Source organism: Mycena indigotica, assembly GCF_014461135.1.
Source record: "Mycena indigotica strain 171206Taipei chromosome Unknown Mind.scaff0007, whole genome shotgun sequence".
In the NCBI taxonomy this organism is placed as follows: domain Eukaryota; kingdom Fungi; phylum Basidiomycota; class Agaricomycetes; order Agaricales; family Mycenaceae; genus Mycena; species Mycena indigotica.
In genome coordinates, this window is record NW_023503006.1 from 4,557,443 (window position 1) to 4,618,390 (window position 60,948).

At 52.8% G+C, this 60,948-nt stretch overlaps 4 protein-coding genes across 4 annotated transcripts in view; 3 read left to right on the forward strand and 1 right to left on the reverse strand.

The window, feature by feature from the left end:
- The window catches only part of MIND_00898800 (uncharacterized protein), a gene marked incomplete at both ends in the record, with an annotated part of 3,498 nt that extends 2,587 nt beyond the window's left edge, over positions 1–911 (forward strand). Inside the window, 2 exons of the mRNA XM_037365633.1 lie at positions 1–278; positions 322–911. The exon at positions 1–278 is cut by the window's left edge and continues 519 nt beyond it. Of these exons, the coding sequence (XP_037218875.1) occupies positions 1–278; positions 322–911 (868 nt within the window). The remainder of the gene's footprint in view (positions 279–321) is intronic.
- A 436-nt stretch (positions 912–1,347) lies between these two features.
- On the reverse strand, positions 1,348–3,226 carry MIND_00898900 (uncharacterized protein; the record flags this gene model as incomplete). Its single annotated transcript, XM_037365634.1, has 4 exons — positions 1,348–2,428; positions 2,477–2,491; positions 2,543–2,942; positions 2,992–3,226. 4 exons carry the CDS (start codon positions 3,224–3,226, stop codon positions 1,348–1,350), a joined length of 1,731 nt encoding a protein of 576 aa, XP_037218876.1.
- Positions 3,227–24,697: 21,471 nt separating this feature from the next.
- MIND_00899000 (uncharacterized protein) lies at positions 24,698–25,348 on the forward strand (the record flags this gene model as incomplete). Its single annotated transcript, XM_037365635.1, has 1 exon — positions 24,698–25,348. The coding sequence occupies one exon, from the start codon at positions 24,698–24,700 to the stop codon at positions 25,346–25,348; it is 651 nt and encodes a 216-aa protein (XP_037218877.1).
- A 12,110-nt stretch (positions 25,349–37,458) lies between these two features.
- On the forward strand, positions 37,459–38,811 carry MIND_00899100 (uncharacterized protein; the record flags this gene model as incomplete). The annotated part of the gene is made up of 4 exons (XM_037365636.1): positions 37,459–37,808; positions 37,927–38,187; positions 38,237–38,649; positions 38,693–38,811. 4 exons carry the CDS (start codon positions 37,459–37,461, stop codon positions 38,809–38,811), a joined length of 1,143 nt encoding a protein of 380 aa, XP_037218878.1.
- Between the last annotated feature and the right edge of the window lie 22,137 nt (positions 38,812–60,948).

Consider the following 60,948-nt stretch of genomic DNA (forward strand, 5'->3'; position numbering starts at 1 on the left):
TCTCGTTGATGTTGCGATGTCTGCCGCCAGTCGTTGGAAGGATTTGACCGCAAACTTCAACATTATCCCATACCTCGCAGCCATTGGAGAGGATGACTCGTTCACACCTAAAAAGACTCGAATTGGATTTGTGCAACACAAGCCTTTGCGACAAAGGTTCGGAATCGCCCATCTCCCGCCAGTGGTCGCAACTTACCGCCTTGAAGCTGGAGCGTATTTCCAAATCCTCGCAGCTCATCAGTCTACTCGCCCAATGCACATCCGTTGTCAACCTGCACGTTGGCATCGTGATACGGCCCACAGACACAATCGCCGATCCAGGTGTCCGCGTTGTTTTGCCCCATCTCGAGACTTTGGCCGTGGTTCTTTCAGATCGGCATACATTGGACCCCTTCTTCATCGCCCTCAGCTTTCCCGCACTGATCGAGCTCTCAATCACGCGTGTCTCTAGCAGTATGGGTGGCTTGGCTCTTGCTAATTCCCTCAGTCGGAGTCGGAGGCTTTCAACGCTCGTCATCCAGCAGTCGGACATCAATAGTGATGACCTGCTCCAAATATTGGGCAGCACGCCATCGCTCACCACGTTGGAGATTTCTTATTGCTTGGAATGCATCGACGATGCGCTCCTGGAAGAGCTGACATACCAACCCGACACCCCAATGCGGCCTCTTATTCCCTTCCTTTCGGCACTGCGCCTTGTGAGGATCGCGGACAACCATGATGTCGATGTACTTGCTGCGATGATTCAGTCCCGCTGGTGGCCGGACACGGACTTTACCCAATATTCAGTGACCCGACTTCGCTCGGTGCATATTGAAGCTTGGGATGACGACATACGAGGGCTTTCTGACGACTTCGAAGCTATGATTACCAGCTTGCGGGACGAAGGACTCGATGTATTGATCCGCTGAGGGCTTATGCAGATGTGGAATATCTAGTAAAGGGCAAGGCACCTTCGTAGATCCAAGTAGTTTCATTATGTATCAGCACAAGTGCTATTCAAGTTCTCTTCGCTCTTAGCCGACTGTGGTGACAGCCACCGCCAAGAGCCTGGAATTGAAGGGTTCTGTCCGCTCCGTTCATCCTGAGCTCGAGGGTTGGTTGGAGAAAATGTTATGATTCAACTCCTTGATAGCCATGGTGAAAGTAGCAGTACATTTATCGACAATTGCATGCGCAAGGTCGATTAAAAAAATAGTATTATTCCCTGCGTATTCCAAATTCCTCAGTGAACTGGTGTTCACTGTACTTGAGCTTCCAAGTCTGAATCGCATCGGCCCGGGACCGCAAGTAGTGAGCAAATGCCAAAGAATATGGTGGATAAAGAAGAATATTATCAGTATACTACTAATCTTCTGAATCCTCCACCTCAGACAAATCAGAATACGGCTCGTATGCCCGAATACATCTCGGTTGGGGTCTCCTCCATGGCCCTTTCTGGATTTCCGGATCCCGCAAGCGAGCCCAAAAGTACGGCCAAGTCGGAAGGTAGCACATTTCTTGCTCGCCACAGGCTGGCTTGCATTTGACCCATACACTCCAGTCCAGCCACTGCATCAGCTCCCCTGTCGCTCTGTTCCAATGGCGAAACAGCCAAAGCGTATCGTGGGGCTGCTCCGCTTCTGGCATAACAACGAGGGTGTCCACACCGCTTTCGACCCCCCAGCTCCACATCCTCACGACCTGCCGACAAATCTCTCTATTTGTATCGTCCACTGCGCGGAGAAGGGTTCGTTCACTGAGGGTAAGACGCTGCGACAGCGAAGAATGGATATAAGCCGTTGAGCGAGTGGCACACAGCTGCCAGACCGGTGCTGCCCAATGGCTTGTTGTGTTCGGACGGACGGAAAGAAGCGTATACGGCGTCAGCATCAGTCGAAGGTGTCGCTGGATCACTATCGCCTCTTCATCTGCCTTCAGCATCAACTCAAGCAGCGCCAGTCGTTGCCCCCAACGATCAATGACCCCTCGATAGAGAGCCCGCCAGTCAACCCCACTGCCTGAGTCTACATGGAGTAACGAGGACTCCAGTCGTTCCTTTAATCTTCGAATATCGTTCTGGGAGACATCACCCGCACGATGGTCCCACCGTTCGGTTGACTGACTTGGTTCAATATCGTAGAAACTGACCAGCCGCGTGTAGTCTAGGGTTACGCGGAGGTCGCCGGGAAAGTGGTTGTGCCATGAACCGGCAAGAAGGGGCTGGAATTGAATGGTTTGGATGATGCGGTTACGAGTGGGCTCGTCTGGGGGTGTAATCTTGATAGGATGTGAAGACGATGGTCTGATGAAGGAAGTCGCGGATGAATGAGGAAGGGCTTGTCGTGCCATTCGCGGGTCTTGGACGACATAGGGATTCCACCATGTGGCAAGGAAGTCTGCGGACAGTAGTTCAACGCCAGAGGAGAAATCGCAGAGCATGATTTCGCTGGAGGCAGTGGTAAGTTCGTAGATGCAGAAGCTGTTGACGGCTCACAAATCCATTTCCATTCTTGAGCAATATTAGCTTACAAGAAAACGCATAGGGCATAGGAGAGCATACCTCAAGAACCCATCCACGCCATAAATTTTCCCCCAAGCACATAAGTCGTCGATTCGCTCCCTCTCGTCGAGCCACCGGTCAGGCTTCGCTTTGCCCCATGCCAAAATATCTTGGGTATCGAGAGTACCATCCTTCATATTCGCAGCGCTTGACCCGTCAAAATAGATGACATTCAAGGGTCGGGTCGTCACAATCGTAAGCTGCCAACATCCATTTCCAGTCGGCCATTCTGGCGGGGGTGGGTCAGTTTTGTTGCTCGGAAAGCCTGTGCTCCCACAAAAGAAATACGCGTGTTCTGGGTCCGTCGCCGTCCATTCTGGATTGGTGGGGAGATAAGGGTCAGAACGACCGTGGAAGAGGAGGGAGCCGACAGCGACAGTGCCTGGTGTGATCGTGTGGCCTAAATTTTGCGAGTCAGAGGACAAGATGACTAAGAGACACACGCGCACCGTTTCTGTACCTCGTATTTGGCCAATGCTGGAGCAGGTTGTTGACTGTGTCGAACAGTATGTTATTACTCGTCGTGTTTGGATTCGGGGGCTCGTTGAGGTCAGTCCATTGGACATTCACTGCGTGCGGCGAGGTTGAAAATAAAACTTGAGCTGGAGATGCGACGACGAGTGCCATCTCCAGTGCTGCGAATAGCAAAACAAGCACACCCCAGTTGTCTCGTTCCAGTTGCATGGCGGTACCGATGAACGAGGATATGACAAAGGCGCAGCTGATATTCCATCATAGCCACAGACGCCGGTGCCTTGAACGCAACACCGTTGTTCACGTTGAATGCCATAGGAAATCTCTCTCTCTTGCTTCAGAGTTGTTCGTATTAATATGAGCGGAAGGAGAGAAGTCACCGTGACGTTATGATTCAGACGTGACACTTTTTCACTGAACTTTCACCGTTAAATCCACCCGCCACATCGTGTGTTGCCCCTGTTGCAAACGAGACTTGGTGTCATCCAAATTCCAACACTAGCGAGAAAAAATGTCTAATCCTTGCGCAGAGCGATGTGCACAACTTGAAGGTCATGAGAATCAGAATAATCTTGATAGTAGGGTACTGATACCAGGAGATACCAGGTATGCAGACACACTACTTCAAGACGAAGTAATATATAGGTGTAAGTATATAACAATAAGAAAGTTCAAGGAAGCATTTGAGAGGTTAAGAGACGTCGATGTGGAGACCTTCCCGCTGCAACTGCCTTATCCTCTGGATGGTTGCTGCATCGAGGCTTTGACTGCAATACTCTGCTCTCACTACGGACATTAATGTATTTTCCGTCCCAGAAAATGCACAGAACATTTGAAATTTTCTGATGATCTTCTGAAGATTTTCTGAGGATTTTCTGTCACGGAAAATTTGGAATCTTCCATCAATCTTCTGAGAATCTTCTGGAAATTTTCTGAGTCAGAAGATTTCCAATTTTCTGCCACAGAAAATTTTCAGAAAATGTGGTACTCGGATCTGTGATCCGGCCGACAAGATTTTTCTGGCATAGAAGTTGGCTATCAAGGCGATCAGTCGGCATACTTAATCAACTCTTAATCCTCCATTTGCATTATATTGACCCACAACCAGTATAATACATGGTATATAAGGCTCATACTAACGCCTCATACACAGCCTTTGGACTCTCCACCACCTAGTGCTGGCCATCTCTTCTACCACCACCACAACCATGAACCTTGCTGCTGCCCCGTCCGCCATACTCGATAACGACATGGGAGGGTGCGCATCTTCAACACCCCGTCACTTTTGGATATCAAGCTATAACAATGGTGAGCAGCAAGTTCTGCCAGTGCGACTTCACAAAATGCACTCACAGTTTGACGACCACAACGTTCCTCGTTGCGCTTAGCGGCAGCCAGCAGCCGGGTCCCGGCGCTGTCTTGGACAATCTTGTGGCGCTACTGTACTGAGACAGGTCGTGGCTGCGCTCAATGTTGGCAGTAGTGGTGCAGCAACAAGGCTGCACGTTGCTGGCCAGGTGGGGTATCTTTGTGCAGCGTGTTGGTTGGAGTTAAGGCGGGGCAAGGAAAGCATGGGTTACAGCGGGCGAGGGCTGGGGCTAGAACGCAGCGTTGGCCAGGCCGCGCTTGTTGCTTCAAACATGAGAATGTCGCCAGCCGTGCATTCATTGCCAGGGCGCTGTCTTGTTGCTGTTGCCATCCATGTAGCTGGCTGTCCCGCCCGTGAATAGACATATTCCAGGATAGCAGGTGTTGGTGCCAAGATGCTCGAGCGAATTTGAGTGGCTGCAGGCCCCGAGTCATTTGGCGATGCAGTTGAATGCCTGGCGCAACCCCTTGTTGCCTGCTTTCTGCCGCTGCCATATCCCCCGCAGCCTCTTCACGACATTCTGTACCGCGCCGATCTTCAGGACCGTCCCTCAGAATCGCTTTAGCGGACTTGCGGTCGATTCGGCAGAAGTGATGAGTGGGCGGGCACAGAATCGTGGAATGTTGCGCCGTCGTCGTTCGCGTGGGCATAACCCATGGCCAACTTCCGCGTCCTTTGACCGCGGCAAAATTGGCCAACACAACTGGTTAGCAAGACAACGAGAGGATCAAGATGCCAACTCACCTTTGTCCTCCACTGCGACAACACATCTCCAGAGGCCGCAAGCCAAAGCGTGAGCAGCAGCGACTCACCAGGCTCTGCTAGATAAGGCCCCACCGGCGCGTAGGCGTGCAGCGTGGCGGCAGCGTTAATGACGACGGGTGAGAGAAGGCTGTGGAGCGAGGGAAAAAGAAGCAAACGACCGGCCCGCGGGCACGTGTTGCTTACCAACTGCTCTTCCGCCCTCCATCTCCGGCCCAAATGCGCACCCGCAGCACATTTACCCATCCCTCTCAACAATTCTGCTAAGTGCAGAACACAATCCCCCGCAGAAACCCAATGTCTGAACTATCTATGGCTATACAACAGCTGTTTCCAGCACCGGAATTTGTATTGATTATATAATCAGTGTTTCAAAACAGTGTAACACTGTCACATACATTGATGATTTATTCCAAGTAAAAGACACGATTAACTTTATAACAACATGGATATGTATGCTGCCCCTAACAATTAAGAATCATGCACAGGAGTGTTCTCTATACCAGTAATACTAGGGTTTGGCAATAAATGGATGACATAATTATGTATAATTATCAACACTACCTCTAAAAGTATTTCAGATCTTTTTTAAACAACCAGCAATATAAAATTCATCTCTACAATAAGACTGATATTAATACTGCATTTCTTGATGGATTTCGCTGCAATGAACCAGAACAATACATTATTATCCCTGCTACCAGTATAGAATGTTTCTAGCTTAAAAAAATTTATATTCTTAGATTTTTGTGGCATTTATTGGTGATTGCCTTTTTTGGAAGAGTATAATTGCAGAGAAGAAGAAGAAGAAATAGTTGTTTCTAGGTTCAATATGGAGGTAAAATCTACTAATCATACACTAGCTCTGGCACTTCAATCATAACCTTCCACAAATCTGGGTTAGGCAAGATTTTGTGGAACTTTCCTGGGAAGCCTTGTCAAATTTGAGAGAGAGTAGAGTTAGATTAAAATATATGTAGACAAGATAATTGTGCAAATTTTTAGGTAAAGTTAGTTTGGGAGGTTCTTCATATGTGTGTGCTTACCCACTTTGAGCACCTCTATCTAACTTACCATATTCCTCATGAACATATGAAAGGGTGTTCATAACTATTTTTACTGATATATGTGCAAATTAGCAATGTCCAGCACTGATGATGATGTCTTTGTAGTGCTGATGTTGTCATGGTCAGGATCAGCCTGTCCTCTCCGCGGCTAGCGTTGAGCCATTGCGGGCCCACAACACACAGCCCGTGACGATGAGGAACAGTCCGAGAATGATGTGTTGGGCCGTTTCTGAGCCCAACTTGTGTCCTGGTGCCACTGGCACCAGGAGCAGGGGATGGAGGGCTAGCAGTAGCGTCTGGACCGCATGGGACGTGCGATCGTCTCCTCTACGGCCAGGGACAGGGACAGCGGGGGGGAGGAGGTGAGGGTATCCGATCACCCCTCAAACAGGCTACGTATATAATGCACGATAGAGTATAGGGCGCCAACTATATACTGGTCGTCCGTAACTGCTGACGTAGAGCGCAGAAGGCCTGAGTGGCGTCGCAGGCTCTGTCCCAAGGTGATCGTTGGGAGGGTCTTGACAGATCGGTGATTGTGCGGGCGAAGGAGGCCGTGGATGATGGTCGGCGTGGGTCGGAGCATCCAAGGGGGCGCCGGTCGGATGTGCCTCGGATGTGCTTGGACGGTCCGAAGGAGGCCGAAGCAGGGGTTCCCCTGACATCACCCCCCGCTTTGAATGCGGCGTCCCGATGCATAGTTCGAAAGGGCAGTGAGTCGAAGGTTGCTGAGGCGATATGCCGTGGTTTACCTGGGTATCTCCGATAGAAGTCCGCAATCTTGTCTGGCACGAAGATATGGTCGAACCGAACCCACGAGTCGTGTGAAGCTGTAAGGGCAACCCCGGAGGCCTGAGATCAAGGTCCTAGCAGGGGAGGATCCAAAGAGAAGAAACTCTAAGGGTCCGCCTGCTAGGGAGCTGACTATATACTGCTTGTCCGTAGCTGCCGCTGTCGGGCACAGAAGGCTTGGGCGGCGTTGCAGGCGAGGTCCCAGGGCGACCGTCGGGAGGGCGTTGACAGATTGGTGATTGTGCGGGCGAGATGGAGGGCCGGACCGGAGTCGGAACCGGAATCGGACGCGTCTCCGGGCCGAAAGGGAGGTTCCCCTGACAGAAGCATCGTAGCCTTTCCACCTGACAAAGTAGTTAAGATGCTTATACCTTATCCTGGCATCCAAACTTGGATTTTCGGAGCGTCCGAACGTCTCCGATCGTAGTACCGTTTGTACTCGTCCTTGGCTTTAACGAGCACAGCCTTTGCTTCGGAGATGCTGTTCGCTATCCAATTGCGAAACTCGTTCACTGACTCCAACTCTGAGCAGGCGCCAGGTTCGAAGCCCATTCGGGGGAGCCGACCAGTGTCCGTCATGAAAGGTACCTGTTGAGTGGAGGAGTGAACATGGTTGTTATAGGCGAACTCAGCGGCAGGGATAAGCTCGTCCCAGTCGTCTTGTTGGTAGTTGGTGAAGATCCGGATGTACTGCTCAAGCTCCTGGTTAATGCGTTCGGTCTGTCTGGTTCGCGCGTGAAGTCAGCGATGAACTGCGAACCGCGATCCGAGATGTACTTCTCGGGGGTTCTGTGGTGCCTCCAGACGTTCCGATAGTACAACCGGGTAGCTCCGACTGCGTCTACCGTCGTATGGCACTCAGTGAAGTGGGCGCGTTTGCCAAGAGCGTCGACGACTACCATGACCGCGTCGTACCCGTGAGCCTCGGGGAGCTCGACGATGAAGTCCACCGTGACGGTGTGCCAGCGTTCGGGGGGGACTTCGGTCAGATGTAGCTCTCCATGCGGGGAGCCTTCGGAGGGCCTTCATGCGGCAGCACAAGTCGCAGGTCGCAACGTAGCGTCCGATATGGCGGGACATCTGTGGCCACCAGTAGTTGCGCGAAACCAGCTCTAGGGTTTTGAACCGCCCGGCGTGTCCGGCGACTCGCATATCGTGGCAGAGCTCGATGATGCGCCTCCTTAGGTCCTTGTCTTTGGGGACTACGACCTTGCTGCGGAAGTACAGGAGGTCTCCCGAGACGGCCCACTTGTCCGAACATGAGCGGGGGCTGTAAGGGCAACCCTGGAGACTCCGACGAAAGCCTAGCAGCACCCATAGCTGTAAGATCCAAAGCGTGAATAAAAGCTACGGAAATACACGGAGGGACCGACCTAGCAGGGGAGGATCCAAAGAGAAGAAACTCTAAGGGTCCGCCTGCTAGGGCGCCAACTATATACTGGTCGTCCGTAACTGCCGGCGTAGAGCGCAGAAGGCCTGGGCGGCGTCGCAGGCTCTGTCCCAAGGTGATCGTTGGGAGGGTCTTGACGGATCGGTGATTGTGCGGGCAAAGGAGGCCGTGGACGATGGTCGGGGTGGGTCGGAGCGTCCGAGGGGGCGCCGGTCGGATGCGCCTCGGATGCGTTCGGAGGGTCCGAAGGAGGAAGCGGGGGTTCCCCTGACAGGGGCCCTGAACTTGACCTCGGACCTTCACCCGTAGCTGTAAGATTTAGCCTTCAGCCCTAGGTACAGGTAGGAAAATGGTTGCCGGGGAGGGTAGCTGTACCTAGGGCTATCTGCACCTAGCTCTCCAAGCCCTTTTCTATCTAATAGGCAGATAGCTAAATAGCATCAATGATGTGATAAATGGGTATAGGATACATATAATTTGATAATAATATATATATATAATACTTTTAACTCCTTTTCTTCAGGCCGATGACCCGGATTATAGTTAGGATGGCCTGAATCAATAATAATCCTAATTAGGACAAAATTGATGTACTATGATATAGCCATCAAAAGTACTGATGGCCATCAAACATGGTTCCACATTAAAAACATAACTCAGATAGGGGCATTGTCACAACCCATAGGATACTAGATAAAGAATAATAATAAAAAATTTAAACAAGAATGTCACATGTGTCACATGTGTCACATATATGTCACATATATGTCACATGTTACAAATCACCACATTTGGCTCTAATAGAGGCATGTAAAAGGCTACCTAGGTACAGCTACCCTCCTAGGCAAGTGTTTTCCTAGCTACACCTACTGGTTTTAAGCTAAATATTACCACTACGGCTCGGACCTTCAAGAGTTGCCGAGCCGCAAGCGCGACGGGCTCCTCTAGGTCAGGCTCGCCGGATAGCGCTTCCTTGATGTCGCGGACAAGTTCGGACCCAGGCCCAGAGACCGTGACGGCCTCAGCACGTGAACGTGGAAAAGCTCGGGGCGTAAGAGGGTAACATCTGAGTTGTCCTCGGAGATGCCGTGGTCAGGCCAACGAGAGAGAGCGTCGGGGGCGGTCCATCTGGCGACCTGGGACGTGGTGCAGCGTGAAGTCAAACCTAGAAAGGTACAACAACCATCGGGCTTGCCGACGGTTAAGGTGCTGTGCCTTTCGGAAATACTCCAAATTCTTATGGTCAGTCCAGATCTCGACCGGATGCGCGGCGCCCTCGAGGAAATGCCGATACTCCTTGAGTGCGCGGATGATCGCGAGCATCTCCTTGTCGTGAATCTCGTAGTTGCGCTGGACATCATTTAAGCTTTTGGAATAGAACGCTACAGGGTGCCACTTCCCGTCCGGGGCGGATTGTTGTGAAAGAACCGCCCCCATCGCATAATCTGAGCTGTCTGCTTCAAGTCGGAAAGGCCGAGAGTCGTCCGGGATCGCTAAGACGGGCTCTGAGACGACCGCGTCTTTGATAGCTTGAAAGGCGGCGGCTTCGGCGTCTCCCCAGGCCCATTTCTGGTCTTTCTTGGTGAGCACAAAGAGAGGCTGCGCAAGGGCCGAGAAATCCCGGATGAACCTGCGGTAGAAATTAGCAAACCCCAGGAACTGCTGGACGTCCTTTTTATTTTTGGGCGGAGGCCAAGCCGAGACTCCGGCGACCTTAACGGGATCCATTTCGACATGGTTGTGAGAGATGATAACCCCCAGGTACTCGATCAACGATTTCTCGAAGTCGCACTTCTCCTTGCGGAGGTACAGCTTGTGCATTCGGAGTCGCCAAAGGACTTCGTGGACGATCTCGCGGTGCTTACGGAGGTCCGAATGTGCGATAAGGATATCGTCAAGGTAGATCATAACGTCTCCTGAAAGAATGAGATCCTGGAAAATGTCATTCATCATCGTCTGGAAAGTCGCGGGGGAGTTTGTCAGGCCAAAATACATCACCAAAGGTTCGAACAACCCTCAGTTAGTCTGAAAGGCCGCCTTCCACTCGTCTCCTTCTTTAATCCGGGCGTTATTGAAGCCCCAACGAACATCGAGTTTAGTGAAATAACGGGCACCCTTGAGCCTGTTGATAAGGTCATTAATCAACGGGAGGGGGTACCGGTTCTTAATCATCATTGCGTTGAGGGCGCGGTAGTCCTGGACAAACCAAAGTCCTCTGTCCTTTTTCTTAATTAAGAAGACGGGGGAAGCCATCGGAGATTTCGAAGGGCGGATACGGTCTGTGGCAAGTCCTTCCTTGATGAACGCGTCGAGTTCGCGCTGTTCAAGGGGAGAGATCGGATACACCTTGCAGTTGGCGGGTTTTTGCGTCGGGGACAAGTTCGATAGTGTGGTCCCAAGCCCTTCATTCTGGTAGTGTATCAAAGGACTCCTTGTCAAAGACGTCTTGGAACTCCTTGGCCCAGTCCGGAATCTGCGAAGGCGGGGGGCCGAGTTACGGGCGAAGGCTTCTGCAAGGCGTTGGGATACTGTACTCCCAGCGCGGATCTCCTCGGCCGGGCAAAAAGAGGTGTAGAAGATGCAGTTGCCGTCTTCAAGATGCTTGTCGTCGTCGAGATCTGGTGAGGGACTCGGAGGGTCCGAAGTAGCTCCGAGTTTGTCGTCAGCATCGTCTGGGCCGGCGATATCTATAGCGCAAACAGTGGGGAAGGCGCCGAACCTCAGCGCGCTCGGTCCGTTCCTCGTCGCGGCAGGTGGAGCAGCTTCAGGGGCAGCAACTCATTTTCACCTCTTTTGTTTCCCAGTTGATCTCGGGGTTGTGTTTCTTGAGCCATGAGTATCCGAGTATCAAATCCTGTTTCCCAAGGTGGGTTACAGCCAGCTGAACGCGTTCGGAGTGTCCGTTGTACCGTAGAATGAGGTCCGTGATTTGACGAATAGACCCGGCATCATTAGGGGTGCTGTCGACATTGTAGACCAGTATGGGTACTGAGAGATTTCGGACTGGCACGTTATTTTGGTTGACATATTCTGTGTCGATAAAGTCTGAAGTGGCTCCGCAGTCGATCAGACCTGAGAGGGAGAGCTTGAGCGCATTCGCAGTGGACTCAAGTTCGAGGGGGAGGTGAAGCGAGTCAACCCCAGGGGCGGCGGAGATGGTATAACTGCCAGGTAGCTTTTTCTCCCAGGCAAGTCGGCGGATCCGAACGGGGGGCTTCGGAGGGGGCAGGGGGGTGCGTCTTTCGTTTCGGGCTCGTTGTAGGGCAAGGGAGTTGATTCATCATACAAACAAGTGAAACGATTTACAGACGCGAACGAGGGCACACCAGTCACTTGTCGCGGGGGGACAAAATCCTCTGCCGGAGCCTCCGAATGCGCCTCCGCTAGGGCCGCGGTGTCAGACAACCGGGCGAGTAGCTCTCCCAGCATCTCGTCACCCAGTTGCTGGATTACCTCGTCGAGGATGTCCACGTGGCGGACGTCGGCGGGGAGCGGGCAGTCCCAAGCCAAGTGATTGGGGTCGCCGCATCTGAAACAGGCTTGACGAGGGGCACCCTGAGCCCTAGTATGATCTGGCTCCATAGGGACGGGAGCCGGAGGTACTGAGACGGGGCCGCGGGCCGCGGGCCGCGGGCCGCGGGTGGCGCAGGTGCGGCCACCGGGCGGATGGGGAATGGAGTTGCCGGACGGGCGATAGGGGAATGCGCTGCGCGGAGCCCCCGAAGGCGTCCGCGGAGTGGTCCCTTTGATGAGCTTTGCCCGCACCAAGGCCTTGTACTGGCGGAAAGCCCGAGTGCGCCAGCCCAGATAGTCACGGAGGTCTGGGGGGTTGTTCGAGGACGTGATGCCATTGTTGATCAGGGGGTCAAGTCCATGGCGGTACTTGGTCACCTTAACCAATGCGTCTTCGAATCCGGCAAGATCCATTAGGTCCTCGAAGTCGTCGGTATATCCGTAGACGTCCTGCGTTCCCATATGATAACCCGCGCTTTCCAACTTGGCGAGCGCGAGGTCGTGCTCGTTTGTCAGGGGAACCTCCCTTTTGGCCCGGACACACGTCCGATTCCGGTCCGATTCCGGTTCCGACAGGTCTTGACTTTGCCGCATGGTCATGTGTAACTCAAAATGGAAATTCGCGCCTGGCGCGTTCTCGTGACGAGTTTGGGCGCAAATATTTTCTTCCCAAAGACATTTTACTCGTATGCGAGCTGTCACCGTGACAGTGTGCCGTGCCACCAACTCTCCTCCCTCCCCCAACTCTTCCACCTCCATTCCCCCTCGCCCTAGCTGCTGCGTCGAATCGGGGGGGCGAATGGGCTAGGATTGGCAAACACCGGCCAAGTCCTGCCTCGGGGGTGCGGGCATTGGCCATGACGGCAGGACGGCGGGGAGACAATGGGTGGCCCCTTCGAGCTGAATTGGCAAGCGGCGGCGAGCAGGAACGCGGTGGTCGTTGGCCGCGGTATTCTCGCTGTCGACAGCGATGAGGAATACAAGAAAATTGCCGCCGCTTGGCGTGAATCGATGAAGAAATGAGCGCAGGGTGGGCGGGACAAGATTTGGCCCACCCCGGGCACTATCTCGGATGCTGAGCGGGAACGGCGATGTCGAAGTGTCCGGTGATAGACGAGGATGAACGGGGAGTGGCGTCCAAGTTGGTGGGGGAGGAGGAGAGAGAAAGGTGAAATTCAACTGGGTCTCCGCGCCACGGAAGCGGCGGTGCCACCATCCTGAATCATGTTGCTGGACTCAGCTGCTAATATTAGTCTATTTTCTGTATTTCCTTAGTTTATGACACATTCTTATTTATACATAAAAGTCAGATTTTTTCTACAAAAGGGCGGGTGAGGCGGGACTTGTCGGTGTCACGAGAACAGAAATTCCCTTTTCTGGAACGCGTGACCATGCGGAAAAAAACGCAACTGGTTCCGACTCCGGTCTGGCCCTGGCATCTAGATATGTCTTTCCATGTGGAAGCATTTTTGATGAAGATTAATAGTTTTGATGGATCTATGGTGTTACATCAGATGTGACATGTCATTCCATCAATTTCATTATTCTGTATTACAGCCTTGTCCTAATGTTTATCCGCATCATCGGCCTGAAGAAAAGGTGATTAGCTTACTATATATGATGTTATATTAGTTATATCTATCTATTTAACCCTATAAAAATCGATTTTTATTTTACAGCCTAGCTGTTCCCAACATCTTTTGCATTACAGGGTGTGGCAGTAGCCAACATCTTTTGGAAAGAACAGGGTATACCTGGTGTTGAGACGACAGTAATGTCACCAAATAACACATCCGCTGATGAGGGTGGATGACGGGTGGGGAGACCGGAGATGTGACCGACACTACACAACTAAAACCCAACAACAAAACAACAAATAGTTGTTCTGTCTGAGCGATAACCGTATAACACCGTTCCAAACATCCAACAACCACCAATAACCGTCTCCTAATACGAGTGCAGAACCCTGGGAACAGAGCCTGTACACGGGTGTGCAAGGTTGTAGGGTAGATCGAATGAAATCTTGTTAAAGATTTGTTTTGTGGTTGTCCTTAAGCGTACTATCGACGAAATCCAGCAATAGGAAAGCACCAATACGATGCCCAGAACCGTTTATACTCGTTTGGATCAGGAACTAACTGCCTTAAACCCAAGGAGTCGTCTCAAGTCAGGAACTAACTGCCTTAAACTCTTGACCGCCAACCGAAACCAAGTGTACGCCAACCGAAACTCTCTTATACGGCAACCGGAACCCTCAGCTCTTCAATCACAACGCCCTTTGACTTGAATGAAAGAGCTAGCAGGATGATATTGACAAGCTAGATCCCCAGATGCACCTAGTAACGCGGGGCAATCCGTGAATCGCTCAAATACAGGACAGAGATATAAATACTAAAACAGAAAATGATAAGATCAGGTAAATCGCCACAACACAATGATGGTCCATGTGCATAATTTGTAAGGTATCGTTTTGCCATAAGGCCCAGAGTCGAAAATCCAGGTCTAAATGACCGGTAGCGCGTGTTTGGTGTCAATGACCTTTGTAAATCCTCCTTTATTGCGACCGTCTATGCGTTTTTTGTGAACGGTCCGCTAACCGTTGTTGTTATCATCGTGTTGCTCCACTTCCTAGCTTTCCATCGATACCCATAACTTGAGGCTAACCGCCAGACACCATTAGGCAATTCTCTTAACGAGATGATCGCAATCTATTGTCGAGTTTTTCGGTTGGACAGTTGCGGGTTAAGGTCGCCGCGATTTGCAGCCAAGCCCTCGTTTCCACTGAGTCATGTTTCCCGTTTAACCGCATCTCCACATGTCCTTGTCCTTGCGTAAGTTCCGAAACCCCGTTCCAATGCTGTCAGGGATTGATCTGTTCGAAGCCTGGTTGAACCTTCGTCGGAGCGTTCTGAGTTCGAGTCCCAGCGCGTGCCAGACCGAATATGCCTTTTAGTTTACACTCCCTTTTGGTATATATAAAGGATTGGATGGATCCTCTATGTTGGTTGGGCTCTGCTGTTGTTTTTGGTTGTTGTAAGAGTCGTTCTGAACGGCCAGTTGCTATCAACAACGGTCGAGTCGAAACGCCTCCTCGCAGATATCTCCCTAACTGGCCATTCGGGACTCATGCCAGTTCCTAGACGTGCGCTGTACCCATGAAACGAACAAAAACAGTGGTTTTCTATGTGTGTTCCAAAATGCGGCTTATCACCACGTCGGGGGCATTCGGAGATGCCGAAGGCAGTTCGGGAGCTGCCAAAGGTGGTGCAGCAGCGGAAACCTGGGAAGCAAGGTGGGTGAGGATATTGGTGAGGTTGTCTAGTTTCACCGCAAGTGCGTCCATGCGCGCGTCAGCGTCCGGAGCAGCTCCGGTAGACATAGCGGGCGTAAGGACGACAAGAGCAGAGGAGGAGGGGTCAAGTGGCAGGGGCGGTGACGAGGGGGGTACGGACTCGTACTCCGAGCCTGAATCAGCGCCAAACCTGGCAATCTTGACCGGTTAATCCCGTAGAGAGTTTCTTCTGCTGTAAGGGCAACCCTGGAGACTCCGACGAAAGTATAGCAGGGGAGGATCCAAAGCGTGAATAAAAGCTACGGAAATACATGGAGGGACCAACCTAAGGTAGGCGATGTTTGATGACATCGAGTGATGGGATTGATGTGGTGCGCTGCGACGGGCACACTTTTGGCAAATATAAAACCGAGAATCTGAAGGATTCAAAGCTCTCAATAAACTCTCGGTTGCAGTTTTCTTATATCTGTCCTCAATATAAAGTTATAACTTCCTTTTTGGAAAGTGCTCTATGTTTTTTTCCTTTTACTGCCTGAGTAGATCCTAGAAAAGTTCGGAATTTTTTTCGCGCTGCTAAAATGTGTGCCATGTCACGACACGTGATATCCCGGCACGCACACGTGATCATACCTCACACCATTTTCTGTGGTCCTGGTCGACTTTCGTGTCCTCAACTGTCCATCCACATGCCATGCAAGGTTGGAGGTAAAAGGGTATTAAATCTTGGTATGCATGCGCAGAAAAAAGCCAAAGTGTGTTTTTTGTCTTCCACTTGACCTGACTGAAACTCATTATAGCGGCGCCGGCTGGGTGATTCTAGTGAGGAAGAAACTGAAGATAATATATCTCCCATTCTATATGATCTACCAACTGAAGCATCCGACTTGGATTCTGGTTCAGACAATGACTTACCACTGGAAATTGAGGAAGAGGACGATGTTCCACACCCCACCAGCTCAGACACCCTTCTCCGTTGGCTTCAGCTCTGCGACAATCAACTGCCACTCAATGGCCATGTAATCCTTCCACCCCAGCCAGGCAGTCCAGCTATTGCCGCCAACATCCCTCGTTCAGCTATCCACATCACAGCAGGCCCCCAGCGACGAGGCCAGTACCATAGTACAAAGATAGGAAAGGAACTGTCAAAACGAAGTCAGCAAGAGCGAGATAAAGCAGAAAAAGAGCAAACTGCACGAGAAGCCCACGAGAATGCAGCAATAGGCCTACGGAATGGCAACCTGTTTACTGCATTCCAGAAAGCTCAGGCTCGTGTTGATGAGCGCAAAAGACAAGAGGTTATTGTCATCAGTGACAAATCAGACGTCGAATTCGTCACTGACGACAATTTCGACATTGAGATGTCCATCGCAGAACAAGACGATGGTGGTCTTGATATGGGAAGGGAGCTGGAGCTGGATAGAGTCCAAGTCGAGAAGTTTGCAGGTCCAGAAATCTTGTCAGTCCAACAGCCTTGTCGAAAGAGAGCTTGCGTTGAAGAGATCTCAGACAGTGATGACGGTGGTCATGGAAGCGGGGAAGAAGATAAGCTCGCTGGCACTGAAATCACAACAGAGCCGCTGGAAATGTCAACTGACGAGCGTGCAGAAGAGGGGCTAGATGAAGACAAACCTTGGGACCCAGCAGCCCAAACCCTGCCTCGTGAACCACCACCAACCTCCTCTAATCCAAGACCGCCCAAATTTTCCCATCTCTTGTTTCTCCCGACTCGGAGCAGCAAATCCGTAACCCACATCCAACAAGTGGCTTCACAATGCCCCATTGTGTTGACGCTCGCCGTGTTCCTGCCTCTGTCCCATCCAACAAAGCTGTCGATGAAGCCATTAATAATCTCCACGAAAGGCTGCGTCCGCACCGCAAAAATGGACATGGTCGTATTCGGGCCAAGCTGGACCTTGTTCTGCAGGCATGTTTGGAAGCAATGCTCCGGTTTTTACAGCTCTATCGTGCTGTTGGGTTGCAAGACTGGACGATCCAGTCTGAGGTCATTGCGATGGCAAGTGGGAAGAAGGGAACGAAGACCTGGTTTGCGCGTAAACTGCAGGAATGGTCAATCGCATTTTGTGAAGACAAGGACAACATACCTGAACACAAATATGGCCGCTTCAGCTCGTCAATGCTTTCCGACAAAGATATCGCTGGCGCAATCCATCTCCACCTGCAAAGCCTAGGTAAATGGGTCTCTGCAAACCAAATTGCACGCTACGTACGGACTCCTGAGTTCCAAGCCCGCCTTCATGTCAAGCGCAACATCTCTGTCCGCACTGCCCAACGATAGATGAAGAAGATGGGGTATCGTTGGAAGAAAGAGCCAAAGGGAATGTACTTGGATGGTCACGAACGGGCTGATGTTGTCGAATATCGCCAGAATGTTTTCTTGCCTCGCTGGAGGTTCTTCGAGGCACGTTCACGGCACTGGCAAGCAAATGCGTCGTTCGAGCAGGTTGACCACGAGTGTCGTATGCGGTTATTCATGAGTGCTGATGACGATTGCCGGCCCTACACAATCTGGCCTCAGGACGAGTCAATCTTCTATGCAAATGATCGACGCACCCTTCATTGGGTCCACGAGTCTGAAACAGCAAAAATCAAGGCAAAAGGAGAGGGAGCCAGCGACATGGTTGGTGATTTTGTGTCACCAGAATATGGCTGGTTGCGATCCAAGCAGTCAAATGCGAGTGGGCAAGTGCATTGCTCACAATTGCTTCTTATATTCTCATTTTCAGCACAGTGAACGTGGTGATGCGCGGGTTCTCTTGAAGCCTGGTAAAAAACGCGAGGGATATCAAACCACAGAAACAATTCTAGCCCAAGTCACCCGCGCTATGGATATTCTTGACCGTGATTACACAGAAGATCACCACGGAGCCATAGTGGTAATATATAGCCTAATGTAGCCCAGTGGCTACTGGGAATGCCATTGCCTAAATTGCCAGCTACTGTCAGGGGAACCTCCCTTTCGGCCCCTCGGAGACGATTCCGATTCCGGTCCGACTCCGGCTCCGACTCCGGTGATCGCATCACCGCCTCCGTCAGGCGCATCGCCGCCCCCGCCTGGCGATCCCCCTGGGACCTGGCCTGCGACATGGCGCAGGCATACTGCACGGAGCAACGATCAACCTTGGCGCGTCAAGAGCGCAGTATATAGTTCCGCTACCTAGCAGGCGGACCCTTAGAGTTTCTTCTCTTTGGATCCTCCCCTGCTAGGTCAGCCTCACTTGTATTTGCTTACTTCTATTCACTCTTTGGATCCTCCCCTGCTAGGACCTTGATCTCAGGCCTCCGGGGTTGCCCTTACAGCAGAAGAAACTCTCTACGGGATCAACCGGACAAGATTGCTAGGTTCGGCGCTGACTCAGGCTCGGAAAACGAGTCCGTTCCGCCCTCGTCACCCCCCCTACCACTTGTCCCCTCCTCCTCTGTCACTCCTGTCATCCCCGCACCTGTCATGCCTTCCGGAGCTACTCCTGACGCTGACACTCGGCTGGATGCACTCGAGGCGAAAATCGACCGCCTAACTGAGGCCCTTACTCTTCTCACCACCCAGGCTTCCGCTGCCGCTGCCGCCGCTAATACTGCTGGCGGACCCCAAACAACACCACCCCCGGAGACGTCGATTCCGACTCCGACTCCGGTTCAGGGCGATTCCGAGGCCCTCTTTGGCGACATCAACCTCGCCTCAAAATTGGTCTTGCGACCAAACCCTCCGTTCACCTTCAACGGCGATCGGAAACGCGGCCCGCGTTTCTCTATGCGGTTCGCACCTACGCCCGCCTTGCCCCTGAGGCCTTCGTGGTCAACGGAGAGGCGAGCGAGGAAAAGGCCGTCCGCTATGCCATGTCGTTTATGGCAGAAGGACCCGCTCAGCAATGGGCGGAGCGCCACGGAAGCAAAGCCCCGTTTCCGTTTCCGTCCTGGGGCTCGTTCGTTCCGAGTTCCGACTCCGGTTCGTCGAGGAGAATGAGCAAGATCATGCTCTCTCCAAACTGGAGACTTCCGCCTATCACATGGGCACAAAGGATGTCTACCAGTACACCGACGACTTCGAGGACCTGATGGACCTCGCCGGATTCGAAGACGCGTTGGTCAAGGTGACCAAGTTCCGCCACGGACTTGACCCCCTGATCAACAACGGAATCACGTCCTCGAACGACCCCCCGGACCTCCGGGACTACCTTAGCTGGCGCACCCGGGCCTTCCGTCAATACGAGGCCCTGGTCCGGGCCAAGCTGATCAAGTCAGCTGCCCCCAAGACGCCTGGCGGTTTGATTCGGACTCCGTTTCCGGTCAACCGCATCCCGGCTCCGGCCCCTTTCCGCCCGGTGGCTCCGGTCGTGCCACCCGTGACCCGCCCCCCGCTCCGGCGCCTCCAGCTCCCGTCCCCATGGAGTTGGATCGCACTAGGGCTCGGGGTGCCCCTCGTCGCGCCTGCTTCAGGTGCGGCGACCCAAACCATCTCGCCCGGGATTGCCCCCTCCCCGCGGACGTCCGCTCAATGGACATCCTCGACGAGGTGATCCAACAACTTCGGTGACGAGATGTTAGCGGAGTTGATCGCCCGCTACTCGGACACAGCTGCGCTGCCGGAAACAGTCGCGGAGTCGATGGCCGGAGAGGATTTTGTCCCCGCGACGAGTGACTGGTGTGCCCTCGTTCGCGTCCATAAATCGTTTCGCTTGTTTGTATGACGAATCAATTCCTTTGCCCTACAACGAGCCTGAAACGAAAGACATACCCTCCCCCGCCCCGTTTCGACTCCGTCTCCGACTTCGCCCGCGACTCCGGTCATCGTCCTTCGCCGCCTCACTGCCTGGGAAAAGAAACTGCCCAAGCAGTACACTGTCGCTGCTTCCCCTGGAGTGAACTCCCTCCACCTCCCGTTGGAGCTAGAGTCCACTACCAGCGCTTAAGCTCTTGCTCTCTGGCCTGGTTGACTGTGGTGCCACCTCCGACTTTATCGACACGAACTATGTCGCTCGGAATGGCATTCCGGTCCGCACCCTGGCGCAACCGATTCCGGTCTTTAACGTTGATGGCACTCCGAACGACGCCGGCTCCATCAACCAGATCGCGGACTTGGTCTTACGCTACAAAGGCCATTCCGAGCGTGTTCAACTCGCCGTCACTCATCTTGGTAAACAAGACCTTATTCTGGGGTACTCCTGGCTGCGGAAGCATAACCCGGAAATCAATTGGGAAACCAAGGAGGTCAAGATGACACGGTGCCCCCGCGGTTGCTCCACTTGCCGCGAGGAAGAACGCGTTGAACGGACTGAGCTACGGCGACTCCGGCTGCTCCAGAAGCGACTCCGCTCCGGCCCGTTCCCCTCGGTCTGCACCATGGACCTCTCTGGGCCTGACGACGGAGACGATTCCGTCTCCGGTGACGACTCCGCCCTGCCTGATCTGATGCCGGACTCCGACGATGATGAAGACGATGGTCAGCTTGAAGATGGTGACCGCATCTTCTACACCTCGTTCCGCCCCTCGGAGGAGATACGCGCTGGCAGTACTGTCTCACAGCGCCTGGCCGAAGCCTTCGCCAGGAACTCCGCCCCTGCGCCCTCCGAGATCCCGGACTGGGCTAAGGAGTTTCAGGACGTCTTCAACAAGGAGTCCTTCGACACGCTACCGGAGCGGAGAGCCTGGGACCACGCCATTGAACTCGTCCCCGACGCTAAGCCCACCAACTGCAAGGTGTACCCCATCTCGCCCCTCGAGCAACGCGAGCTCGACGCGTTCATCGAGGAAGGGCTTTCGACGGGCCGGATTCGCCCCTCCAAGTCTCCGATGGCGTCTCCGGTCTTCTTCGTCAAGAAGAAGGACGGCGGACTCCGCTTCGTCCAGGACTACCGTGCTCTCAATGCGATGACTGTCAAAAACCGGTACCCCCTTCCGCTGATCAACGACCTCATCAACCGGCTCAAAGGCGCTCGTTACTTCACCAAACTCGACGTCCGTTGGGGCTTCAACAACGTCCGGATCAAGGAAGGTGACGAGTGGAAAGCGGCTTTCCGGACTAACCGAGGCCTGTTCGAGCCCTTGGTGATGTATTTCGGCCTGACAAACTCTCCCGCGACGTTCCAAACGATGATGAATGACATTTTCCAGGACCTCATCCTCTCCGGAGACGTCATGATCTACCTTGACGACATCCTGATCGCCCATTCCGACCTCCGGAAACACCGGCAGATCGTTCAGGAGGTCTTGCGGCGACTCCCGAGCACAAGTTGTACCTCCGAGCGGAGAAGTGCGACTTTGAAAAATCGTCAATCGAGTACCTCGGAGTCATCATCTCCCACAACCACGTCGAAATGGACCCCGTCAAAGTCGCAGGCGTCTCCGCTTGGCCGACTCCGGAAAACAAGAAGGACATTCAGCAGTTCCTTGGGTTCGCTAATTTCTACTGCAGGTTCATTCGGGACTTCTCGACCCTTGCGCGCCCTCTCTTCGTGCTCACCAAGAAGGACCAGCAGTGGACTTGGGGCGACGCGGAGGCCTCCGCGTTCCAAGCGATCAAGGACGCAGTCACCTCGGAACCGGTCCTGGCGATTCCGGACGACGCACGGCCTTTCTGACTTGAGGCGGACAGCTCTGATTATGCGACGGGGCGGTTCTTTCACAATCCGCCCCGGACGGGAAGTGGCACCCTGTAGCATTCTATTCCAAAAGCTTAAATGATGTCCAGCGCAACTACGAAATCCACGACAAGGAGATGCTGGCGATCATCCGCGCACTCGAGGAGTATAGACACTTCCTCGAGGGCGCCGCGCATCCCGTCGAGATTTGGACTGACCATAAGAATCTGGAGTACTTCAGGAAGACGCAGCACCTCAACCGGAGACAGGCCCGCTGGTCCCTCTACCTCTCCCGGTTCGACTTCACGCTGCACCACAAGCCCGGCCGCGACATGGGCCGACCTGATGCCCTCTCTCGGAGACCAGACCACGGAATCGATTCCGACAACTCCGACGTCGTCCTTCTGCGGCCCGAACTCTTCCATGTCCGCTCTCGAAGGCGTTTCCGTTTCCGGCCCTGGTTCTGAACTCCTTCGCGACATCCGCGATGCCCTCTCCGGTGAGCCTGACCTGGAGGAGCCCGTCGCACTAGCGGCCCGGCAACTCCTAAAGGTCCAAGGTCAAGCTCGAGGCCCCCGCTCCTCGCGCTCCGACGAGTGGGCTGTCTCCGGTGGTCTTCTTCACTTTCGTGGGAAGATTGTCGTACCTAAGGATAAGGACCTCCGGAGACGCATCATCGAGCTCTGCCACGACACTCGAGTTGCCGGACACGCGGGTCGCTTCAAGACCTTGGAGTTGGTCTCCCGGAACTACTGGTGGCCTCAGATGTCTCGCCATATTGGCCGGTACGTCGCGACCTGTGACTTGTGCTGTCGCACCAAAGCACTCCGGAGACTGCCCCACGGAGAGCTGCACCCGACGGAAACGCCCCCAGAGCGTTGGCATACCGTCTCCGTCGACTTCATTGTTGAGCTTCCGGAGGCCCATGGGTACGACGCGATCATGGTCGTCGTCGACACCCTTGGGAAGCGTGCCCACTTCTCGGAGTGTCACACCACGGTCGACGCAGTAGGGGCGGCTCGCCTCTACTACCGGAATGTCTGGCGCCATCACGGGACTCCGGAGAAGTACGTCTCCGACCGCGGCTCGCAGTTCATCGCGGACTTCACCCGAGAACTCTGGCGTCTAATCGGCATCACGCCTGCCACGTCCACCGCGTACCACCCGCAGACAGACGGTCAAACAGAGCGCGTCAACCAGGAGCTGGAGCAGTACCTGCGGATCTTTACCAACTATCAGCAGGACGACTGGGATGAGCTGATTCCGGCCGCGGAGTTCGCCTACAACAACCACGTTCACTCCTCCACGCAACAAGTCCCCTTCATGACGGACACGGGACGACTCCCGCGCATGGGCTTCGAACCCGGAGTCCGTTCCGCTATGGAGTCCGTGAACGAGTTCCGCGACCGGATTGCCACTGGGTGTTGCCGAGCCAAGGCCGCGCTCACTAAGGCCAAAGAGGAGTACAAGCGCTACTACGACCGGAGACGCACTCCGTCTCCGGAGTTTAAGGTTGGCAACCGTGTTTGGCTGGATGCCTCTGACATCAGGACGACTCGCCCCTCGGAGAAGTTCTCCCACCGCCGCCTCGGACCATTCAAGATAGTCAAGGAGATCAGCAAAGGTGCCTACAAGCTCGACCTCCCTCCGCGCTACTCGAAGCTCCACCCGGTCTTCCCCGTCGTCAAACTCGAGCTCGCCCAAGACGACCCCTTCGACGGACGCCCGGCTACGACCAGCCCCCTCCGGACCTCGAGGACGGAGTCCCGGAGTGGGAAGTAGAGGAAATCCTGGACGCAAGGGTGAGGTATAAACGGCTGAATTACCGTCAGATGGAAAGGCTACGACGCGTCGCATGACCAGTGGGTCCGCTTCGACCGCGTCTTCGCCCGGAGAAAATCGCGGAGTTCTATCGTAAGTACCCTGGCAAACCACGGCACATCGCCTCTGCAACCTTCGACTCGATTCCATTCCGGTCTATGCGTCGGGACGCCGCATTCAAAGGGGGTGATGTCAGGGGAACCTCCCTTTCGGCCCCTCGGAGACGATTCCGATTCCGGTCCGACTCCGGCTCCGACTCCGGTGATCGCATCACCGCCTCCGTCAGGCGCATCGCCGCCCCCGCCTGGCGATCCCCCTGGGACCTGGCCTGCGACATGGCGCAGGCATACTGCACGGAGCAACGATCAACCTTGGCGCGTCAAGAGCGCAGTATATAGTTCCGCTACCTAGCAGGCGGACCCTTAGAGTTTCTTCTCTTTGGATCCTCCCCTGCTAGGTCAGCCTCACTTGTATTTGCTTACTTCTATTCACTCTTTGGATCCTCCCCTGCTAGGACCTTGATCTCAGGCCTCCGGGGTTGCCCTTACAGCTACTACTGGCTTGCCACTGTTTACTGGGAGATTAGGCTAATGAAATTTGGCTGGAGTCACATAGGTCACCATGCTTTAATGCTTTATTTTATTATTATTAGGTTTATTTATTGTTTTTTTGTGACAGGGTTGATGCTAACTGAATATTGTCATCAATGTGGAACCATTTTTGATTGCCATCAATAGTTTTGATCACCCAGTCTAGTTACATCATTTCAGTCCCAATTTGGAAGTAATGCTTTTTTAGCTATTACACAGTCACCTTAATTATATACCGGGTCATCGGCCTGAAGAAAAGGAGCTATCAGTAATTAATTATTATCTTATATTGGTCAGCATCATCAATACCAACATATTACCTTTTTTAGAGAGAGGACAATTAGCCTAATTTCCCTCTGACTGCTGGCCCAGTGGGAGCTGGGGATTTAGGCAACGGTATTTCCAGTAGACACAGGGACCAGAGCCTAATTCCTACAGCTATGGGTGCCATCCACCAACTTCAATAAAACCAACAGCGTCTGCATTCACATGCGTGATGCCAGATTCCGAGACGGCACTGCACAGAATCTTTACCAACCCAACGGCACCACATTTAAAGGGCTGGAAGTCCTCATTCAAGAACGACGTGCCAAGGGACATGATCTCCTGGATCCTGATTCCATCAATCCAGCAACCAACAAGAAGTATGTCGTGCAGTGTGGTGGAAGCGGTGCATTCAAATGCCGCACCACAACCAACACCAAGTGCTGTCTACGGAAGATGATGTACTCTGAGCCGGATTTCAAGAATCAGAAATCAATCTTGGAAGAACACTGCGAGAGACGCGGCTATTGTGTTCTTTTTTCCCCCAAATTCCACCTAGAGCTGAATTTTATTGAGCAGTGTTGGGGCTACGCCAAGCGGATCTACTGGATGTACCCCGAGTCCACCTCCGAAGATGCTCTTCGTGCCAACCTCCTGCAAGCTGTCGCATCGGTGCCGATCGAGTCAATGCGAAGATTTGCAACACGTTCATCGCGCTTTGGGGATGCCTATTTCTGTGGGCTCAATGGGGCGGAGGCTGCTTGGGCCAATAAGAAGTATCGCGGACATCGAACCTTGCCTCTGTCATACACCGAGGACTTGCGGGAGGCCAAGATGTCATGGCCAGCTTGGAAACTGGGTCCAGTGCAGGCTTGAGTTGCCAAAATGAATACTATTTGTAGCTGAAAAGACATGAAAATATTTCTATAGCCTCCTCTTGCCCAACAAGCGCTTCTTCACAAAAACGTCCCAAATTTCCGCGTGTGGCTGTGCAGATCAGTCACATCAATAATGCTTGATGTCATCAAACGTCGCCTACCTTAGCAGGGGAGGATCCAAAGAGAAGAAACTCTGAGGGTCCGCCTGCTAGGGCGCCAACTATATACTGGTCGTCCGTAACTGCCGACGTAGAGCACAGAAGGCCTGAGCGGTGTCGCAGGCTCTGTCCCAAGGTGATCCTTGGGAGGGTCTTGACAGATCGGTGATTGTGCGGGCAAAGTGGATGATGGTCGGGGTAGGTCAGAGCGTCCGAGGGGGCGCCGGTCGGATGTGCCTTGGATGCGCTCGGACGGTCCGAAGGAGGCTGAAGCAGGGGTTCCCCTGACAGAGAGGTAAAGAGTGTGTAACGGGTTTACACCCTCCCCACCTCTAAAACATTCCATAAAGTCCAAAAGAAACAATGAAGAACCAATAAATGTCCATCAGCACAAGTGACAACATTGTCCAAACTCAATGACATGCATCCTTGAACACTTGCCCACAAGCAGGATCGCCATTGCGCCGGGGATGAGAGGGAACGAGGGGCCCGAAAGAAGAAGGGAATTAAAGTTGGCGTAAGGTAAACAAATGATAGGTGACGGCAGGGACAGTAGACAGAGACGGCAGGGGCAGCAGACAGGTGCCGGGTGGTCAACGGTAAGCCAGATCAGAGTCATCTGTTCCGACATCACTCGGGCTATCGTAGTCGTCCCACAACCCATTATCATCATCGGACTCCAGATGCGGAAGGACTGCAAACACACTGTGGCGAGCAGGGATGCCATTGGCGGGGTCTCCCGGGCAGTTATGCGACTGGTGATTGACCCAGCCTGGACTGGAAGGTGAGTGACGACGGTGGTAGCAACCGCCCGCAGCCTTCAGTGCATCTTTCTCCGCTGGGGAGGGTGTCAATCTCGGCAAGACAGCATTCGGAACAGAGGTGGAGGAAGTGGGCGGAGCAGTGGTGGAGACCGAGGAAGTGTTTGCTGTCACCGGCATAGGGAGCGAGGAAGCGGCAGAAGAATCAACCACCTTGACCACATTCTCTTTCACCATAATTTCCCAGATCACTGTCATTTTCGCCACTAGCTGCTCGACTGTCATAGAGACTCTCATAGAGGTGAACTGGAAACTCGGAGAGCCACATGTGCAGAGACGAAGGATTGGGTGAGCACGGAAAAGCAGATGGTTCTTCAGCATCCCACTATCGACTCCGTACGCAGGTCCGGCAGTCGTGAGTGCATCGGAAGCGGTTTCGAGGCGGGCGACAAAGTCGGCAAACAAGGAGCGGCCTTGGTGGATGTCGAAGAAATTGCCCAGCGCAAAAATGCGCCAATTGCTTTGGACAAAGTGGTCCTTAAGCTTCGTTTTGAAGCCATCCCAAGTTGCAGCCTTCAGCGCCTCGCAATTCTTGCCCCACCAAACCTTTGCTGTCTGCTCCTCCATACGCATACCAGCCATGCGGACCCTCATGCGGTCACGTAACTGCTCGCCATTATTCATATCCTCATGATGCTCAAATATGTCCTCGCAAGCGCCGAGCCAAAGCTTGATAGACTGAGCATCCAGCTTGTCCACCAGCTTGGGACACTCGAGTTTCGTCATCGTGCCAGCTCATATAGCTGTATCTATGCAAAAGATGTGGGCCAGTGCCCAGGGGTAATGCAAAAGATGAGGGCAATGGCCCAACAAGTATTTTCTTTAACGATATTTTTTAATTCTAAGCCCTGTAGAGTGGTATCAGTGATGGGATTGATAGCATCTAGCTAAGTTGACTAATGTGGAACGATTTCTGATGGCCATCAGTAAGTTTGATCACTGTGTACAGCTAGATCAATGTTATGTAAGTGATTATTGATTTCCTTGTTTTTGTGTCATTAGGACCATAATATTACATACCGCATATTCGCCCTGAAGAAAAGGTGATTCCTATTACTGATTATGTAATTAGCTTAGTCATATACTTCAAATCCAATGAGAAATTCAACAATTTTACCAGGTTCAACATCTTTTGCATTACACTCAACATCTTTTGCATTGGCCCCTTGGGTACTTGCCCACATCTGGCCCACATCTTTTGCATAGATACAGCTATATGAGCTGGGTGGCGAGACGACATAGAGCGGTTGGACGCGCCAGCGAGAGGGTCGGCAGGGTGGTGGGAGCGAAAAGAAGCCTGTTGCGACAGCGTGGCATCACCGTCCACATGCCCGGGCTCCGCGAAGCTTCGCCGGTTCGGCTGACGGCATCCGGCGATGGCGAGAAGACTCCAAGGGAGGGAGAAGTCGGGCCGAGCTGTTGAGCATAGGCCGAGGTCGTAGATGTCGTTGTTCCGATGCCATGAAGGTAAAGCAGAGTAAATAGCATAGTTGTGATTGGAAAAAAAAAAGTGGAAACCCAATGGCCAATTGGGAAACACTGAGGGGACCAGCAGCCAAGTCAATGAGACTATGCTATATTCTGGAGATGCTGAGGGTACAGGAGGAAGAAGTAACTACTGTGACATAGAGAGGTAAAGAGTGTGTAACGGGTTTACACTTTGGTCCTTGTGGATTATTCTTTGGGGTGTTGTTCGACGTGTTCGAGTCTTCTTGGGACTGGAATTACCCCGGCAGACATGCCCAGGATCCCTCGGATGTTTGTGCCCCCTTGAGCAAGCGCCCGAGGTTCTGTCCGAGCTTGGTGAATGGGCCCTGTCTCTCTCCTTCCGTTCTCCGCTTTTGCCTTTCTGTCCCCCTACTCCGCCGCCTGAGGTTGCGATGATGGATGTGGACACCTCAGATAATGTTTCCATGGGCCCCTCGCGGTCTTCCTTGCCAAGTTTGGAGTTGTTAACTAGGCTGTCCATCACTCTTTAGGCTGTGTCTGTGATCGACATCTTGGCCGACAAGGTCGATGAAGACTTGTTGCTCATCCTGCTGAGTCTCCACGCCAGGATAGCCCCCTGGCTCCTCCCTTGTTGGTGGTTTGTGCCAACGACAACGATGAAGAAGGGTATATCCTGTCGGCTCCAACCCTCTGAAGAACAGGGACTCGCCCGGGTGAGCCGCTGCGGCGGCATTGGGGAAGTGGTGAGGACCATAATGCCCTGTTGTTGGCTTTTGCGTTCAATCGGGACACCTTTGTAATCGTGTGGGGCCAGCCAGGGGATCTGGCCACGAAACTCCCAGCGAACACTCGTTGCGCGTACAATTTGTGCTGCCTTCAGCACTGCCATCGGACCTTTCTTGGTGGCATACAAAGCTCAGGACTTGCATGATCCTTGGTGGCACTTCGCGTTCTGGGAGTGTCTTGGTATCAAGGATTTCTATGTGCTTCTTGTCAGACTGCAGGTCGGGCTGTGCAAGGTCCTCTCCTAAGAACGTGCGCCCGGAACAGAACAGATGGATAGTCGGGCCCGCAAGTACGGCGAGCAGGGTAGATCGAAACCAAAAGGGCCCGTGAACTCGGTCCCTTGTCGTTTGCAGTGGTCGAAGGTTCGAATCAGGTATGAGTCGACGACACCTCCTTGCACGGAGTAAGGTAGTTCTTCAGACGATCTAAGCAATAGGGTACATAGTACACTATCGCACCTTATATACGCGGGCCCGCAAAGGGGTGATTGGACACCCTGGCCTCTCTTGCTCCTCCTCGCCCCCGTTCCTAGCCGCAGAGGGGATGATCGTACATCCCTTGCGGGCCAGGCGCTACTCCTAACCTCCTAGCACTCCTCCCCGGTCCCCTGGTGTCAAGTTATATTATGTCATATAAATCACCTTTTCTTTAGGCCGATGACTTAGTATGTAATATTGAGGACTTGATAGGACAGGAATAAGGAAATAAATAATAGCTTAAGTAAGATTGATCTAGCAGAATTCAGTCATCAAAAGCAGTGATGGCAATCAAAAATCGTTCCACATTGATCAAAATACCTTAGGGCCATCAATCCCATCAATGATATCATTCCCTACGGGCTAAAGAAACAGTAATACTCCTTTGAATAATATATTCTAGGCCCTTCCCATCATCTTTTGCATTAGCCTGATAGGCAGTGGCCATCATCTTTTGCATAGATGGAGCTATATAAGCTGTGAACCGGTTAGGTTCCGGCTGGAGGATTACCCCGATGTTTCCCTTTGGTTTGGCAAGCCTTCGCCTAAGCATGCAGTGGCTGAGGCCCATCGCCTGTTGGATGATCTGGATGTTGTGCAGTCAGCCCAATTTTTGGCCGTGGGCGTGACGTTGCTCCAGCAGATGTTGACCCGCCCCCAAGATACCCCGTTCTGGTATGCTGCAGACTCTGCAGGCTGCGACACAGATGCAGATGCGCCCCGCTAATTTTGAATTAATGGATCATCTGGGTTTCTGCTGGTCTGCCATGCAGATGGTTCAGCTTTACACGCCGGTGATGGGTGTGTTTGGGGCTGTAGATAACTTGGGTTTCGCGCACATGGAGTTATGGGAGCAACAGGCAGCAACGGATCATTGACAGGTGCATGGATCAGACTCCACATCAAGGAACACGCTGTCAGGGTCGGGGTCGCAATGTCCTCCGCATTCGGGTCCCTCGGCAAGTCAAAAAAGCAAGGTCAGGCATCGTCGGGGTATGTTTTTTGTGTTTTTATATTTTGTATCACGATTGGACTTTTATTGCAAATCCAACTGTTTGCTTTCTATTGGTGTTGTGTGTTCCATGAGCAGGTGTAAGAGGATTGCTTAGATTCTGTCAGGCTTCGGGTCGGGCCGTGCAAGGCTCCACTCATAAAACGTGCACCCGGAACAGACTTCTCTTACGAACATGCGCCCAGAACAGAACAGACAAATATGCAGGCCTGAGTTGGCACAGGCTGAACCAAAGTGAACCGAAAGGGTCCATAAGGCAGTCCCTCACCTGCGGTCGGTGATGCAGGTCAAATCGAATGTAAAGGGTCCGTAAGACAGTCCCCCGCTTGCAGTCGGTGATGCAGGTCAAATCATCGAATCAGTGTTGGCCCGCTGTTTCGACGAATACCTCCTTGCACAGAGAGAAGTGGTACGATTGGCAATCTAAGCGATAGTGTACAGGGTACTCTATCGTGCATTATATACGTAGCCTGTTTGAGGGGTGATCGGATACCCTCACCTCCTCCCCCCCCGCTGTCCCTGTCCCTGGCCGTAGAGGAGACGATCGCACGTCCCATGCGGTCCAGACGCTACTGCTAGCCCTCCATCCCCTGCTCCTGGTGCCAGTGGCACCAGGACACAAGTTGGGCTCAGAAACGGCCCAACACATCATTCTCGGACTGTTCCTCATCGTCACGGGCTGTGTGTTGTGGGCCCGCAATGGCTCAACGCTAGCCGCGGAGAGGACAGGCTGATCCTGACCATGACAACATCAGCACTACAAAGACATCATCATCAGTGCTGGACATTGCTAATTTGCACATATATCAGTAAAAATAGTTATGAACACCCTTTCATGTGTTCATGAGGAATATGGTAAGTTAGATAGAGGTGCTCAAAGTGGGTAAGCACACACATATGAAGAACCTCCCAAACTAACTTTACCTAAAAATTTGCACAATTATCTTGTCTACATATATTTTAATCTAACTCTACTCTCTCTCAAATTTGACAAGGCTTCCCAGGAAAGTTCCACAAAATCTTGCCTAACCCAGATTTGTGGAAGGTTATGATTTCGCCACTTCCCGCCAATAGGACGAAACCTGGGCCAGGACCATAGAGTCACGCAGTGAGCGGCGAAGCCAGGGAGGATGCGAGACGAGGAGGAATATCTCCGTCAGGAGCTCGGCTGGTAACTTCCGGCGCACGGGCGAGAGGACATATTTGAGGGCAGCAATCGTGGCGCGACGGCGTTGGCGAAGGATAGTGAGGTCACGGATTTGGGAGTCAATACGGTCAACATGTTCTTCCGCCGCTTCCAACAGACTTTTGGCCTGGGCGTCAAAAGTAATGTCGCCGCTTGCGACGAGCGTTAACGTTTTGAGGAAGGGGTCCATTCGGGATGATGAGTCACACCACGTGCGAAATGAGAGACTGTGACGAGATGTGTTACAATCGTAGCTCCTTCCCTTCAAGTTTAACTGTGTAGCTTCACTGCTTCAGTTGGCGTTGACTCCGCTTGCGTGGACTGTGAGCCATGAAAATCAGGCGTCCAACCTCGCTTGCCAAGGAATACATCGGTTTCTCTTGCCTGTTCAATGCTTCAAGTTGGGACGACGCCGGACGGCATGACAAGTTCGATCTGCCGGTTCGCTCCCGCGGCTCGCCTGGGGGTTATCTTCCAGTAAACTTCACTGACAGTCTTTCGCAATCATAACACGCGGTTGTTGTTAACACGGCTTTCAAGATACTTTCACCGCTGGCGAGCACCAACTTCGATAAACAAACACCGTGACCCAGACCCGGGCCGTACGACGTTGCCTAGTTAGAAGTCCGGCTGTAGAGAAGGAAGGGTATGTTCTGCACTGTAACTGGTGCTTGATGTGATAATGCTTAGACTCGGCGTCGCTCACTGGCAGCGTCGCTCAGTATTCACTACTCAGTCTACGCGCAGTCTCTCCGATCGTGCTTGTCCAAGCGGCTGGGAAACAGACTCATTTTCCTGAAGACGTCCTACGCTTTCTGGACCGAGCGATGGCCATGCCAGCGGTATTCGCTTGTGGGACGAGTCGAAGGAAGAAAGGAACAAATGACGAGGTAAGTCACGCCCAGACAGTTTGAAACCAGGTCATCATACCCATCTGCTCTATACAAGCTCATACAAAGACCAGATATCATAAACTCTGCGTTATTCTTCAAGTTTGCTTCTTCAAGTTCCGAGTCAATTCCTTACTTCACTCAAGTTGTTTCTGGATGCCAGCTGGCTCAGGCTGCAATAGTAGCCTCGTCCGCCGCCATGTGCCCCTGGCTAAAACATCGACAACTCGACACTTTGGTTGAGAATATACATCAACGCCACCGATGGTAGCTAGCTGTTATAATCCACCACGCACGTTCAACTTTCCAGCCATTCAAAATTCATCTGGACCAGACTCCGCCGACGTGCAATGGTACATGATCGTCATCGTGGTGTTTCAAATATACTGCTGCCTTCTGCTGCAGCCTCTGTGCCGACAATCCAAGAATGCCAGCCTCCAGGTATGCTTACTTTGGACGCCGCTTCGCTTCTTATTGCCATGGCATTTACGGTGGTGAGTAGTGTGCAGAGTTCTGTGTTGGAGATGTCATTAATCGCTAGTGCATGGGGTTACTCAGTGCATGGTGTTACTCAGAAATCATTCTGATTCATCCTTCAATTCGCTCTGTATCGTTTGCCAGTGGACTGCATCCGAATCGAAAGGAAGGAGTCGAATGACTGACATGGATGTCGCCATAAACCTCGAACCGTACAACCGAGCTCCCCGATCACAAGCATTGAGCCTCAAGTTCTCCTGCGTGTCTTCTAACCAGTCTGGGACTTTATATTTCAATCAGCCGGTACCACGAGTACACTATCATCGCAATTTCATTAGACTAATTCTCTACGAGTCATCAAGACGGCACTTCAAGTCATAGTACTACATCGTGCACATTTCAAACACATTACCGCTGGCTCTACTGTAATCTAAAACGGCGCTCAACATTAGATTTTGGCACGTTCTCAACTCCTCCTTCGGTCACTCGGCAGGCCTTCGTGCACATACTGCCTGAAACTGGTCCCCTGATACTGCGCCGCTGGCGTGAAGTGGCTGACCCGCTCCTTCTTCTCGACCCACTTCAGGCGCGTAGGGGCCGCGGTCGAGGGCCGCGAGGTGGCCATAGCGGACGCAGGCCGATCTGGCGGCGCAAAAGTATAAGTTGTCGGCGCGGGCGGCACACCGGACCGGGAGTGCGGAGAAGTAGGCGGTGGGTAGGCAGCGGGCGTAGAGGGAGTATGGCGGTGTTTGGGGCGCGGCGCGGGCATAGGCATCGGGGGCGCTATTGGAGGACCCTTGTCAACGACCTGAAAGGGAGAGAAAGAAGACGTACGGGCATCCATACTCCTCCGTGAAGAGCTAGAATAGGGAGAAGGCATAGACGGCATCGGGGGTGGCTGGCCCTGGTCGTAACGATGGCTGTGGTGGGAGCGGAACTGGTCTGGCGCGGTTGACTGGGGGCGGGGTGGCGCCATTCGGGCTCTGTCTGACTCCCTTCCAGGGCTTGTCGCTGCTTTCATTTGTCAGAAAAGGACAAAGAAACAAAGAAAGAACAACGCACGACCTGGGGCGGGGAGGACTATTCTGTCGCTTTGGTTTCTAGGAAAGAGCTTCGCAGAAAGGTGACACTGGGAGCAGCGGCAGTTGGCGGGATGCGACATGAGCAAGGTCTAGCTAAAGCTGTAGGTCGGGTGGGTGATGGTTGGGGGCAGGCAGCGCGGCACTTGGGGTTTTGAAGCCCATGCCATAGTCAGGGTTGAGAGCAACTCGGAAAATCGTTACGCGCTCGTCAATCGGGCTTTGCAAGAAAAAAAAATTGTGGGTGTGATGACGTACGGCGTGTGAGCCCGTCGAGTCAAAAAAGGCCCGTGCCGAAAGCGGATATGGAGCGGATTTGGCAATTGCTTAGCGAGGGTTTGGCGAGGGTCTAGACCCTGAGGTCATCCAGAGCCAAAACAGGCCAAAACATGCAATTGTGAGTCCTGGAAGCCTCTTCATGTATCTGGGCGATTGAATCTATAGACTGTTCAACTTGAACGAGGCGAGAGACCCTAACCTGGCATTGATAGTGCCCAGCCAAAGGCTCCCACGATGCCGGAACTGGAGCGTCGCGGATAATTAAATAAGGTTATGAGCCTTGCAGTCCAATTGCTATATTTTACCATGACTCAGCAGTCGACCTCCGCCGCGGACACACCCACACATTCAGTTCAACGAGCACCAAAAGCACACGCAAATAGTCTGCGCGCAAGTCTGGCAGACGCCTACTCTATGGACGATGACGACACTGCGAGACGGGCATCTTGCACCTGTCATCGCGTCGGCGTCTTGACAAGTTGACTGCAGTCTGTTTTTCTTCTTCCGATCTTCTTATCAATTTCAGTTGAACATACCAACAAAGCTTCCACTGTTCCAACAACTTTGTACATTTGGAAGAGAAGCTGACGGAAAGGTAAAGAAGCCGCTTTGTGCAAGCCATAAGTTCTAATGTATGTGTATCCTTCACAAGTTCGTAAAGGTGACTCAAGCGATATTTCCTATCTGTGAATCGGCGTGAATCAACGTCTGAAACACTCGATGCTCACTGCACAGCAACGAACAACGAGGACAATCCTTGATCTTCGATCGCCTATGTGTACCTCAAGTGTGCCTGGTCGTGGTCGTGGTTGTGAAGGAGTCAGTGCTCATTGGGTGTTCACCTGATCGGAATGCGGAGCCAAATCATCACAAGAAAAGGGAAAGCCGGGAATCGCCGCATTCTTCGCCAACTGTCAACTGAGTGTACTGGATATGGAAGGATATGGACTGAGAGCGCGAAAGTTAAAACACACCGCGTTTCCCGCGACGCCGACGCGTTCTCGTGTCAGCACACTCACACTGAAAATATAGCGTCCGTTCAGCCGCGTTGCGCCACCGTCAACTTGCAATCAGCTTGGATGGTTGGAGTCAACGCAACTACAGATTACCAGTGACAGGCACGCGTCGTCGTCAAGCGCGTGTGTTTTTGAAACTCCGCACGTGCGCGGCAGTTGGCCCAAGCGGGAATCCGCAAATGGAGAATACCCTCTTTTGGGCGACGGACTCGCACGCGCGGAGCTATAATTGCAAATTCTGTGAAAATTGCCCGCAATGCTTATGATGATCGGTCATCTGAGTGGTTAATCGCATGCGGGAAGATGAAAGAACAAGGAAACCCAGAAAGAAAGGTAAACCATGTTAAGCCTGGAATACAGGAAGGACGGGAAACTGGATTGCAATTGCATTGGGTCATTCCGGCTGAAACGGACGTCGCTGGGGACGCTGATATCCATGTCGAAACAGGGGGTTTCGGCGTTCATACGCGATGTCAGTGTTGCTTGGAAGCTGGGGATGTCGGCCGACGCCGACATTCGGCCGGTAGTAGGCGGTAAGTACTCTCCAACAAATTGTTAACAAATTGGAATAAAACATGTATGTACCTTTCTTGTACCATAGATTCAGAATGCTTCGTGCTCCTGCCGTTCAAATTCGCATCATTTAAACTTGTGACGGTATTATATCACTTATCTTGGCACAGCATTCACACCTCGGTTCCGCCGGCGCCCACAAACGCGATAAGGGACTAGTAAGGACCAGTTCGGAGTACCTGCCGTGCAGGAGGGATCACATCGACATGTTTGCCGAATCAAAAGCGTTTTTTATAATGTCCGAGACTTTGTGAGGAATGATTTTGTGCTAGAAGCATTCAGCTTGAATGGGGGCATGCTTATTTAGATACTGGTATAAATACCACAACCAAGTTCGCCGTCCTCTTCTGCGTAAATCAGTACGTTGTCGGTGAAGGAAACCCTCCGCGACACTCCGTTCGGGCCGGGATGGCCAATTGTCTGTTTATTTTGGGAGATTATTCAAACTGCGATGCTTCTGGGCAAAGGTTGAGTTACAGCAAGATGATTGAATCGCTGACGGACGCGGGAAGGCACTGTGAATTGCGCGGGAGCGGGAGAAAGTATATATGCCATTGTGGGGTTGGAAAATGTCCATAATTGCGAGTTGGCCATAGGCAGAACGGTAGTTCTTCATCATTGCCTCCGCCGGTCCCCGCCGTTTACTGGGACGCCGCGGCAAATCAGCGCTATGAGGATCCATGGTTTTTCCAGGACCGTTGCTACATTAATTGGCGTGTTCTAGCTGTAAGGTCCTGTAAGATCGCACTGTCACAATACAAGAAGTGAGCTTGAGGTCTCTAGAGGTACGCACCCAACTTGAAGTGGGGGCAAGTACGTAGGAAGTGCGTGCTTGCGACGTGATTGAGGATATAATCCAGAGCGCCGAGCGGCCGCCGTTAAGCGCGTGGAGAAGGTCAGACTAAGTAAATGCAGCAGGCGATGACCGACGCTCGACGGAAAAATCAGCAACCGAGATTCATTATTGCTCTTCAATCGAGGCACAAGCCCCGACCATCCTTCATTCAGGTATTCAATTCGGAGGTTTTTGATTGTCCTTTCTGTGTCGGTTATGGCAGGGATGAGCGCGGGAAAGTATCTCGGAAAGGCGCGGACCCGAGTGTCGAGAGTCGGGTCGCGGGAGGCGAACCGGCGGCTTTTTGCGGTGGCGCCAGAGACAGCGTGTGCATAGGTTTCTCGTGGGGAATGATTATCTGATTGATGGATTGGTCACGAGAATCAGTAGCCTTCAGTCGGAAATTATCCCGAAGCTGCCTGTTCGAGCTTGCGATTGCTCCATCATGATTTTCGCACAATAACAGCAAGTTAGGCAATTGACCAGCGTTCTGTATGAACGGATTGAGTAAAAGGGTTTTAAGAAAATGGAAAAATTTTAACTACCTCTTGCAACACCGTTCCTTGGGTTATTGGTCAACGTCGTCGACGAAAACTATACCAGCGCAGGTGGGCCACTGGCCTTCACACATACCACCCAGAGCAGGAGTAATCAAATCATTGCCTTGAACGAAACCGATTACTGTAGTATTTCGATCAATTAATCATGTCACGGTCACATTGAGATTTTTGGCCGAAATTTTTCTGCCTGTCACAGGTCACAGCAGATATGTTTGGTCCCAAACCATCCCAAAATGGTAATTTCCAAATTTTTCCGCGCCTCCGGCGCGCAGAACTTCCATATAAGGCAGGAGGTCACACCAAATCTTGCCCTTGGCTGAATTGCACATTTCTGCTACATGTGTCACAGGTCACAGGGCTGCAGAATTGATTGAAATACTACAGTAGTGGTGGAGGAAGGGATCAACCATTCATACCTGACTAATCAGTTTCATCATGTCGCGTGACTTATTTGATTGATGCTCTGACAAATCTTTCCCTTCACCTTCACCCCTTCCTTCGCACGCCAGCGATGGACGCAGACCGCAAATCGACCGTCTCATCGTTCTATGGGGGTCGTAAGACCTCGTACGATGCCCTGGCCGCCGACTTTCCCTCCCCCACACCCGGTCGTGATGACGCTTCATCGTTTTTTGGGCGGGAGAGTATTGACCCACTCGCTGGACCGCCAAAGGGTGCTCTGAGGAGCGCTGGGTACAACCAAGGCTCGTTCTCTCAACAAGGACGGCCGGAACCGCTCAAAGGAGGAAGAGATGAAGAGGAGGAGCTTGGTGGTGGGCAAGGCTGGGATGTCTATGCCGACTTCAATAACGCTGGGCCGAGGTATAGCAGTGCGTTTGGCATGGGCGGAGATCCGAATGCGTGAGTCTTTCGTCATAGCTTGCCGCTTGTTCTCGCTGGAAATGGTCGTTTGAGTGCCAACTACTTGGCACCTTCCTCCTCTTGCTTCCCCGACTTATTTTAACGATTCCGCATCCAGGTATCAATCGCTACCTGGCAATGGCACTCCCAAGGCAGAAGATGCATCGACAACGAGCGGCCCAGTGGAAATGGTGACAGTACCCGCGATGGGCGCAGAGTGGGGCAAGGACGAGATGCACGGGATGACAAAAGCCGGAAAGCGAGAACGCAAGGCCGAGGAGCGGACTCGTATATGGCGCGACTGGACCCGTGGCAACAAGGGCGGGAAATGGCTCACAAAGAGGGTCATTGTCTTCGTTGCATTCATTGTCATCGCAATGTGCGTTTTTTTTTCCCGCTCGTCTCACCTGGCTGACTTGTTTCAAAAGAATCGCTGTCCTAATTGGCGTCTGTTTGCCACGGGTACCGAGCTTCGCCCTCAGCAACAACAACCCTCTGGTCAGCGCAAGTGGCCAGTTCGCCAGTGATGTTCCAACTGCGTTCTCCCGTGTCCCTGCCAACTTCAGTTTCCCTGCGTTTGCGAATCTGCAAGTCGACACCAACAGCAATAATCTCCCGTTGCGCTTCCAGCATCTGAGAGCGAAGTTGTATGACCTCGACTCTGGTTTCCTAATCGCAACTGGGGATTTGGGTCATCGGACGCTGAAGGCGAACGAATTCGTGAATGTACAATTGCCGCTGAACTTTTCGTATGTGGCGACGAACGACTCGGACACGACCTGGCTGAATTGGTACAACGGGTGCAAGAACAAGGTGCAGTTCGCCGACGGAAAGAGGCCAGGTGTGTTTTCCTGTCATTTCTCTTCTGTGCTGATACCTTTCAGTTGTGAAGTTCAATCTTGTGCTCAACATGGCCATTGCTGGTTTGGTTGGGACCTATGGGTCGTCCACGACAGTCAACGGTGCAGCCTGCCCTATTGAGCTACCTACAAGCAGCGTATGAATGGACTCATGGCCTTCGTCACATTACGACTACTTCTTAATTGGCTCTTTCGCACCCCCTTTGGTTACTTACTCTATATGCCCGTCGCATTGCTCTCTCGTTTAAACTGGACAGTACTCTTACATATCCACATCATATTGTTACTGCATACTCCCAAAACTGGAATGGAAACGTCACTGGCGGTGGAGTCAGTGTGGTGCCTGTGTTTCTCGCCGTGGCATGTGGACGACGAGGCTGGTGGACTTGATTCAAGTTGTGAGACATCGCCAACGAGGATCTATGACCATCAATGCTTATTGGGAGCAAATCCACGCACCATTCTCGCGTGGATTTGGGAACTGTACGACTCGGACTGCGGCGAGTCGGACTGCAGACGGAGAATTTGTAAGTTGTAAACAGTTGTTTTGGAATGGGGATTTAATCCCGGGTTAGATCCTGCACCCTCATCTGAATGGTGAGACATGACTTATAGTGCAATCCCCAAGATGGATTGGGGGAGCCTGAAGCCTAAGGGCATTTGCCATTCTTTATAAAGAGTATATGGCAGCCGAACTGGCTTGGTAGAACGCAAAGCCATGTCACCAGGGATTTACGCCGTCGACTGCTTCCGAGGTCTGAGTAAGTATGCGCTACTGAGTGTGATCGTGGTAGGAAAGGTTTGAAGACTCTGCCAGTGCCCCGCCATCCATTGTCGACTCGAGTCCGTAAGCACCAAGTAAGCACTAGCAGACAACTTGAAGTCATAATCAGGCATTTTCGAGTTGGCACTACCACAATACGCATTGTTACAATCTACTAGTAGCTATACATAAATGACCAGATACCGTACAAAGGGGAGAACACGACGAGAGCATAGACAGCCCGAAAGCACGTGCCGAGAATAATGACATAGCGGGAATGGGGGCCTCGGTCCTCGTCAAAAATAGGTGGTGCGGAAACGATGCAGAGCGGTTCTAGCCCAAAAACTTCGAATTAGAACGGCTGCAAGAGTCCTCCGACACCATAGTTTTGGCAAGGACCGCGTTCTGGGCGAAAGTCATGTATCCGACCAGACCGAAGGCTGCATTGAGAAGAGAGTTCCGTTGACCGTGTAGATATGACCGTGAAGCTTTTCGGATGGGGAAAGCTGCGGGGTGGCTTCGATAATCGTGTGTGGCAGCTAGTGAGACAAGTGCGTTACCTTTTCAGGGGACTTTTGCAGGTGGAAGTGGAGACAAGGCCGTATCGACAATCGGCTGCGCGAGAGTTCTGAGCACCAGCTGGATAGTGATGCCTTCGTGTTCGGCTTCGGTCGTATTCGGGTCAGATATGGCGTTGTCCGCGGTACAGGGAGGGGAGATGAGGTCCCAAGACGACGAGAGCGGCGCCTTGTCACCATACCTCCAGCCACAGTTGATGCATTCTGTTTTTCTGCGTAGCCTCTCTTGTAGATGCGACACGACAATGAACAGTACGCCGAATAAGATGTAGAGGATCACTGCGGTGAGAATCGTAAGCGTTTGCTGTCAATCAGAGAAATCAGAGAAGAGGGATGGATTTTTTTGGGCGGGGAAGAGTGAATGACGAGGGAGCGATAAGTACAGATGATTCCGAATATGACCAGGATCTGGACAAATTGCGTTGCATCGCTCGAGACAGGGAAAATGGCCATGATGGGTCGAACAGGGAAAGTCAAGGGGGAGAACGAAATGGGAAGGACGTGCCCGAGGGATGAGGAATGGGACCACTGGACATAAGTAGTATATATACGCATGTCCAGTGCAATAAGCGCCGACTGGGCAAATCCAGTCAGAGGGGACTAGAATTACACCCCAGCCCTGACGAGAATATCAGCCTCGCAAAAAAAATTAGTATCTAGCTGTGTGCAGGAATGACTGTTATGGCGTACCGCACGCTGGTGCCAAACAGATTCACGTATGACATTGTGCGTGTATATGGTATTCCTGGTTCAACAGAACGATTTTGTAGCGCTTCGACGAGACACGCGGTATCCACGTTACTCCGGAAGGCGTTCTCGAGCTCAACAGCTTTGTTGCAGTCTCAACAGCTGCTGTTGAGTTCTGTGTCATAAGATAGACGGGCAACGATTGTAACCCGCGTGCTAGTAGGCTGGCTTAGGCTTCCTTCATCGAATACACAGCTTTCAAGTTCCGAGTCCGGAGTCATTCCTACAGCATCGTGAGTAAATAGCCTCTACAGCGAATAAAAATGAACAGCGTACCTAGATGCGAAGCCTTTGAAGCTAAGTATCGCAGACTCGGGTGATGGTGAGAGGCAAGTTTCGTTAACCTGGCATTGACATGGCGTCACAATGAGTAACGGCTGTAAGTGTTGGCTGAGTACTGACTGCAGCGTCCATCTATGCAAAAACATATAGTTGATTTTGGCGTTCCTATGGACTAGTACCCACGTCGCCGTACTTCTCAAGACTGAAATCAGGCAAGACCGCGCATCTGATCACTGGCAGATATAGATGATGCGGTCTTGACGCCGGACGGAGCCCTTGCCGTGTCCCCGTTTTCGGTTTCTTGAAGTTTTCCGTAGCTGCTAGTAGCCCAATCAAGCGCTTGCAGAAGTAAGTAGTTGGTTGTGTCAGTGATAGTGCCCCGTCCCGGCATTGGTCGCCATTATGTACACACTATCAGAAACCAGAATTAGACTTCATATTCTGGTTTCTATTCTGATTTGCAGGATAGAAGTAGATCATCATACAGATTCCCATCACATTCTATCTGGTGCTAGCCAGGATTATATTATGGTTGATTAAATATTGAATATATTCAGAATATTATTATGCCCTTGGTCAATCACTTGAATATGATTATGTTTGAATATATTATATTATATTATGACTATACTATATTATGGCCACAGAATATTGAATTCAATTATAGTAAGATGGATTATAATAGCCATTTTCTGCCTCCTAATATGACTAAACTTAGTCTGATTCAGACATATAGTCACATACTTTAAATCAATGTTATATGTGATCCATTATATAGTACTTGTCACAGGTGGCATACGCGGGTACGGGTGCAGGCCTGATGCCCAAACCCACTGGTCCTTGCCCTGGCCCGCCAGGCCCGGCAAACCCAATAGCCGGCCGGGGTAGCCGGCTCCGGGCAAGCTCCGACGCCTCAAAAGCGTCACCAACTTGGCTCGGATGGCAGCAACGGCTGTTGCTGGGGAGTTGAACCTTGCAACAGCCATAGACCTGATGATATGGTGGCCACTGGCCTTCACGTGGCCTTCATGGTCTGTAAAAAGCGGGCCACCCATGGCCTGTTAGCCAAAACGTGTAAGGGCAACCCCGGAGGCCCAAGATCAAGGTCCTAGCAGGGGAGGATCCAAAGCGTGAACATTGGTAAGTGAATACAAATGAAGCTGACCTAGCAGGGGAGGATCCAAAGAGAAGAAACTCTAAGGGTCCGCCTGCTAGGGAGCTGACTATATACTGCTTGTCTGTAGCTGCCGCTGTCGGGCACAGAAGGCTTGGGCGGCGTCGCAGGCGAGGTCCCAGGGCAACCGTCGGGAGGGCGTTGACGGATCGGTGATTGTGCGGGCAAGATGGAGGGCCGGACTGGAGTCTGAACCGGAATCGGACCGGAGTCAGACGCGTCTCCGAGGGGCCGAAAGGGGGGTTCCCCTGACAAAACGTGGGTACCCGCCCCCACCGAGGCAGGCCCGGGCCATTGGCGGGAATGGGTGCAGGCCACCCTGGATTTACCCATAGGTGGCCCATGACAAACAATATTATATAGTGATTCCATAAAGCAATACATCACTGCTACTATAGTAGAAATGAGTTTCAATAGTAATTACTGTAAGGGCAACCCAGAGGCTCCAACAAAAGCCTAGCAGGGCTGAGAGTAGGATCCAAAGAGTGAATAAAAGCTACAGAAAATACACGGACTCCGGAGGGACCGATCTTAGAGGGGATAGCAAGCGGGGTAGTGTGACGCTGTCGTTCGAGGGGCTTACGCTGGGCGGAAGCGAAGAGTAAGAAGTCGGCAAGGGGGTCAGACAGCCGCTGGAATCCAGAGGCTGCCCGACTGTTGACCCGTATCCTACGGCGGGAGGGAGCAGGTGAGCGTACTCAGGCGGTCGGGACGGGTCCACGAGGAGGGAGAAAGACGATGCACAAGAAGATGAGAGACTTGGTTAAGATTGCTGCTGCGTGACTTTTGTCACGTGTACGTTACAAGACTAGTGACTAATGTGACTACTGGAGATCAATTGATTATGCATATCTGATAGAGCGATTCTGAGTTGTCAGCCGGAAGTATACCTGTCACAGAGCCCCCCACGACGAAGAGTCGTTCATCTGTTCTCATTATCCCGCTTTTGACCGAGTACTGAGGCCGCCCAGGGTGCCGCAGCTGCTATGCCCTCCAACGTTGTTCGAGAATCCGCGTCGTCCACTTCCATCATTGCGCTCTCGTCGGGAGCCTCTTCCGTGACCAAGCTTCCGGAAGGCTCCTCTATGGCGATCTGGGGAATGTTGAACGAGGGGTTGAACCATGGATGCGCAGCCAACTGAGTTACGACCCCGTTCACTACTATCTGGCTTGCCGGAATCGACGTCGACATTGCTGGTGAGAGAGAGGCTGGTGCTGGCGTTAGGGATGTTGGTGCTGGCGTTAGTCGAGGGGCTGGTGTGGACTCCCGGCCGGGCTCTCCTACACTGTCCAGGAAAGCCGCGACCTCCTCGTCGCTGGGTTCGGGTGGCGCCGTTTGCAGAGGAGAAGTGAGGTTCAACGGAATCCGCTGTGAATTCTCTACATTCTCATGGCCCGGCGTCGTCAACGTATGCGATCCCAGCGTGAAGGAAGTCTGTCCCGGCAAGAGGGCAGGGGATTCATTTCCAGTCCCAGTGGAAGGGGCTACCGTAAGCAGGGGCGAGACGGCCTTCAAGGAGATTTCATGGGAACCCAGTGCGAAGGGGCCCAGATTAGCGGCACGTCCTAGCCTAATCTCCCGTTCTATGCGACGCCTCTCATCTCTTCGAAGTTTGCCCGGGTTGTGCTTAGTCCTCTTATGAATCCTCTCCTCCAGGTTCACTCCCAGTCTCGCCGCCAACGTCGCCCCAGGGGCCGGTGCTTCGTCCACCTCCATGGGCGTCTCGGCAGGCTCCTGCGCCGAGGGTACCGCGTCGCTATCCAGCGTCTCAGTCCTTGGTCCAGGTTGCGGGACCAACGAGTCGACAGAGCGGGAATCCAGCCCTGCGCCCATGCCCGAGGAGGACTCCGAGGGGATTGAAATCAACGGGGCGGGAGCTGACCCCATGTCGGCGCTAGCGGTCTCAGTCGGAATTAGCACATTTACGGGGCTAGAGGTCGAAGGAGCTTGAGCAAGGGCCTGTTGACCTAGAGAAGCTCTTCTGTTCGCCTCGCGACGCAGTCTGCGTTCTCTAACCTGGCGGGATTCCAGCCCGGTTATAAGTGTCCGTGACCTGGCTGACGATGGCCTCGAACTGAGCGCGGTTCAGGTAGTTGATGGAGACCCATTGCATCTCCCGTTCCAGAAAACCCAACGCTTTCCTAGCGTCTGTCACAGAGCCCATCTCCAATACGACGCTGTTACCCGCGAGAAGCACTAGCACGATGTCGGCGACGTTCCTCACCCGTTGAATCTCCGCTATATTGTAGAATTCCTCAGCCGATAGAGCGTCGCTGCCTCTGACTTCCAAACGGAAAGTAGCGGGTTCTGGTTCAGGGATGTCCGCGTCCATTAAGTCTCCATAGTCGGATTCTTCGTCCCACCCCGCAACATCAGCTGACACCGCAGGTTTCCCCTTGTCCCTTGGAGGAGTTCTTCACTGAGCGGGTCTGGGGCCGGGGCGCGTCCCGACTTGAGACGAGAAGGAATGTTGAGCCTCGCTAGGCTGACTCCGTTTCGAGGGATCTCGGAGTACGGGTTGTTCTTGAGCATGGCCAGAGTTTCGGTGTCGTCCAAGAATCCGGAGGATCCCGTCGTATTTCGCATACTGGCTGCTCGGTCTTCCGGAATCCGGTAAACTACGAAGCAAGGGATGCCGGCGCGAATTAAGCGATCGAGGGGCTCTCGCGGGTATCCGTTTGCCCAGAAACCCATGAATTCTTCGCGAGGGTCGGCGATGTCTCGGTCAAGGCCGCGAGCTAGATCCTCCATGAGGACGTCCATCATATCCGCCCATGCTAGCAGTTCTCTGAGAGCGAAATATAATTCTGAGTACTTGTCGAAGATGTCTTCCCAAGGTTGCGGCGTGTTCAGAGCTCTTTTCAATGACCAGAAAGGGGTGACATCCGGGGGAGCTATTTGTAGATCTGCGGGCCAATTCTTCGCAAAAGGGAGGCGAGCGGAGCAGGAATTAATATGTCCTACCACGTAGTTGTAGCACTCGATCAACCCATCTATGCCCTTGTCAGTTATAGTGCCCGTTGTCAAAGACATTGGTCTCCAAACTTCCGTTAAGGGGCGGAAAGCGGGTGACCATCTATCTTCTCGTTTCACCGAGGTAGGATTGCGGAAGAAGGCGAAGATCGGCGAGGATCGAGTATATAGGTATTGGGGCCCGGAACGAGGATCGAATCTTCCCCACGTGGAGTCGTACCGCCGCGCATTGGCATCCAATGGCGGAGTAAGGTCCCCCGGGGGAGGAATACCAGGAAGGAAGACAGATCGTCTGGAGTTGGGGGACCATAGTTCATACAAATCGTCGATTATACGGACGGTGCGATTGCTCGTACTGCTGAAGACTTGAAGGTATCCCAGAGCCATGGACATTTGCACGTTGAGGGCGACGTCATTCCCGAATCCCGCGAAAGGTCGAACACGAGGCTGTTGGAAGCGAATGGATTGATGGTAGAGTACTAGGGACATATCTGTAGAGGAGAGTTAGCGAAGCTCGGTCAGCTCGCAGCGTGGCGGAAAGCCAGCGACGCTGCGAGCTTACCGATTTCTTAGTGGATGATGAAGTCAAGAAGAGAGAGAAGAAATGATGTGACATGTCACCCTGACCGTTTTTATGATTCCTCGTCACGTGTTCCCTTGATCCGTTTATACCAGCCGATGGATTCGAAGGTACTCTCGTTTCAAAGCCGGTGCGTTGCGGAGGTCGTTCTCTGATACCCAGCTGTCGTCGCTCGGGCCGTAACCTACCCATCGAACAAGGAACATGCGGTACTCTTGCCCCCTTGCGGCGTCGCAAACGGTGACCCAGGATAGCCTCCACTTCGAATTCCTCCGTAGGAGCGAGGTAATCACGAGTGTCAGGCAGAGTTACCCTTTCGCCGAACCGTTCTTCAGACGGGTGGTACAGTTTGAGGTGCTCCAGGTTGAAAACGGGGTGCATGTTGTAAGAGTCCGGCAACCGAAGACGATATACTACAGGATTGATCTTCTCCAGAACCTCGAAGGGACCGATGGTTCTCTGGATCAGCTTGCGACCCATTCCTGCTACGTCGACCAGCTCCAACGAGTGAGGGTTAACCAAGACTTGGTCGCCTTCCTGGATATCTTCGACGGGACGGCGATGTTTATTGAAAGCTTTGGCTTGTTTTTCCTGAGCGAGTACGATGGAGTCTCTTGCGAATTGGCGATGCTCGTTGAGGGCGTCCGTAAAATCCTCTTCCTTCTGACCCCGCATGAAGGGCCTAACCACGGGATCCGCGGTTGGAAGCAAGGCGCTGGCCTCCGTCCTCGGATGATAACCCATAAGTAGGAAGTTGGGCTTATGCCCCGTTGACGAGTGAACGCTGCCATTGTAAGCAAAGTTCATTTCGCCAAGCCAGCGGGCCCAAGTTGTACGATCCTTAGCAACGCAGGCCCGAAGCATCTGTTCCAGGAAAGCATTAACGATCTCCGTTTGTCCGTCCGTTTGGGGATGATGGGAGGTGGATAGAGCCATTCGGCTGCCGTATTGAGCGGTAACTGCTCTCCAAAAGGCTGTGGCCCATCTACGATCCCTGTCTGCAATAATCCTATCAGGCATACCGAATCGATTGACAACGTGGTCGATGAATAATTTCGCGAAGCCTTCTTGCGATAGAGTCGTATGCGTCGGTATAAATATGGCGTATTTTGTAAGCTTGTCCACGAAGACCAGGATAGCTGTGAACTTTTCTTCTCCTGACAGTGGCAACCCGGTGATCATGTCCATAGAGATCGTAGAGAATGGAGCTGATGGGACGTGAGATGGGCGGAGTCCGCCCATCTTTCGCCTGTGATCCGTCTTGATTTTCTGGCAGACATCGCAGGATTTCGCGAACGCTTCGACGTCCTTATGCAGAGTGCTCCAAAAGAACAGTTCCTTGACACGGTGTAGCAGCTTTAGAGGCCCCGCGTGAGCTGTTTCGGTGGCCGAATCGTGAATCCAGCTAAGTATGAAGGGCACTTTCGACCTCGGGACGCACAGTCTGGTAATCCAGTCCGCGTCCACAAAGTATAGTAAGCCTTCCTTGCCCTTCTGGAATCGCGACGGAGTAAGAACAGTATCCGGATGCGCTATTTCTTCCGCGTATCGAGATCGAAAGAAGGGATCTTCTTTGTAGCCCTTAGCGAATTCCGCTGCCAGCTCGGGAGCGAAAGTGATTAGGAGATGGGACCGCTTGTTCCAATCCTCATCCCTGTCCGCCCCAGTCTCCTTGACGCCGGTCGGATAGGTCCAAGCATCCCCTTCTTCAAACGGCAGATCTGGCTCCTCCGTTCTTGCTGGCTCGGGGTCCAAAATCGCTGTCTGCTCGACCGCGGTGGGCTGGATTCCAGCCTCCTTCGCTTGTCTTCGAGTAATCACCATAGCTTCCTTGTCAATTATATCGTCCCACCAGCTTGCTGTAAAAGAGGCCTTGGCTGCGGGCCTGAACGTGCCCCGTTCCTCCAAGCTTTCGAGCCATAGTGGTAATATTTAGGCTAAAACCAGTAGGTACAGCTAGGGAACCCATTGCCTAGAGGGTTAGCCCTACCTAGGCAGCCCTTTACTGGCCTCTGTTAGAGCCAAATGTGACGCTTTGTAACATATGTGACATGTGTGACACTTTTTCAAAAAAATATTATTATTCCTTATCTGGTATCCTAGTGCATGTGACCATACACCTATCTAGATAATGATTTTATTGTGGAACCATTTTTGATTGCCATCAGTACTTTTGATGGCTATCTCCTGATATATCATTTTGTCCTAATTAGGAAAGTTATTGATATGGGCCTTCCCAACTACATACCGGGTCATCGGCCTGAAGAAAAGGAGTTAAAAGTATTATATTACATAATTATTCAATTATATGTATTATATGTATTATATAATAATTTATTTTATCATTGATATTATTGATTCAATAGCCTAAATCACTAGGTACAGCTAGCCCTAGGTGGAAATAACTGTGTAGGCAAGCACCTCTTTAGCTGTACATAGGCCTTTAGCCTAAAACTTACAGCTAAGGGTGAGCTTTCCGCCCTTTCTCTCTTTTCCTCGTCCTGGATTATGGCCAAATCTTCATCTCTCACCGGCGAGTCATGATCTGGTGTCCTTGGCAGCCTCGACAGCGGATCCACGTTCGAATGGACCCTGCCTGGCCTATGAACAATCTGAAGACCTGGGTAAGCAGCGAATACCGCCCCCCAGGCCGCCAGCCTTCGATTCATATTCTCGTAGACCCTCGCCCATTGCAAAGCCGCGTGATCGGTCACCAACACCACTTTCTCCCCTTCAATAAAAGGCTGGAATCGTACTAGAGCCTCCTTAGCGCCCAAAGCTTCACGCTCGGTAGCGCTGTAGTTCCTCTCAGCGGACTTCAGGGTGCGGCTCCAATAGCATATCACTCTCTCGACGTAGACCTCTGACGTCTCAAAGTCCTCTGCCCACTGGGAGTCGTTGTACAACTCCTCCTCCAATTCCTTGATGAATGAAGGGTAAAGGCGCGGGACTGGCTCTCCAGCATCCCACGCTTTGCGCAGCTTATCGAAGGCTGTCGTGCCTTTCAGGTCGCTCACCCGGATCTTCTGTACTTGCTGCAGGCTTGCGCCGATAGCGATGTCCGAGGCGTCAGTGTACAGCCTATAAGGCCTTCCTCTCACAGGGTGTCCCAGTACCGGCGCAATCGTAAGAGCATCCTTGGCATCCAAGAACGCCCTCTCATGCTCCGCTCTCCACTCCCATTTGGCTCCTTTTGCTAGCAGTCCGAAGAGGGGCTTCACCACGAACGTGTAGTGCGGGATGTACATTGCGAAATAGTTCGCCATTCCTAGGAACTTCTGCAACTGATTTACCGATGTAGGCCTGGCCAGCTCTTGTATCGCCGCTACCTTTTCTTTGTGAGTAGATAGCCCCAGACGCGAAACCTTCTGCCCCAAAAGCAGTATAGAGGTGTAGCCTATGAAGCACTTCTTTGGCTCGAGCGTGATGCCCGCACCCCTAATTGCCGACAACACACTATCCAGATGGACTAGATGATCCTCCCAGTCCCGAGAGAACACCACGATATCATCCACGTAGACTAACGCGAACAGCCAGAGGAACGGAGCCAAGATGCCTTGCATGATACGTTGGAATATCGAAGGGCCGTTGCGCAGTCCGAACGGCATCCGCCGGAATTGCCATAGCCCTCTATGAGTACGGAAAGCCGTCTTAGGTTTTGCATCCTCATCCATGGATACTTGGTTGAAACCGGCCAACGCATCGAAACAGGACAGCACTTGCGATCCAGACAAAGCCTGGACGATTTCCGACTGTCGCGGAATAGGGAATTCGTCTGCGATCGTTGAGGCGTTTAGCTTGCGGTAGTCTACGGCTAGCCTGGGCTTCCCGTTCCGGAAAACTACCACGCAGGGCGCGCCCCCAAGGGCTGATTGAGGGTTCGATAACTTCGCGTTCAATCCAGAGGTCTATCTGTTTGTCGATAACAAGCCTCTTCTCTGGGGAGGCCGCGTACATGGGCAAGGATACAGGTTGCGTCCCTTCTTTGACTGGTACTGAAGCTTGTTCTAGCACGTGACCTAATCGGCCTCCCATTCCAAAGGCCGCGGCATTCCTAGACAGCACTTCTTGGAGACGGGGAAGTATCTTCGCGGGTATGTCCGGTCCCACTGCGGGCAATGGAGCATATTCCACCCTGGAATATGTTGAGAATATTATGAATATTACAGGGTGTATTCATTCCATCTTCTAGGCTGGAATATGACAGGAATATCCGTGGAATATTCTCAATTTTCTCACCATCTGTCATATATATGACAGCCCGGAAAATGTTGGGCAGATCCGTGGAATATTCTTAATCTGCCACATGTTTTCATTCAATATTCCGGCCTGGAATATATCACATGTTCCAGGCTGGAATATTGTGACCAGATTCTGGGACTATCATTGATTGGGATTCTGATTGGGATTCTATAATTAACTACTATTTGTTTAACATCCCAGGTATGCACAAATGCTCAACAAATTTTGCCTCTGGAAATGCCCACCCGGTCCTAGCAGACTTGCCAGAGGCAGAGCACAAACCCAAATTCCGAGTCTCTATTGCCTTCCAAATACATATATCTCATTACTCTTGTCGTTGTCCGACTGTCTTCTGGATCCCACCATCACCCCCCACCCTCTTGAAAAGTGCTTTCAACACACTTTCACCTCCATATTAGTGACAACCGCGCAATGCTCACTGTCATAATCGCAAGTTCTCCATGGATGCTTATAGCCCAGCAATCCCTAATTAATTACACAAGTACCTACAAACGCGCTACAAACGGCGCTGCTACAAACACGCTTCATTTGGCAGCGCCGTTTGTGAGCCGCCCTCGCAACCTCAAGATTCAGGTGACTCAGCTGGTTGAAACTCACGGGAAAAGAACTTACGAGTAGTTTGGCCAGCCCGGCACTAACATAAAATGACTGCAAGAACCTACTCAAGCAAGTGGATTAGTTGAAGCGGACGGAAACGACCTTACCTGGCGGCCCTGGCCAGTACAGCAAATCCTCCATTGACTTCTACCCCCGCGATTCCCGCTTCCTGCCCCGAAGAGACGGGTACACGCGTGGGTTCCGCTGCAGGTCGGGCTCCCGGCCACTGCCATCCCACAGTTTGGGGGTCGTTTGGCGCTGCTTCAAAGCATGAGTTTGCACATTATATCAGCCAGATTTATGCACCTTGGCCCTGACCCCGCTGTCTGCCCAGCGCTGTTGCTCCCCAACAACATTACGATGCGCGCGCGTCACAGCCTCTAACCACGCACCCGGCCCGGGCAAACCCCACCGTGTTTGTCGTTCCAGCGGCCAACTCCCGAGGCCCAAATTCTACAGCAATCGTTAACTTTCTGAGAGCGAATGAATCCAGCGGACTGGCCATCGCTATCACTGCTTCGTCGTCGTCTGCGTTCTCAATATCCACACTGTTGGGATCTCCTGAAGCCCTTTGTGCGACAAGAGTGTTTGAGACCTGCATTTCTGCTACGGCGCAGTGTACTGAGCAAATGTGCAACATTACCATCCAGCTCACGGTTGTGGAGGGGTGCTCGTTGTGCAACTTGTTGCCCATTCCTAGCTCCAAAGTGCGAGGAGAGCTCAAAATGTTGGCCAATTCGGGGGTCGTTTGGCGCTGCTTCAAAGCGTGAGTTTGCGTGTTACCTCAGCCAAATTTTACGCACCTTGACCCGGACCCAGCTGTCTTCGCCAGCGCTGCCGGTCCCCAATAACATTATGATGCGCGCGCGTCCGCAGCCCGCAGCCCTAACCACGCGCCCGGCCCGAGCAAACCCCACCGTGTTCATCATTTTGGCGGCGCAGTAGTTGTCGTAGTTCTGCGGTTGCCAGAAGCCATGGCCGTGGCTGTGGCCGTGGCCGTGGCCGTGGCCGTAAAATTCCGCAGGCCTTGGCACGGCGTGGGGTTTGGCGTGGAGTGCCGAGCAAGCTGGGTGGCGGATGAGCTCAGGCTGGGTTGCTATTGGTGCAACTCGCGCGGGCGCCAAGGGAAGCGCGGGCCGTGTTGCAAGGCCGCGAGTGGCCGGGCGATGTTGGAAGGGGTGCGCTGTCCCAGGCGGTGCCGCAGGTGTTCGCGGGGGCACTCTGAGTAGCAGCGGAAGCCATAGCGGTGTCGGCGTTGAGTGACGTGTGACGCGGGGCGGACCGATCGATCGATCTCCAAAGTTTTCCGCCATAAGTAGTTGTTGCTCATCGCCTTGCCCCGTCCGAGACTGTCAAGATCAAGGGCAGCGCCTTTCTCCACGGTGATAATGCGTTGGATGGGTGTTGTGGAGCTCGAATATTGCTGGCCAAATGAGCGCAGCGACTCGCGAGTGGTGGATCGAGTCCAAGGCATGAGAGTCGCCAGGCAAAGCGCTCGAAAGTTTCCCGGCAAGAGATGCGGCGAACATGGACTTCGTGCAGCGTGCCGGCCCAGTTCGTAGTCAGTACTTTGTCGTGAGTTGCCAGAGGGGAAGGGAAGCCAGATCGTTGCCGGCGTAAGTTTGCAGTCATGGTCAAATGCTGCCGTTTGGGCCGGAGAGGGCAAGGTCGGCGCGGCCAAGTCACTGTTGATTGCTGTGGGAGGAGTGTGATTGCTGGGGATAGCGGGTGTGCTGGGCCGGACTCACTGCTCGCTTGTAGATTCGCCGTTGCTCTGTCGCCCTTTCTCTCCCATCTCCCCCGGCGGGTATGCTCGTTTGTGGAAGCTGTAGTCGTCGAAGAGGCCGTCACAGCAAGCGCAGACGATCGGGATGAAAGACAAGAGGAAGAGATACAAGTCACGACTGTGTGACGGTGGCACGCGCAAGGTGAGCAAGATATCTTTGTTGTTTTTTGACGTGATACAGCGGCATACCTGACATGTAGTCTACTAGGCTGTCCTGCTGAACATGCCCCCATTCTATGTAGTTGGCAAATGAGAGCTGAACGTAAGTTTCATAGGGTCGAGCCTGTCTTGCTGGCCAATTGGAGAATATAAATTCGGCCTAGGAAAGATTACAATGGTTGAATGCTCGGAGGCAGGCTCGGACACACTCTCGATTCCCGGATTCAACCCCAGGCCAGCCTCAATCAAGCGAAACCTGCTAGCCGCACTGCAAGAGGATGCCAGCATGAGTGGAAGTAATTCAGGCATACACACAGCCATACCCAAACGCCGGGCCCTCGTTGTTCCACAAAAGATTTGGCCAGGGAAGCTATTTGGCGGAGGTTCTCGATAAGCATCGGATGCGCGGATGGGTCAGCATTTTCAATGCGAGGCTTCGTGGCTATAAGGTAGTAGACAAGTTTTACTTGAGCCGAGCATGATAAAGCAAACCTTTAATTGAGTCAAATGCCTGCTGTAAACTGGGTTTGCTCTTCTTTTTGCAGGATGCCCTGGACGAAGAGGCAAGTTAGCATGCGATGACGGACTCGGAGCAAACGATGACCTGGGCGCTTGCGGTTTGCAAGATTGACGTGTGGGTTCGAGGTCGCTTTCGCCAACAGTGGTGTTGTCCCAGTAGTCGCGGACCAGCACATTGTTGCCTTCGCAGTGGATTCGGGGGGCTTGCGAGGGGGCGAATAATATTCAGCTGTTTTGGCGCAAACGGCAAGATGAACGTTGGTGCGGAGAGGGCGGCATTGACGCGGGAGACGCAGCCGTTAAGTGGGTGCCTTGGGTTGCAGCTGGCGGTAAGGCGGCTCGTTTGGCGGGCAGTAGAAGTTGGCGCCAGAGTTGCGCGACAGGCCAATGAGTGCCGTCAAGTAGTCTAGCCAGATGATGAGTGAATTCGAGGCTACGTCCACTAAACTCTAAAATCAAGTTAGTATCGCTGGGAGCAAAAAGTGGCCACACACTTTTCCCTGCTTCTCCGCGCCGTTGCCTGACATGCCCAGGCCCGGGTATGCTACACCGAGAGTACACCCGCCCCGTGCCTCCGCTCATCCGCAAACACTCTTCTAAGCGCGTCGATGTCAGACATGTCTGCTTCGAGACAGATGTTGGATGTCGCACTGGAGAAGGTGGTTATGAGGCGGACGGCGGTAGCAGACTGGGCGGTACGGGTGAGGAGTAGGATGCGGAAGTCGCATCACGCTTAGTCAGAGTCTGACTGGGAAGACTCTGACAAATCACCACTAATCATAAGTCCCCGCCGCGTGTACTGCCATGGACTTTCCACTCCCACAACCTCAACACAAGCCGGGCGACAAGCTAGAAAGAGAGGACGGCAGATGCGGCAATGTCTTACAGGGTTCGCAGGTTTTGAAGTTCATACAACCGACTTCGATATCTGGCCATAGGCTTTGCCTGCTGGTCCTCCGAATCTGGCTGGTAAGCACCAGACCGCCATTTCATCTCGCAAATTGGTCTGCTGACAGTCTTTGCAGCAGCACCATTTCACGGCGCACCAACTCTCTCCGTCCCTCACTCGCAACTACAAACAGTAACGGGGCTAGACTTGGGCCAGCGAAATATTGTGGCACAGCTGGCAGCTGGCTTTCCCCCCTCCATCTCACCACTATATATACGGGCAACGGGCTGGTCAGCAGATCCCCTCGTCTGGAAACGGACTAAACTCAGCCCAAGAACTCGTTTCAGCCTCTGCAAGTGTGAGCGGAATGCAATATCCCCAACTTTACCCAAGTCCCGTCAGCGATGGCTTCAGCACTGCCCATGGCGCCAGTGTGTTGTCTCTGGAGAGGTTCTGCAGCACCTGTGAGGTTGGTTGGGGGCTGGCGCGGGACTCTAATGGTCAGATATACCCAGATTATCTGATCTTGATAAGGAAACTCACCAGTAGTCAGTGCCGCAAACATCTTTTTCTGCATTCAGCCGCACTTCCCAGGCTGGTTTGGGCGAAATCGGCATCTATCTTGGCAAGTAGATGGGATGGAGTGCTGCTTGGTGCGTTCTTAGGCTCCTGGCTAATCTTGGGTATCATCACCAACCTTTGCACCAGTGTCAGTGGCTCTTGAGCTCAAATAGTCTGCAGTCAGCTTGTGTTCAGGTGCCATTGCTGGCCTGGTAGCCTTTACTCCTCCTTCTGGCTACATGGGTATCTGATCATTTCCCATCAATGCTTGTCGCTAATAAGCATTTCAGTACTCATAACATGCCCCATTCCTGCCCAGTATTACCCCCACTACCCGCCCTATCTTATGATGTTCTCATGCTTTCAGCCGCCTCCAGGTAGGTGCACACTCAAGGCAAAGGAGAAGCATTCTGATGATGACGACAGCAGCCGCACATCCTCCTGCTGATTGTCACGTGTTTTGCTGCCCTGTCACGTGACCCACTGCCTCCGGCTCTGGAATCGGTGCCACAAGTCTCTGTCTTCACCTACCAGACCATGGCTTCAGACAACCGACTTGGTGTGAATCCTATAGGTCTCAGTGAACAATACACAAACTGTGAGTGAGATGATCTACATAGCTAATGCTCATTTGATACTCTCTCTAGTGTATGTGTGGCTTTCTTGCTGGTTGTAGAGGGCTTGTCTAAGCATGACCGACAGTCTGGTTGTATATGGACTGGCCTCAGCATGACCGCTCTTGCTGGTTGTAGAGGGCTTTTCCACAGCACGACTGACAGTCTGGTTATATCGGGCAATGTCTCAGCACGACCGCTCCCTTGCTGGTCGTAGAGGGCTTTCCCCTAGCATGACCGACAGTCTGGTTGTATATGGATTGGCCTCAGCACGACCGCTCTTGCAAGGCTGGTTGTAGAGGGCTTTTCCACAGCACGACCGACAGTCTGGTTATATCGGGCAATGTCTCAGCACGACCGCTCCCTCGCTGGTTGTAGAGGGCTTTCCCCAGCATGACCGACAGTCTGGTTGTATATGGACGGGCCTCAGCACGACCGCTCTTGCAAGGCTGGTTGTAGAGGGCTTTTCCAGAGCACGACTGACAGTCTGGTTATATCGGGCGACACCTCAGCACGACCGCAATTGCCTCAGTACTTGATTATGCATTGAAGACAGCCTGGCCTATTCAAACTTCTCTAGCAAGTTTCTCCGCTTCTGTAAGGGCAACCCCGGAGGCCTGAGATCAAGGTCCTAGCAGGGGAGGATCCAAAGAGTGAATAGAAGTAAGCAAATACAAGTGAGGCTGACCTAGCAGGGGAGGATCCAAAGAGAAGAAACTCTAAGGGTCCGCCTGCTAGGTAGCGGAACTATATACTGCGCTCTTGACGCGCCAAGGTTGATCGTTGCTCCGTGCAGTATGCCTGCGCCATGTCGCAGGCCAGGTCCCAGGGGGATCGCCAGGCGGGGGCGGCGATGCGCCTGACGGAGGCGGTGATGCGATCGCCGGAGTCGGAACCGGAGTCGGACCGGAATCGGAATCGTCTCCGAGGGGCCGAAAGGGAGGTTCCCCTGACATCACCCCCCCTTTGAATGCGGTGTCCCGACGCATAGACCGGAATGGAATCGAGTCGAAGGTTGCAGAGGCGATGTGCCGTGGTTTGCCAGGGTACTTACGATAGAACTCCGCGATTTTCTCCGGGGCGAAGACGCGGTCGAAGCGGACCCACTGGTCGTGCGGACGCGTCGTAGCCTTTCCATCTGCGCAAGTAATTCAGCCGTTTATACCTCACCCTTGCGTCCAGGATTTCCTCTACTTCCCACTCCGGGACTCCGTCCTCGAGGTCCGGAGGGGGCTGGTCGTAGCCGGGGCGTCCGTCGAAGGGGTCGTCTTGGGCGAGCTCGAGCTTGACGACGGGGAAGACCGGGTGGAGCTTCGAGTAGCGCGGAGGGAGGTCGAGCTTGTAGGCACCTTTGCTGATCTCCGCGACTATCTTGAACGGTCCGAGGCGGCGGTGGGAGAACTTCTCCGAGGGGCGAGTCGTCCTGATGTCAGAGGCATCCAGCCAAACACGGTCGCCAACCTTAAACTCCGGAGACGGAGTGCGTTTCCGGTCGTAGTAGCGCTTGTACTCCTCTTTGGCCTTAGTGAGCGGCCTTGGCTTCGGCAACACCAGTGGCAATCCGGTCCGGAACTCGTTCACGGACTCCATAGCGGAACGGACTCCGGGTTCGAAGCCCATGCGGGAGTCGTCCCGTGTCCGTCATGAAGGGGACTTGTTGCGTGGAGGAGTGAACGTGGTTGTTGTAGGCGAACTCCCTGGCCGGAATCAGCTCATCCCAGTCGTCCTGCTGATAGTTGGTAAAGATCCGCAGGTACTGCTCCAGCTCCTGGTTGACGCGCTCTGTTTGACCGTCTGTCTGCGGGTGGTACGCGGTGGACGTGGCAGGCGTGATGCCGATTAGACGCCAGAGTTCTCGGGTGAAGTCCGCGATGAACTGCGAGCCGCGGTCGGAGACGTACTTCTCCGGAGTCCCGTGATGGCGCCAGACATTCCGGTAGTAGAGGCGAGCCGCCCCTACTGCGTCGACCGTGGTGTGACACTCCGAGAAGTGGGCACGCTTCCCAAGGGTGTCGACGACGACCATGATCGCGTCGTACCCATGGGCCTCCGGAAGCTCGACGATGAAGTCGACGGAGACGGTATGCCAACGCTCTGGGGGCGTTTCCGTCGGGTGCAGCTCTCCGTGGGGCAGTCTCCGGAGTGCTTTGGTGCGACAGCACAAGTCACAGGTCGCGACGTACCGGCCAATATGGCGAGACATCTGAGGCCACCAGTAGTTCCGGGAGACCAACTCCAAGGTCTTGAAGCGACCCGCGTGTCCGGCAACTCGAGTGTCGTGGCAGAGCTCGATGATGCGTCTCCGGAGGTCCTTATCCTTAGGTACGACAATCTTCCCACGAAAGTGAAGAAGACCACCGGAGACAGCCCACTCGTCGGAGCGCGAGGAGCGGGGGCCTCGAGCTTGACCTTGGACCTTTAGGAGTTGCCGGGCCGCTAGTGCGACGGGCTCCTCTAAGTCGAGCCATAGTGGTAAGATTTAGGCTAAAACCAGTAGGTACGGCTAGGGAACCCTTTGCCTAGAGGATTAGCCCTACCTAAGCAGCCCTTTACTGGCCTCTGTTAGAGCCAAATGTGACGCTTTGTAACATGTGTGACATGTGTGACACTTTTTTTAAAAAAATATTATTATTCCTTATCTGGTATCCTAGCACCTGTGGCAATGCACCTATCTAGATAATGATTTTATTGTGGAACCATTTTTGATTGCCATCAGTACTTTTGATGGCTATCTCATGATACATCATTTTGTCCTAATTAGGAAAGTTGTTGATACAGGCCTTCCCAACTATATACCGGGTCATCGGCCTGAAGAAAAGGAGTTTAAAGTATTATATTACATAATTATTAACTTATATATATTATATAATAATTTATTCCATCATTGATATTATTGAGTCAATAGCCTAAATCACTAGGTACAGCTAGCCCTAGGTGGAAATAACCATGTAGGCAAGCACCTGTTTAGCTGTACATAGGGCTTTAGCCTAAAACTTACAGCTACGGGTGCTAAGTCAGGCTCACCGGAGAGGGCATCGCGGATGTCGCGAAGGAGTTCAGAACCGGGGCCGGAAACGGAAACACCTTCGAGAGCGCGGACATGGAAGAGTTCGGGCCGCAGAAGGACGACGTCGGAGTTGTCGGAATCGATTCCATGGTCGGGTCTCCGAGAGAGGGCATCAGGTCGGCCCATGTCGCGGCCGGGCTTGTGGTGCAGCGTGAAGTCGAACCGGGAGAGGTAGAGGGACCAGCGGGCCTGTCTCCGGTTGAGGTGCTGTGTCTTCCTGAAGTACTCCAGATTCTTATGGTCAGTCCAAATCTCGACGGGATGCGCGGCGCCCTCGAGGAAGTGTCTAACAGGCCTCGGTTAGTCCGGAAAGCCGCTTTCCACTCGTCACCTTCCTTGATCCGGACGTTGTTGAAGCCCCAACGGACGTCGAGTTTGGTGAAGTAACGAGCGCCTTTGAGCCGGTTGATGAGGTCGTTGATCAGCGGAAGGGGGTACCGGTTTTTGACAGTCATCGCATTGAGAGCACGGTAGTCCTGGACGAAGCGGAGTCCGCCGTCCTTCTTCTTGACGAAGAAGACCGGAGACGCCATCGGAGACTTGGAGGGGCGAATCCGGCCCGTCGAAAGCCCTTCCTCGATGAACGCGTCGAGCTCGCGTTGCTCGAGGGGCGAGATGGGGTACACCTTGCAGTTGGTGGGCTTAGCGTCGGGGACGAGTTCAATGGCGTGGTCCCAGGCTCTCCGCTCCGGTAGCGTGTCGAAGGACTCCTTGTTGAAGACATCCTGAAACTCCTTAGCCCAGTCCGGGATCTCGGAGGGCGGAGGGGCGGAGTTCCTGGCGAAGGCTTCGGCCAGGCGCTGTGAGACGGTACTGCCAGCGCGTATCTCCTCCGAGGGGCGGAACGAGGTGTAGAAGATGCGGTCACCATCTTCAAGCTGACCATCATCTTCATCGTCGTCGGAGTCTGGCATCAGATCAGGCAGGGCGGAGTCGTCACCGGGGATGGAATCGTCTCCGTCGTCAGGCCCAGAGAGGTCCATGGCGCAGACCGAGGGGAACGGGCCGGAGCGGAGTCGCTTCTGGAGCAGCCAGAGTCGCCGTAGCTCAGTCCGTTCAACGCGTTCTTCCTCGCGGCAAGTGGAGCAACCGCGGGGGCACCGTGTCATCTTGACCTCCTTGGTTTCCCAATTGATTTCCGGGTTATGCTTCCGCAGCCAGGAGTACCCCAGAATAAGGTCTTGTTTACCAAGATGAGTGACGGCGAGTTGAACACGCTCGGAATGGCCTTTGTAGCGTAAGACCAAGTCCGCGATCTGGTTGATGGAGCCGGCGTCGTTCGGAGTGCCATCAACGTTAAAGACCGGAATCGGTTGCGCCAGGGTGCGGACCGGAATGCCATTCCGAGCGACATAGTTCGTGTCGATAAAGTCGGAGGTGGCACCACAGTCAACCAGGCCAGAGAGCGAGAGCTTTAAGCGCTGGTAGTGGACTCTAGCTCCAACGGGAGGTGGAGGGAGTTCACTCCAGGGGAGGCAGCGACAGTGTACTGCTTGGGCAATTTCTTTTCCCAGGCAGTGAGGCGGCGAAGGACGGTGAAATAAAACTAGCTTATCTTAAGTTCTACTGCTGTAACCAGATACCTACTTAAGTTCCCCATACAAACTTAAGTTTCTAGCCTACATATTCTACTTTGCCTTCATAGCTGTATATAGGATATAGAACTTAAGTCCCAGCTGACAACTTAAGTCATCAGTTTAGAAATCCTTGTATGCACGGTGAATACCCTGAATGATGGTTAGTCAAGCATGTGACTATATTATACAGACACACCATATTATCCATCCATTTGAAGACCACCTCCTGCCAATTGTCAACACGCAATATCAGGTCATTGAAGCTAGTGGCGCGAACCCAGCTGTGATGGGCACCAGAGTCGGCATTCCGGAATATTAATTTGGCATTGTGTTGCAGCCGCGAGTACATTGCAGCCTGCATCCGGGCAAATGAGACAGCACCAGAGACTCCATTCTGTGTCTCCTCGGCATCAGCCAATGTGTTCCATACCTCAGCATCCCGACCAAAACGCTCGATTACACGCCAAAGCTCGGCATGCTTACGCTCATACTGCTCCAGCCACCGATACATCTCTGCTTCAGCGCGAAGGTACTGCACACGGTCGGCTGTTCAAACCATTTAGGTGGCAGAATAATCACAGATGCTGTTTGCATTACCTTCACGTTTGTATTCAGCAAGTTTTGAGGCATCAGAGACACGTCCCTTGGCCCAACCTTCCATCCAGATCCATCCATCCCCTTTCTTCTGGTTTTTTTTGGGTGTTTTCTTTGGCGACCTAACCTGTCCACGTGGGCTACGAATTAACTTCTGATTGTCGCTATTGCCATCTGGTGGATCAGGCCTTCCGTCATCACTGCTAGGATCATCGGGCATGATATCCTTAACACGTTTAGGTGGACGGGGCGATCTATGGAAACCTGCAGCAGAATTGAAGCTTGGGTGGCAGGAGATTAAGTGACTTCTTACCAGCACGTTTGAGGGATTGTGTCCCAGCCAGTAACTGTGGTTCATCCTCAGAGTCCTCCCCCATTGTGGACGACACCGTGGTATTCATTGCTGGTGTTTCGGAAATCCGTGTTCCACTCTGAAGGTACCAGGCCGTCCCATCAAATAGACGGGAGTCTCCTTTGGCGCGATGCAGATGTGTTTCCTTGCGGCGTGTGTCCCGTCGAGTCAAAGGTGGATATGGTTGAACAGAATCAGACTTGA